The sequence below is a fragment of the Quercus lobata genome, chromosome 4, assembly GCF_001633185.2.
Source record: "Quercus lobata isolate SW786 chromosome 4, ValleyOak3.0 Primary Assembly, whole genome shotgun sequence".
In the NCBI taxonomy this organism is placed as follows: domain Eukaryota; kingdom Viridiplantae; phylum Streptophyta; class Magnoliopsida; order Fagales; family Fagaceae; genus Quercus; species Quercus lobata.
In genome coordinates, this window is record NC_044907.1 from 86,254,274 (window position 1) to 86,326,362 (window position 72,089).

The 72,089-nt window shown below is 34.1% G+C and overlaps 4 protein-coding genes across 4 annotated transcripts; 2 read left to right on the forward strand and 2 right to left on the reverse strand.

The window, feature by feature from the left end:
- Positions 1-5,519: 5,519 nt before the first annotated feature.
- Positions 5,520-10,249, forward strand: LOC115983851 (protein SUPPRESSOR OF K(+) TRANSPORT GROWTH DEFECT 1-like). Its single transcript, XM_031106685.1, has 9 exons — positions 5,520-5,562; positions 6,317-6,704; positions 6,856-6,961; positions 7,755-7,953; positions 8,925-8,993; positions 9,093-9,167; positions 9,304-9,402; positions 9,482-9,637; positions 10,037-10,249. Exons 2-9 carry the CDS (start codon positions 6,317-6,319, stop codon positions 10,160-10,162), a joined length of 1,218 nt encoding a protein of 405 aa, XP_030962545.1. The 5' UTR covers positions 5,520-5,562; the 3' UTR covers positions 10,163-10,249.
- Positions 10,250-19,922: 9,673 nt separating this feature from the next.
- LOC115987788 (proline-rich receptor-like protein kinase PERK10) lies at positions 19,923-21,700 on the reverse strand. Its single transcript, XM_031111393.1, has 2 exons — positions 21,033-21,700; positions 19,923-20,193 (listed from the first exon to the last, which is right to left on the reverse strand). Exon 1 carries the CDS (start codon positions 21,540-21,542, stop codon positions 21,039-21,041), a length of 504 nt encoding a protein of 167 aa, XP_030967253.1. The 5' UTR covers positions 21,543-21,700; the 3' UTR covers positions 19,923-20,193; positions 21,033-21,038.
- Positions 21,701-33,728: 12,028 nt separating this feature from the next.
- On the reverse strand, positions 33,729-35,566 carry LOC115987540 (proline-rich receptor-like protein kinase PERK2). The gene is made up of 2 exons (XM_031111113.1): positions 34,797-35,566; positions 33,729-33,929 (listed from the first exon to the last, which is right to left on the reverse strand). The coding sequence occupies exon 1, from the start codon at positions 35,379-35,381 to the stop codon at positions 34,803-34,805; it is 579 nt and encodes a 192-aa protein (XP_030966973.1). The 5' UTR covers positions 35,382-35,566; the 3' UTR covers positions 33,729-33,929; positions 34,797-34,802.
- Positions 35,567-60,650: 25,084 nt separating this feature from the next.
- LOC115986043 (glycine-rich protein 23-like) lies at positions 60,651-60,953 on the forward strand. The gene has a single exon (XM_031108905.1). It carries the CDS (start codon positions 60,651-60,653, stop codon positions 60,951-60,953), a length of 303 nt encoding a protein of 100 aa, XP_030964765.1.
- The last annotated feature ends 11,136 nt before the right edge of the window (positions 60,954-72,089 follow it).

Here is a 72,089-nt window from a genome sequence, read left to right on the forward strand (position 1 = left end):
CTTGGAGCCAAAATCCCCTTCAACTTCCCATTGTGCTTTTTGAAACATCCTATCAACCATATGTGCTAATACTGTTTAGTTTCAGCTAGAATTGCCGAAACTTGTAACCATGGACAAAATTGTACACAAAACCCCCACCGCCAAATCTCGTTCTAAATCTCAACTTGTTAATTTCCATGGTACTAAACAATGGTGTTCCCAACCAATATGCTTATTGATCCTGAAATTCAACCATTCCATTTACACAACCAAATAAGAGAGAGAAAGAGAGATTGTGGGTGTTGAAATTAGATCCTTCTAGAGTTTTACGATGTGAATTTTGCTATGGACAGTAGGAGATTTACTCTCTCATCAAAGGGATCTTTTTTTTCCTAAGCAAAAGGTTTGGTCTCTAAGTCTTTTGCTTTTGGGAATGTAACAATAAGCAATAACTTGTTCACCTTAATTTAGTTACCATGCCTAATAATGGTATTTCAATCATAACGTAATGATCACAAATGCTTTGATAAGCATATCAAAGCATTTTGCAAAATAGAAGTTTTGGTAATGATGTGAAAAAGAATGGCTTACTAATGGGTAGATAAAGTCACCTACTTAGGAATTAGGATTATTAGGTAGTAGCCAATTTGATCAACAAAACATTGCAGAATATAAGACAACCCATCTGAATAATAGTTGTGCACAAAACTGAAAGAAGCAATCTTTTTAAGCAGAATTTTTTGATGTTACTGTGTGCTCATGCTCATTATGTTGAGCATATATTAATCGTTCCATTAATAAAATACCACAACTTATCGAACAAAAGAGTAATAATTTTTTATGTAATTATTCAGACTATCTTGTGTGTTTATTATTTACAAGAGATAGTCTTTTTCCTTTATCAATTAAGTTACTTATCCAAACCAAAAAAAAGACCGATTGAAATGGTGAAAATTTCAACTGGGTCTGGGTTTCTCACTTCAAACAATGATGCATGCTTAAAAGAATAGACACAAACACAAAATACACACACATATTAGACGGCATATTGTGCATATTTTGAGAAGAATTTTATCAAACAGCTGAACTGCATTGATCTGAGAAGCAAACTAGTTTGAAAACCAATGTGTTTGTTATGAAGTCCAAAACTATTTCAATTTATTAATACTAAGAATTAGTCACAGACGCAAAATATTATTTATAGTGAACAAAAAGGGTCAGAGAGTAACATGAAGCAAACCTTCGAGTCTGTCCCAAATTGGTAACAGTCTCAACTGACCGAAACCTGATCATCCTAGATTAGCCTCCACATCCTTAACCGAAGCAAAAGCTCTTAACCCGACCCATTGAAGAGAAAATAACCCAAGCCCATTCTAATTGTCCAACAACAACCCGACCCATTCAAAAACGCCCAATAATATCAGCCCATCGAAGCCCACACTTTGAGAGACTAGAACCCAACAATGAGTCACGGACTCACAGTCAAGTTTACCTTAATTTTCAGCAGTGCAAGGCCCAACCTATGAAGCCTACTACGTGCCTGTTTTGTTAGAGCTTTTTTTTTTTGGGGCCAAAATCATATTGGTAGTTTAAAAACGTGACCATAGGGCATTTGGTGAAAAAGAGTATTTTTATGCTGCAATTGCATAATTTGCATCTCCTAAGCAGCAATTACAAATCGCCACTTTTTCCAAAAATCCAAAATCAAAAGGTTGAACCAAACAACCTCTACATCAGTTTGAAGCCTTGGGGAAGCTACCTATAGCCAATGGATTGAGATTTGAGATACAATTGAAATAGTTGTTTAATGGCTGAGATAGAAAATTGAAAAGTTTATCTTTGATCTCAACAATTGGATCATAACTTTTTCACTTCTTCTTCTTCTTATTATTATTACTTTAAAAAAAAATTCACTCTTTTTACTTCTCTCACACACATTAAGGGGTAATTGCACTGTACAATAGCTCATCGGACCCCAAATCCACAACAAATTGGCCAATGACAACTCAAGTTCGCTGGTTTAGGTTCTTATTACAATTTTCTTTTGAGATTTAGTATAGAGAATCACAATAATGTTGGAACCACCTCCTTTTTTAAGGTTATCTAGAGTCAAACTCAAATTTCAACAATGGTTTATTTTGTTAGTTTGCCCAAACCAGAAACTCGATGGTAATTTTACTAAAACAATCAATTTATTGCCATGACAATCAATCAGCAAAATTGTATATTTTACTAGGAGTCAACTATTCATTCTTTTTCTTGAAATAAGGAATTTCTTTTTCTTAAGAAGTATATTTTTTATGATTGGTGCATAATAAAGAAGATTTTAAGCCACGTGATGGTTAGTAATTGTGGGGTGGGGGAAGGATCATGGATTTAGCCCCAGCTAGGGAAGAATTATATGTAGGTTAGATTAAAATTTCTAGGTCAGCTCAAAAAAGAAGAAAATTTTAATAGTGGACTCCTTTTAAAATGATGTTCATATTATAATTTATCATAATAAGTTATGGAAAAAACTTCAAAATAGTTGAGTCTCTGTCAATGTCATAACATATATATATATATATATATATGTGTGTGTGTGTGTGTGTTTTTTTATATAACATAAATATGAATCTTAATGGTTATATTAATAAATTATTTATTAAAACTTTAAAGTTGGTAATTCTTTTACGCAAAAGAAAGAAAGAAAATCTTATTTCATAAGAGCCATGCATGCATATGCAGATATGCTAGGAGTATGCACATGCGTGGTTTTAGATGCATAAGTCTCCAAGTTTGAACATGTTGGGAGAGTGCAGATGTATTCTGATAGGAGCACAGTTAGGGTTAAGGTCATGTTGAATTGAGTTGAGTGTTTAAGATGATGAAAGCTTAGGAACCTGGTTGGGATTGCTTTAGGGTTTTGAGTATATTTAGGATAGTATGGTATTTAAGGTTTGGAATGGAATGTGTGGTGAATAAATAGATAAAGGGAGTCACGACCTTCTAAAGGAAAAAGTGATTAAGAGAGTAAAAGAGATTCATAAATAAATAATTAATCAACAAAAAATTGAGAAAAAAACACACATAACAGAGAGGGAAATTGGTTCTAACATAAAAGCATATTACAAATTTCATTCAAAAGTCATGGTAAATAACTAATCATTTAAATAAGAGTGAAAGAGGAAACTTTTACACTGTTTGACAAAACGGAATACAAGGAAAGAGAAAACAAAGGAAAGAGGAGAGAGGAAAAGAAAGAGAAAGAGAAAAGAGAATAGTTCCCCTTCATAGTATTTGGGTTTGCAAGGTTTTAGAAAAGAAGGGAAAGAGGTGGGCCTCATATCGTATATAACTCGCTCTACTTTCTCATTCCCTTACAATTTGGAAGGAAATAAAAATGGTGGATCTTATGGAAATTCATTCTCTCCATTAGATGGGAGAAAAGAACATAAAGATGCAATTAACTTTCTTGTTATGACCTTCCACACTTATAATTACAGGAGGGTTTATATACACGGGCATATTTAATTCTTATTGGTTGATTGATTGATTGCACATATGCCTAGCCTAACTTATTTTAATTAACTAATTAAGCATGTGCTAAATATAATAGGTTAAACTCTATACTAACTAGTAATCATACACTACTATGATTAATAAACTTGTAGTACAAGTATATATCAGTGACTTTTTTTTTAGTGAAAGTATATATCAATGACTTATACACAAAGTAAGATTAGGCTTCGATCTACACTATTAGACTAATATATCTCTAACTCTTTCGTTACAATTCCATTGAATCTCTCAACTAAAAGTTAAGTATATGCTTTAAAGCATACACTAGATGCTCTAGTAAAAGCATCAAACATAATTTTAGCACATGTATATTCTTGAAATAGAATCTCAATGTCAGTTTCCATGAACATAAGAACAATATCTCTAGAAATTTTATCATCTTTTAAATGTTTTTCATATATTTAAGCTTGCAATAGTACTAGCATTTAATAAAATATGGGTCTAAGGACATATAATAATAATTCATTTTAGAAATATTTTTATCAGAAATTGAAAAAGCTGTCAAAAAAATATGATAATTTTTTCAATTTCCGAATAAAAATTTTCCTGAAATAATTTACTGACATATGCTTAAAGGGCATACGTTAGTTTAATAGCTTTTTCAATTCTCGAATAGAAATTTTTCTAAAATGATTTACTAGCATATCCCAAAGAACATGTGTTAGTAAAACTCATAATAGATTACCTGACAGATATGATTAGTCACATTAAATTTTTTTTTTTTTTCTTAATTTTGCTTAGTTCTAGACCTACTGGTCATGACCAATGAGTCCAAGCAAACAGTCTCACCAATGTGTACTGCATTGCACGGCCAAAACAGAACAGAATCTGCCAACAACCACCAATTTATTAGACACCAAGACACGTGACAGAGGATAATTGAATAACTTTTTATTAAGTATTTATTTTTTTTGCTAAACATGTATTATTAAGAATTAGTAACAAATTAATGTATAAGTAATATAATCTAATTACAAGTTATTATTAATGGAAGTTGTGGCAAAATATATAACCAAGTATGGGAAATAACTATCAAAAAAAAAAAAAGTATATGAAATAACAATGAGTTTTAGTTAACTCAATTAGTAAAGTCTCTGATAGCTGAATAAGAAATTTGAGGTTCAATTATAGCTATCATAAGTTAAAATTCTAAAAAAAAAAAAGTATGTGAACTAACTTTGAATTGGATTGTTATATTCCAAATTGTATAAATTTGATTGATTTAAATCGTTATAATATATATGTATTGTGTGAGTACATGTTGAGAGCAACATTTAGTGTTTACTAAATGAATATTGGTTTTCTTGGTAATTATGAAAATTTCAAATTAAAAATTGATTAGTCCTTTTAGAATATAAGTGGTTTGCTTACTTATTACGGAACATCACAAATATGTTGGATGTTTTAAACTAATTATATTGATGTTTTTTTTTAAGAATCATTAGATTTCACATTCTAGAATCTATTATACCACCGACTTTAATATTATTATTATATTATTACGTTTTTCCTACATACTGTGCATGTGGAAGATAGAGAGAAGCACTTTTGGTTCTTGAATATAATTATTGCTTACATTTTCTCAACCCCAAAAAAAAAAAAAAAAAAAAACTATTTCTTACTTACTAAGGAACAACACAAATATTTTGGATATTTTAAACTAATTGTAATTTATGTTAGATTTTTTATTATTATTATTATTATTAGAATCATTAGACTTCATATTCTAGAATGTTGTATACCTTCGACTTTTTTATTATTATTATTACTACCCGCTATACCTTGCATGTTAAGGCAGAGAGAAAGCACATTGATCTCTATACCCCATTATTATGATATAATTACGTTCTAGATTTCTATTATTCATATCTCATATCAATCCTTTCTCCCAAAAAAAAAAAACAAAAAAAAAAAGTCATATCAATTCCCCCACACACCACTACAAATGATATCTTTGTCTGAACTTTGATTTATCTCAGCGATCTCTTGGTAGAAAAACAAATACCATTCTCACTTGTCCAGGTATTAAATCATCACCTTTTTATTTTTTTACTCACTTTGCAAAAAAGCTAGTATGGGTCTGATTAATATTTTTGATCTATGTTTTCCTTTGGCTAAGATCATTATTATGTTCCATATTATAGATTTATAATATTCATTTTAAGATCGTAAACAAAACCGGAAAACTCTACCTTTACCGTTACAAAATCACATGTCACAATTTCATTAAATTTTTTTTTTTTTTTTTTTTTTAAGTAACAGTTCACAATTAATGAAAATTGTCACCTATACGCACACCTAAGAATTCATAACAGCGCCCATACCATTACCATATACCCCCAAACATGAAAAGGAAAACCCTCATTCAATCTAAATCTCGGCCACCACACACGGTGGCTGAGAAACCTTCGACACCCAAAAAAAACCAAACCACCCTCGCTCGCGGCCATAACACGCGGCGGCTGGGGCTCGCCAAAATTGTCATGGTCAGTTAGGTGGCCCCGGCCCAGAGAAAACCCCCTACTGACTGCGGATGAAAATGAGAGGAAGATCAAGAGAAATCAGACGCGCTGATTAGATTTATTGCTCAGGCATATCTATTGCAAATTCATATCACTATGAATAACTGTATGTGCATATGTGCGTGTGTGTTAGAGTCTTAGATGACTCCTCTGTTTAGATTTATTGCTCATCATGCGTATCTATTGCAAACCCATCATTATGAATAACTGTATGAGTGAACTAATTGACATGTGTGTGTGTGTGTGTTTTATAGATGACTACTGTTACTACTGGCGAGCTCTTAGAGCTTGCTGAAAAGAATGTGAAACTGGCAGTTGTGGAGGATATGGCTGAACAATTTGAAGAGGCCTATAAGCTTTATATGAAGGCATTAGAGTATGCGGGCATTTATCTCTTCTATGAGAACAATCCATGGCTTAAGAAGCAGAATAGGCAGTCATTTTTGGGCCATTATAGAAGGGCAACAAAAATAAGAGGCCGTCATCACTTACATGGACCCTCTTTATCTAAAAGAGCAGAAAGCGGGCTTGGTCTTACAGAGTCGAATGCGAAGTTGAGTGATGTGGGCGGACTTCAGGCTTGCAAAGATGTATTGGTTGAAGCTGCCATAGTGCCTATCCAGAATCCTCAATTTTTTACTGGTAAGTTCTCCCTCCATCATTGTATTTAACTTTTGGGTTTTTTAATCTCTGCTTTTAGTTTATTTGGTTATTCTTAGTTTCAATGCTAATAATAAGAGTTGGGTTATAGTGACCACTAATGTGGACATTATGTTTTGAACTCCTGTTTTAGGAAAACGACAACCGTGGAAGGCTATATTACTATATGGTCCACCTGGAACAGGGAAGACCTATCTAGCAAATGCAATTGCAACAGAAACAGGGTCAACTTTCTTTAGGTAATATTTATAATTTTACCAATATCAATACATAGCAAGCAACAGGATTACAATAAGTGATGATGTAAGAACCATACATGGCAAGAGATAAAAGAACTAATCTTCATCTTCAACAGGCAAATACATGTTGCCAATTGCAGTTAATTGTGACTCTTATATTTGAAGTCTATCTGGCTTCTTCATTTTTCCCTCTATGTTTCAGGTTTTCTGCATAATTTCTTTTGAAAACTTGTGACTTCAGCAGCATTTTATAGTTAACATGTTGTTCTTATTCTCACCCATTTTCTGTAGATTTTACTTGTTATTAAAGGCCTAGATCAGAAATACATTGTCCAATAATTGAGATGATGGACAAAATTCATGAAATTTGGATTTAATAGATTAAATGTTCTTGTTGAAACCTAAGACGTCTGAGTTTCAGAAAATGTGGACTTGAGTTCTTAATATTTTATATTGTTGATGTAGTTTTCTTACTTCATATGGTTGGATCTTCGAATCCTTTCATATTCTTTTTCATTGCAGTCATCACGTTATTGGAATGTGTTGAATTTCTGAATTCATCATCTATGCCACCATGCTTCAATTGATTCACATCTGCAATTGTTTTTGTTCTATGCTTCTTCCTAGCAGTTATTGTTGGGTGCATTTATTACAGCTAATGTATTTCCCAAGGATGTAGATGTGTTTGCTTTCCAATGTTTTTATATAGATGGAATGCTGCCAACACATTTACATGTTTTGTGCACTGTCTGTACACAGACATTTACATGTGTTGTGTACTGTCTATACACAGTGTTTCCGCATCAGACATTGTTTCCAAATGGATGGGAGAAAGTGAAAAGCAAGTCTCAATTCTTTTCCAACGGGCCCGTGATGCTGCTCCATCCATTATTTTTATTGATGAAATTGATTCCTTATGTGGTTCACGAGGTGAGAACGATGAGAATGAAGCATCTCGACGAATCAAAACAGAACTTCTTGTACAAATGCAGGTAATTTATTTTCCTTGGAAATGGATTAAAGTCATTTGTTCCAAGCTTCTATTTATATAATATAATTGACATGCTTAGATTAAGATTGGGGGCATGTAGTTTGTCAATAACTTATTGTAGTTTGTACCATGCAGTTGGGTATGAATTTATTACATTTTGTGATATGAGTTGCAAAGCATCTTATTGAACATTTTTATACTTAAAATGGAATTGAGGAATTGTATGGAAAAATTTAAATTGAAATGTTTAGTATGGGTGACCTAACTTTAAGGTATTTAAGCATAAGTAACTTGAAATCATGTATGTGGTCCAAAGAAGGCTATGATTTCCTTTGAATTTTAGGTTTTATTATTATTTTTTTTTCTATTTTTGATAAGTAACATAAAAATTTTATTAAAAAAAACACAGCCCAGTACATAGGAAATGTACTACAGGGGCAAAAACATCAAGAAACCAAATTACAATGATCAAGCAAAACAAGAAGGGAAAGAGTAGAAATACTTTAATACTTTTCTAGAAGTACAGGGGGGATATTCAAAACTGTACAAATTACCTTGGAATTAAACTTATGAGTCACACTATGAAATATTAAACTTGGGAGAGAATGATTGAATATAGGTTAAGATATGAAATAATAAATATTGGAGAATCAACTTGGTTTTATGCTAGGAAAATCTACCATGGAAGTTATTTTCTTACTTAGATGTCTAATGGAAAATTATAGAGGCCTGTAAAGATCTTCTTCATATGGTCTTTATTGACCAAGAGAAAACATATGATAGGGTCTTCAAATGGCAGGCTAAATGACCAATCATTTCCTTGTTGGCCTTAAAATGGCAAGCTAGTTTGCAATGCAGTTAATAATAACTATATGTTTTATTAGATAGTTAATACATAGCATTATCATACATTGTTTCCTTCCACCTACATATTTGTAATCTTAAAATGGAAATTCTTTTAATACATTTCAGGGTGTATGCAACGATGAGACAAATGTTCTGGTTCTTGCAGCCACAAATACTCCTTATGCTTTGGATCAGGTGAGAAAAAATACATCCTTTTTAACCTACGGCCAAGGCTAGCAAAAATTTCATGATCTAGATTGCTTTAGGGTTGAGGCTAATGCAAAGTTAATGTAGGCCATGAGGAGGCGTTTTGACAAGCGAATCTATGTCCCTCTCCCAGATTTGAAGGCAAGGGAACACATATTTAAGGTACTTCAATTTTCATAATGCAATGCATTTGGAATATCCAGGCAATGTAGTTATCAATGTAGTTATAAACCCATTGTGATTGATGCTTTTGTAATTTATGTCTTGTTTAATATCCTCTAGTTTTTTATTTGAGCAGGTTCATATTGGGGACACTCCTCATAACCTTACTGAAACTGATTTTGAGCATTTAGCTCGCAGAACACAAGGTTTCTCTGGTTCAGATATATTCTATTGTGTAAGTGTGAGTTTTACATTGTGTCAATGTGTCTCTAAAGGGACTATATGGCTGAAAATTGGTGGTTACTTTTTGATAGGTTAAAGATGCACTATATCAGCCTGTTCGTGCAACTCTTAATGCTCAATTCTTCAGAAAAACCTCTAAAGGCAAGTGGGTCCCTTGCAAACGGACTCGACAAGGAGCTACTGAGATTACCTTGCAGGAACTTAATGCACAAGGCCTAGCTTTAAAGGTATGGATTAGTTAGGAAACTTATGTTCAACACAAGAAACAATTCCAAAAATACATGTTTGTGGCCGAGGATTAGTTACTCACGGATATAATTCTTGAAGATATGTAGACTGCTGCTTACTTTAGTAGTTAGTTAATTTATGGAAAATAGGATCAAAGAAAATTGAAAAGAGGGGAGGCCTGGGAGGGGGTTATTGTACTGGAAAGAAAAAGGAAAAAGAGTATGTCTCACTCAATTGCATTGATTTGTGTTTGGTATTGATTTTCTATTTCATTAACATAGGCGGATTCTTTTATTTTTTTACTTTTTAAATAAAGTTTGTTTGTGGTAATATTTTTGTAGACCCTATGTCCATCTTGAATTTTCATATTTGCGTCTCTGGGAATTGATGACTTGCAGATCCAGCTACCACCCAACACAAGAGCAGATTTTGATAAAATGCTTGCTAGACAAAAGCCAACTGTAAGTGAAGCTGACCTTAAAGTGCATAAGAGATTCAACAAGGAGTTTGGCAATGAAGGTTGAAAGATGTAGAGGCACATATTATTATTAGTTTCTTCATATTGTGTTTATATATATATATATATATATATATATTTTTTTTTTTTTTTTTTTTGGGGGTGTAAAAGTATTTTTTATCCATATGCTTGCGTTATGAACAAAGTTTTGGAGAGAAACCCTACAAACTTCTCATCTATTTTTATATTGAATATGAATTTTGAAAATCTAACTATTTGATTGCATATTCTTATTATATTCTCCATGTTTGCAATATTTCAAGAAGATCAAAAATCAATTGCTACATCATCAAATAAATGTTAACATTTCAAATTTTTGTGATCTAAAATTGTGTATAAAAAATAAATTAATTGATCAAATAGTGAATAACATATGATTTGAACAAAATTTAATATATATGTTAAAAACATAAGAAACATAAAATTCAACAGTTAAACTTGTTCGTTATTCTAAATGTATATTTGGGTTAGACATAATATGTCACTCTTTTTTTCTTTTCTTTTTTGATAATCTAGACATATGTCACTTTGGTTAGAGGCTTTCCAGCCTCTCTTTTTCTTTTTTTCTCTTTTTATCTTCTAATAAGGAACTGTGGGATGCCAATGCCATGTAAGATACTGTGGGATGCCATAGTTCAGTTTTTGAATATGATCTGCCATATCACATGATGTCACGAGCCTGTTCCAGAAAAGGTTAGAGAAACGACTAACATATATGAAACATTGGATTACAGGAAGTTTTTACAAATACAAATACGAAAATGTAGTTAGGAATTTAGGATGGAAATATTTTGGTTTTGGCGACTCAAAATTAATAACATAAGCTAACACCATTGAGAAAAAGAGAGGGAAAAACAAATTCCATATCTCCTCAGTAGAGTCAGTACCACTTAGAACTAGAAGTGGTATTTGTTCTTAATGTTCCACTCAGGATCTTTTTCATATAACCAGTAAACTATATTATCAAAAAAAATATAACCAGTAAACTATATTACCAAATTCAAGACGGGAGAAAACGCCATGTTGGTATGTAAAAAATCAGAAATAAAACATAAACAACTAAATAGATCCACCAAAACTATCCGTAATAAGTCATTCTTTTCATGTTTTTATATGCTAAAAGCAATCTTTATCATCATCCGTTTACAAAATCTTGTGACTACCCACTATAGAGTTTCTAATTTCAGGTAAGGCAACCCCAAAAATTCAATTAAGCATAGGTTTAACCATTCTAATCCCTTGAGATTTGCAACATACAAATATCCACAATAATTTTACAACAAATCCTAAGTGATAAGTTGTTAATGATTCAAATTTGAATCCACAACTTAAATTACTTTTTTACCCACCAGTAATAGTTAGTAACAACCTGTTATTTAGTATTTGTTGTAAAAAAATTTCGTGAACATAGTATTTCTCTAAAAATAAATCCTATTTTAGAAAGAGAAAAATGAACCAAAAAGAGAAAAATAAAAAATAAAAGGAGGAAATAGACAATCAAGTCTTAAAATTGAATATACCCAAACAACAGGCCTGCAACTCAAGTATATGATACGAACTTTCTCAACAAAGAAAAGAAAAAGGTCCATGATATGAAAAGTAAGAGTGCAAAACAAAATGAGATGATGTTGTTTGCCTTTTGAGTAGGGGTGTGCAACGCCTATTCGTCAAAATCTACCAAAGCTAACCCCACCTGTTGGGTTGGGTCAATTTTTAGTTAGTGGTTGGATTGGATTTTTTTTTTTTTTTTTTTCTTTCGGTGGGTGGGATTGGGTGTGGGTCAATAGATTCACAAGTCCGTCAAATCCAACCCGAACCACCTATATTTAATATATATATTTAAAAATATATTACATGATTTTATTATTTACTCTTCTTTTTATCAATTAAGTTTCGATAGAACTATATATTATCCTACTAACTATAGAATAATAAAACTAGTTCATTTTTTTTTTTTTCTCTTTTGAGATGAGATAAAACTATTTGATATCTTACTAACTAAATGAAATATCATTTGGTTTGATTATTTGTGTTGGTTTGATGCACTACAAATGTAAATCTGTTGTTATTTGTATTGATTTAAACTTTGAAGCACTAATAAAATAGTTTGTGTTGGATTGGTGTTATGCTCATGTTTATTAGATTATAAATTTGTTTTTATTTTTGTTGGTGTTGTACGAATGCTCAATTAAAAAAAAAAAAAAAAATCCAACCCGATCTAGGTGGGTTGGACTAGGTTGGGTTAGACTCTAGTTATAAGTTGGGTTGAATTGGACTTTTTGTCAATCCGACCATGGTAGGTCAGATTCTAAGACCCTACAAAATTCTAAGATGAATATACCTAGCTTACTAGCTAGGTCTGCTAACAACATGACTAGTTTTTTTTTTTTTTTTGGTACAAGACAAAGGTCAAATTTTGAAAATTTTAGTCATTATACTTATTTTAGTGTGACTATTCAGAAAGAGAATTCAGATTGTGTATGGTTAGGTGGTTGGTTCTCTCTGAACCCAATGATTTCATCAATTTAGCCCTTCAAATCAACCACCCATGACCCTTCTCTTCTAAACCTTATACCCAAAGATCAATATCAAAAAAAAAAAAAAAAAAAAAAAAAAGGTGTCCAATGGAGAACTATCTAATTTATTATAAGAGATCTATACATTATGAGATAAAAGATGTAAATATAAAATGTATGAGACATTTTTTTTTATTGAATTGAAGATTTTTTGTTTTTGTTTTTGTTTTTATTATAATAAAAAAATAAAAAAGAAGAAGAGAAGACTAGTAATCCAACGGCATCAGTTCGGTCAAAGTTAACACCGTCCAGCATTTCTAGAAATCACTCGGACACGTCATCATTTCTAGAAGACTAGTAAAAGCTGATGAAGCTAGCGTGAGCTCATATGGTGGGGTACAATTGGGAATCTTGGGCGTCAAAGCCTTTATAATTAAACTTTAAAGTCGTCCACATCACTGATTTTTATAGAATTTCTAGAAGCAATATAAAAATGAAAAAATCCAACAATTATCTGAAAAAGATCTAAGTTGTTGATGTTTAGAGCATCTTGATTGGGTTTTACAGCCACCAATTTTGGAACTTTTCAAAGTTGAGAAAAAAGCTTCAAAACTTTCATGATTCATGTTGTATTTCTGTGGTGTTGCAGATAAATTTGTGTATTAATTAAGCTACATGGTTGTTTTAGGCTTTCCAGAATAACTATGGCAGTCGACAAGAAAGAATACAACAATAAAAAAAACTTGGAACTACAGATTTTTTATGTTTTATTGAGGAGGACCACCGTCACTCTGCCACTGGAGTTCGGGGATGGTGGCAGCAATGGCAATGGTGGTGGTGAAGCCTCCAGCAATAGAGGGTGAGGATGAAAGTGAGCTTTATTTTTATTTAGAAAGTTTTGAAATACAGCAATCAAGCTTACTGTGATGCAGTGGCGACGCCACGTGCAACTCAGGATGTTCCTAGAAACACCTTGACCTAAAAATAATTAAATTAAATTAAAAATAATAAAAAATTAAAATTTTACATATAATAATTAAAAAATTTTATATTTAATCTGTATTAAGAACACCTCAATCACAAAATTAGGAACACCCTGAAATTAAAAAAAAAAAAAAAAAAAAAAATTATTTGTTCTACTTTCAAGCAAAAAAAAAAAGCCCAAAATAAAAATCTGAACTAAAATCTGAAAATAAAAATAAAATAAAAGATCCAAAAAAAAAAAAAAAAAAAGAGAGCAAATCGCTAAATCAAATAGAAATCAAACCCACGGTCACGTCGTCGCAGAACAAACCAAACCCCAATACAGAGCAAAAGCAAACCAAACCCACAGTCACGTCGCTCGCAACTCGCTCATCGTCGTCCTCGCCCCACATCATCGTCGCTCGTTGCTCGGGCCTTATCGTGGACGACAGATTACAGATCGCTCAGCTACAGGCTGCTCCGCCACTCCAGTGCTCAGTGCTCCCTCCCTCAAGGTATTTCTCTCTCTTTTTCTCTCTGACTCTCTCTCTCTCTCTCTCTCTCTCTCTCTCTTTATCTCACTAAAATGAAAACTATGAAATGAAATTAATGAATGAGAGTCTCTCTCTCTTTATTCTTTTAAGAGTCTAACTCAGTAACTCTCTCTCTTTTGAACTGTGAGTCTGTGATTGGCTCTTTACTCTTTAGCTTTATTAATATTTTGCTTTTTGCCTTTTTATTTAAAAAAAAAAAAAAACTTTTTGAATGCTTTATCTTATCCGTTGGTGTTGGTCAGTGTGTGTTGGTGTTGGTGAGATATTAATTGTCTTATAGTGTAATGTTTATTGAGATTTGTGATTGTGAAATTTTCTAATTGGCAACTGGCTATTGTGATTGAGGGCATCAGGTATGAGGCTTGTGCTTGTCTGTTGAGTGGGGTGGGGGTAGATGGGCACATGAGGCTGGGTAAATAATAATGAAACAACAATATAACAAATCATAGTTTATAAAAGACAAACAAATTAATAAAACAACTAAACAACAATAATTAATAATTTTATTAATAGTTCAAATGAACTTATAGTTTATTGTATAAGTACCTTTGTTCATTTCTTTTCTTTTTCTTTTTTTTCCTTTTGAGGTTTTTTGGTGTACAGAATGAAAATTTATTTTGGTTTTAAGAACCTTTTTTTTTTAAGCACAAACTTCATGCTGGCCAAATCTTGAATTTCGGCTGGTATTTACCGAAACATCTCAAAACACCCGAAATAGACCGAAATGACCCAAAATTTTTTCAAAGTAGAAAAGGAACACCCTGAACAAAATTCCTGGAATCGCCACTATAATGATGCTGACTAGGCTGGTGACCCAGTTGATTGTCGCTCTACCACTAACTACATTTTTTTCCTAGAGTATAGTCCAATTACATAGGTTTCTTACAAACTGTTTCCAGGTCTTTTACAGAAGATGAAGTTTGGCTTCTACTGCTGCTAAGTTATATTGGTTGAGGATGCTTCTTAAAGATCTAGGTATTTATCTTTCTATTCCTCCTCTTCTATGGCATCCAATCTTATCTTTCAAGCACGTACCAAGCACATTAAAGTCAACTACCATTTCATTAGGGAAAAGGTTTTACATCATGATATCGTTATTCAATTTGTCTCCAGTGCAGATTAGCTTGTTGATATTCTTAAATGCCTTGCTTCTCCTGCCTATACCAGATTAAGAGCCAATCTCTTACTTCCTACAAGGAATTATTTGATTGAGGGGAATGTTAGAGTGTAATCACCCACAGGTGTCTCCAGTGCAGATTAGCTTGTTGATATTCTTAAATGCCTTGCTTCTCCTGCCTATACCAGATTAAGAGCCAATCCCTTACTTCCTATAAGGAATTATTCGATTGAGGGGAATGTTAGAGTGTAATCACCCACACGTGCTATTAGTGCTATTACTAATCTAGTCAGCACTCATATACGTGTTATCTAAGACAATTAGAGTTAGTTACAGTCACTAATCTGTTATGTAACTATTAGGCTTGTAATTATATATGTACAGGAAAATTCATTAGAATAATATAGATTAGAATACGAGATTCAATTTTTTACACACTCTCTCTCTCTCTCTCTCTCTCTCTCTCTCTCTCTCTCTCTCTCTCTCTCTCTCTCTCTCTCTCTCTCTATTTTCCCCAATTCTTGTTTTAGGTTGTTGGTGCTCATTTTGGAAAACCCCAACAGGAAGAAGCCCAGCAATATGGGCAAAAAGGAGTTAGCAGGATTGAGAGAAGGCCCATTAAGCCCGAGTGACAGGAATAATGGGTCATAGGCCTATAAAGCAAACAAATGGGCCTAAAGGAGCCCAGAGAAAGAAGTGGTAAGCCTGTGGGCACTATGTAATGTAGAAGAGTAAGAATGGGTCATAGCAAGCCGGAAGTAATGAATTAAGAAAGTAAAAGGTTGATGGAAAGCCCATGAACCCCAAGGATAAAGGATATGGTAATTGGGTCAGGGAAGCCCAAAAGAGTTAGTAAAAACCCATGAGAATGCAAAATTAAAAAATGGGCCGAGGATGCCCAAGGAAAGCAAATGGGCCGAGGATGCCAAAGAAAAAGAAATGGGTCAAAGAAGCTCACAAGCAATGTAATCGGTCAAGAAAGCCCAAAGTAGCATAAGTAAAAACCCAATGACCAAACTGGGACATTGTAACCAATTGAGAGAAGAGTATACAGTAGGCTTGAAAGAGGCCCAATAGGCATGGATCAAATGGTGCCATAAGAGATCAAGAATGAGTGACAAAATGCATAAACGAACCTCCAGTCCATAGCAAACGCATGAGCAGCAGGCAAGTTTTGGACATACACGGAAGTGGAGCACACATAAGGCCCAGGCACCACCAACTTGTACCCAGCCAATACAGGAGTAATGGGTCATGGATCAGAGGTAAGAAAGGAAATTGTCTGGTGGTGGGGAGAAGGGGAAAGTTTATTCTAGGGTTCCCGCTCAAACTCTTTTAGAGGAAATATCGTGCTGGGATGATATACCACCAAAAAAATGGAAGGATGAGTTGGAATCACTAAGTGCATGCCATAAGGGATAGCAAGAGAGAATACCCAAGCTATGGTGGATAAGAATGCCACAGTGAACAAGCAAATAAAACAGTTTTCTTTATCTGGTAATAGGGAGTGGCATAGCCATCACAGGTAAGTGGTGGTGGCTGAGCAGCTGACAAACTAAAGGATGGTTAAAAAGGACACCCAAATCTAGACAAAAGTAGTTAAATGGTAAAATGGTAAAAAACAATCATGGCAGGTAGTATATAAAGGGCCCTCGTCGTGCACAGTATCATCATGGCAACAATAGCAACCACTAGAAGAGAATTATAGCACCACAATCACCATAACACTATACAAGTAAGCACCAAGAAAGAAAGAAAATAGTGGGAAAGAATTAAAGTGAAAAAAACGGAGAAAAAGGAAAAGAGAATCAGGAAGAGAAATTTAGAGTGTAGAATGGCAGGCATGCACCAATAGGCTAATCCATTCTCTCCCTCTAAAAGCCTACCCTCTGTTGAGGATAAAGGATTCATTTGGGCATAAGCCATTCAAGTCTGTTCCCTTAAAATGGATAATTTCTTAAGCAGGATCCTCCTGCGAGGTTACCCACGTTGAGAAAGTGGTTCCCTCCTTAGTCTTAATCTTGTAACTCCTTAGTCTTAGTCTTATAACACAATTGAACATGGCAGGCTAACATTTTCCTTCTTTGATTTCATTACTTATCGTTATTATTTCTTTTCCTGACTTTGCAATTTTGCTTATAATGTGTTCCTCGTTGCTATATCGTTCTTTTCCTTATTAAGGATCCCTTATTTGTCTTTCCTGGCAATGAGCACATCTCTTTTATTATTGTTTTATTATATTTATTTGCCGTAACTCTTTTGCAATAGTTTCATTTTGTCTAACAGCAAGTGTGTTGCCTTTATCATTGTTCCATTGTATCTGCCTGCAATGACTCTTTTTGTAACAGCTATGCCTGCCATAGGCATGTGATCAAAGTTTCAGCAAAAAAAGGGCATAGTTTGTGCACAAACCGAACCAAAGTGAGTTGTAATTGGACCGGTAGTAATACTTCTACCCAGAACACTTGGGTTTCAATGTGGCAGAAGATAGTAGGAGGCAACCCAGCCCAATGGTGCAAAAAGACCCACCACATAGGCTAAACTCTTTCATTGTTTTCCACAAAGAAACGAATACAAAATTGGGTCCATTACATAGTCATTTTGTTAAAACATATTAGATTAACACCGTTAACCTCCATTTTAAACTAATTTTTCATCTAAAAAATCAATTAAACTAATTTCTCCCAAATCAAACGATAGACCCAAAATAATCAGTTACCCAAAAACATGTGAGTACCAGCGTTGCTTTAGTTCAATATATACTGGGTACTGGGTAGCTGGGTACCATTGGCAATCTTAGGCGTCAAGCCTAGAAAGGAAACTTCAATTTGGGTTCTTTAGTTGTCCACATCACTGTTTTTGCCACAAATTTGGAATCTATTATAAGTTGAAACCCACTAACTTGATCTTGATAATGGATTAAATCACTCAGGGTGCGTTTGATTCGACTTCAAACCAATTTCGGAAATCAATTTCCGGAAAATTTTGCGTTTGGCTGTCACGGAAAACATTATTTTCCGGAAATTGATTTCCTGTTGACCGAAATTTGAAGCCTTGACCACGGAAATGAATTTCTGCCTTCATTTTCACTTCAATTCATTTCCGTGTCCTGCAAAACGCAGAGAGAGGGAGAGAAAAAACAGAAAACACAACACGAGAGCGAGAGAGAACGAGCGAGAGAAAGAACGACGAGCGAGAAAGAACGACGAGCGAGAGAGAACGAGGGAGAAAGACAGAGAGAAAGAAGACGCGCAAGGGAGAAAGACAGAGAGAAAGAGAGAGAAAGAACGACTCGATAGTCGCAACACCGGGTCTGATTGCCGCAGCGCCGCGCCGATCGCCATCTTGCCTTTGACTTCGCCCGTTCGACTTCGCCGTTCGACTTCGCCTTTGCGCCGATCGCGATCGCAGTCGCAGCATCGATTCGTCGTCCCCAATCGCGATCGTCGCACCCCAAAACCAATCGTCCTCGACCCCAAAACCGATCATCCTCCCTCTCTTCCTTCTTCTCTCTGTGACCGGATTATGATTTATAATTTTCCTGGGTTTTATTTGTGTTTTTGAATTGAGGGATAAAATATTTGTTTGGCAGGTGCGAAAATGTGTTTTCTGTGTGATTTTGATTTTTGTTGTTGTTGTGGTGGTGTGGTGGTGGTGTTTTGGTGGTTGTGGTTTTTGATTGCCGGTGTTTCCTGCCGTGGGATGAATTGCTGTGTAGGAAAATAGCATTTTCACCCACATAACCAAACACTAGAAAATATTTTTCACAATATTTTCTGAAATGCAACCAAACACTTAAAGTTATTTTCCTTTCCGGAAAATAACATTTCCGAAAAATAAGTATTTTCCGGAAAATCATTTACATGAAACAAACACAGCCTCAGTGTTGGGGGGAGGGCACTAAAATTTATAGCTGATATTGACATATTGGACAGTCCGGTCAACAATTCATGCGACGAAAGCCGGGTTTCTTGTTTAAGGGAAAAAAAAAAGTTTGTTTTGTGGTTTTTAAAGTGAAAAATTAGTTTTAAAAAATGCCATTTAAGGGGGTTAAAGTTAATCGTACTAATTTAACCGAAATTAACAAAGGGATTAAATAGACAAAAACTAAATTTCATAGACTAATTTGACAACTGGAATAAAAGTGAAGGTACTAAATTAGATTTTAGCTTGTTTTTAGAAAATTATGTATGTACGCATACATTACCCATATTTACTAGCTGAGCTTGGGACAATATGTTAACCCAACAACAATGAATACTCAACATTTGTTTGCGCTCTACAACAGGCCGACAGCCCATTGTTGTTTTTAATGGTTAATAACATAGGAATTTTGTAGTGATTAACTGCGTATAAGATGCAAATGTACAAGGACATGTCACTGCATAGTATGCTAGGAATACTCAAAAGTACATGAAATATTGAACAAGGCAACTCATACTTTGCAGCTACCGGCACTCAAGCTTGTTACATCCTACATCTATGGTGGCACACTAAGACACAAGCAAAGAAAGATCTAGTGAATGCAAATCAAGTTGAGAAACAGGATTTCATCTAGCTTGAGCTAGTTGGGAAAAACAACACAGTTCAAATCTAACTATCATTGACAAACCCATTTATGATTCCCAGCTATGCCTCAAACACTCACACAACACACGATTATTAAATAAACAATAAAGGGGGGGAAAAAACTTAAATGACATTATGGATGTCGGCCTACATAACTAAAATTCTCATCAAAGTTGTAATACTCAGTCATCCAAAACGCTTAACATTGTTCCATAATACAAGCACATAATAGTATATAAACTACTACCACCCAATAGCGTAGCCCCCCAAGTAAGGATTGATGAAACTGCGCGGCGGCTCTGAATTTTTTGTAATCCATCTACATAACAAAACCAAAACAATGGAGTATTAGAATCGATACAACATTCTCTAGTGCCTGAAACAAATACCAAGCATAGTAGACTACAATGGACATGTGATTATTGCATTTTACAAACAAAAAGAACCAAATTGCTGATGTGTTGATTATCATGTAGTTCAAGCATTTGGGAATAGGCCAAGTCCTAGATTTTGTAGTTTTTCCCTCACCCCCAGTTCTGTTTTGGGGTGTTTTGTAATGGATAATTCAGCGATGACTTGCTCTCACCTTGTTCTGCTTTCTTAGCTTAATATAAATCCGTATATACCCAAAAAAAAAAGGTTTAAGCATTTTATCATGTAACATCCATTAGAAATGAAATAAATCAATAAAATGGAGCTCCAAACAGAGAATTAAGTCAAATAGATATACAATGGCAAGTTAGCAATACTATTCGTTATTGTTAGCTCCTAACCTCAAGAACAAACTATGAACCTCAACAATGCAATAACAAACCAATACAGAACAGTGATAAGAAACAGTTCATTCATTCCCTTAAACAACTAGCACGCATGAAAAAAAAAAAAGACCTTGTAGAGAACCACAAATACTTACGTTAAATAACAAAAAAACCCATTAGAGAAACTCAAAACACCCAAATAGTCAGATCAGACAAAATGTTAAAAACTGGAAAAACAAAATCTAAACAGATGGGAAAAAGTAAGTTCACACACACAAAAATAGAACGCAAAACGCAGCCTAAATCAGAATCTCTAAATTGTGAACTACACAATCCGATCCCATTTTGATAAATCTTAATCCAAACCAAACAAACATGTAAAGAAAGAAAAAGAAATTACCTTTCACTACTTATACACCGACACCCTCACCGCAGGAGCAGGACTCTTGATCGGCTCCGGCAGGTCTGCAACCCAATTAGATTCAGGCCTCACAGTCACATCGCTCAATTCGTAAGGCTCCGGTACCCTTCGGTTTGAGTTCTCCGGCTGAGATAACCTCTCCAGATTCTCCTCGTTACGAGGCCCGTTGTAGCGAGCAATGGCAAAGAAGACTAAGAGGCCACCTGTTAGAGTTAAGATACCCAACAACGCAAGCGGCACGAGTGGTGGTCGGCTTGGTGGTGGTGGTGTGGTGTCTGGTGGTTGCAGAGTTTGGGGTGGTGGTGGTGGTGGTGGCGATGGGTGGAAAGGTGGGAATGGAGGAAACTTTAGCGGCGGCGGCAGCGCTGGTGGAGTAAGGGGGGAGGGAGGTGGAGGCGAAGTGAGAGGAGGGGTAATAGGGGGTAAGGCTGGTGGTGGTGGTGGGGGTGGGGGTGCGATGGTAAACAACGTGAACAACAAGATAGCCATGGTGAAAGTATATTTGGATTTTGGGTGTAGAGGTTTTACTCGTTTGCTCTGAAAATGAAATAGCCATATAAAGGCAGGATTTTATAGTTGCTTGTAGCACCATTTTTTGGTAGACGGTGGTGTGAGACTCAGCTACAGTCAAAGCAAGAGGAGAACGGTTTTCCATTACAAACTTTGCCGACCACTCCACCCAGCTGTGTTATTGTTTTACTAGTTTTTTTTTTTTTTTTTTTTTTACACTGCTAAAAAGCCTAAAATACCCCTACTCTTAGTGACAACATCATATGGCTAGTGTGGTGGCTATATCGATAGCTTTTTTTCACGCTGTGATCTTTCTCGTGGAGGACTTCGGCTTCTCCGCAACATTTTTTTTTTTTTTTTTTTGTTCTATCTCGTAATCATACTTATCTCATCCTAGCGGATTAGAGTAATGTTAAGTAATGTGTTTTTGGGTTTAGCAATGCATTTGAACTTGGTGAAAAAGTGTAATTAAGTATATGTATTTTTTTATTCTCCAAAAAAAAAAAGTATATGTATTTTTAACAATTAATTTGTCTAAAAAAAAAAGTAAAGCTACCTTAGAAATATATTAGAAAAATGATTATGCATTTATTATTATTTTTTATGCAAAGTTATTAAAAAAAAAAAAAAAAAACAGATTACAGATCACATGTTCAGCTACTGGCACTTGTTTATGAGTGTCTATTTGTTTGCTTTTATCCTTGTATCATTGAAAAAGAGGACAAGTACATTGGAAATGTTGGCATGATTATTATTGGTCTCTAGGTCGAAAAACTTTAAATTTTGTTATTTTAGTTAATTTAATTGTTGGTTAAAAAGCTCAAAAATTTTCTAAAAGTTTTTGTTAAATCATTATTCTTAAGACATCTATTAAAATTTTCTTTTATTATTTACAGATAACTAAATCAAATTTTTTCTGGAAAAAAAAATTAACCTCAAATACTATTGTAAGGACACAATTCTCTGGCGGCCCAATAAGGATGTTGGGCTCGCGTACGAAAGATCTCATCCCACCTCCAAAAAAGAAATATCACATGGGGGGAGAACATCTCAACAACACCGGACTTCACTGAAGAAAGTCCGTCGTTGGATAACCGGGGTAAGGCCTCAATGGTCCTCGGATCTACTCCGAGGAGTCCCATCCCATAGGGTGCGACGTCTAAGGGCTTAAATGTTCAAACCCAATCCCTTTTTTCTACCTGAATTCCTCTAAAGCCAGGATCGGACATCGCCCCGTGACCAGCGGCTAGCTTTTCAAGCCCACTCTCTACAAATCGTTGTAAGGACACAATTCTCTGGCGGCCCAATAAGGATGTTGGGCTCGCGTACGAAAGATCCCTCACAATATGATTTGTAGAGAGTGGGCTTGAAAAGCTAGCCGCTGGTCACGGGGCGATGTCCGATCCTGGCTTTAGAGGAATTCAGGTAGAAAAAAGGGATTGGGCTTGAACATTTAAGCCCTTAGACGTCGCACCCTATGGGATGGGACTCCTCGGAGTAGATCCGAGGACCATTAAGGCCTTACCCCGGTTATCCAATGACGGACTTTCTTCTGTGAAGTCCGGTGTTGTTGAGATGTTCTCCCCCCATGTGATATTTCTTTTTTGGAGGTGGGATGGGATCCCCTTTCGATTTACTTACTTTCTTCTTTTATACTCGTCTGCATTCGTTATCCTTCGTCCACGTGTAGGGTCAGTCTTTACAAACACTGACATTTGTCCCATCAGTCCAATTCCGGAATTGTTGGGGATGGTTTGATAAAGCTGCAGAGTGCGGCTCTGTCAGGCGCTGGGTCTTATCTGGAGGGGTAGTAAGGATAACCTCCCCAAGGTATCTTGGATCTCCTTACGAATTCGTCCCTATACCAGTTTCACCCCTTTGTTCTGGTGGGACTATGGATCTACCGAGGACTACACTGTCCTCGGCTGCCTCCCAAGATTCTTTTGTGCTCTGCGTTGTAGAGCTTGGGCCACAGCTCTCCTCGGATTGGGCCTTCGGACTCTCTAAGGGCAAATGGGCCTAGTCCACGAATTGTTAGGCCCCACAACTATATTTCTATTCTATTTAAAAATTAAATGTTTTTACTCTCTTCAAACATCACTTAAAAAATAAAAACTCCATATCAAACAAATATAAACTCAGATCAACCACAAGCCCAAGTGCCAACCGCCAACCTTGCCTCCATACTGTATATAACCTTTTTTTTTTTCTTTTTTTTTTTTGACAAACGAGAATGTTCAGACTTCTTCGAGTATTTGATTACTTTGTGATTAATTCATCCTTGTAATACTCTTACATCTAATCAGTCACAAAGGACCATCTTTCATCCTCGAAGAAATTTGCAACCCTAAGAGTAGAACTTTCATATCTACTTATCAGCTTATGTAAAAATTTATGTCTATTTTAATATAAAAAAATTACTTTTTATTTTATATATCCAAGTTTCAAAAACACTTGCATAAAATTATTTATTTTATACTACATTTCATTAAATTATTATTTTTTAGTAATTTGTTATTTCTCTCTCTCTGTGTATATGATTAAAGAAGAATTAAAAAATAGGTTTGCATATGAAAATTAATTATATATATTTACACAACTAATATAATAACAATTCAAATTTACATAAGTTTAAAAATACTAATTGGAGCAGAATCATAATTCTTTTTGTTTGAAAGCCAAGATTAAACTATCATATTCAATCACAAATCAAGCAAAACACAAAGTATATCAAGTAAAAAAAAAACAAAAGTTACACATTTTCTATGCTATTGATTTATATTACATCAAACGGTAGACATTCTAGAAATGAGTAATCCAAAAGTATTTATTATCTCTACTTTATCTGTCGTTTATCTTAAATGTCTATATATATATATATATATATAGATCATTCCAAAATTAGAACTCATACATGTACATGTTTACAAAATGACCTCATATAAGAAGACTTCTGCAACCAACGAAATGGATTAAAGTGGCATGATAAATTAATAATTGGGTGGCCCATGGCTGAGAAGAGGAGTATTTGTATTGGGGAATGGAATTGAAATTGTGAAAGAAGGAAAATAATATTAAAAGCTAAAAAAACAAAAAATACAAAAATATGTGGCTGGGGCTGGGAAATCAGATTCCTTGAGGGAGGGCCATCACTTACAAATTAAAATATTTTGTTTTTCAACTTATTGGCTAATATAGATTATTTGGTGGGCCATGCCTATACACGTGGTTTTCCCCCCTGCATTCATCCGTAAAAGAGAATTGTGGCCGCCTAATATGCATTTACTGGGCCCCAAAAAAGAATTGTTAACAGGTATATTTGGTTGTTTTCCCAATGGGAAAGCCCCATTTACAACGAAATTTCTTCCCCTAAAAGACCTTACAAAATTCTAAGATGATTTTACCTAGCTCACTAGCTGGGTCCGCTAACAATAACGTGACTAGTTTTTTCTGGTACGAGGGTCAAATTTGGGAAATTTTAGTCATTGCACTTATTTTAGTGTGGCTATTTTCTTTGCTTCTTTTTCTTTTTCTTTATATTCTCAATAGTATTAAAAAGAGAATTCAAATTGTGTATCATTAGGTAGTTGTTCCTCCCTGAATTCATTAAGAATAAAGTTTCTCTTTAAACTAATTTGAAAAAAAAAACTCTACAAACTTTTCATATATCTCTATATTGAATGTGAATTTTGAAAATTTAATCGTTAGATTGCATTTTTTTATTATTTTTTCATACATATAAAATTTCAAGAAGATCAAAAATCAATTGCTATCTCATCAAACAAATATTAAAATTTCAAATTTTTATGATCTAAAATTGTGTAAAAAAATAAATTTATTGATCAAATAGTAAATAATATCCAATTTGAACGAAATTTGATGTGTATGTTAAGAATATAAAGAACATGAAATTCAATGGTTAGATTTTCAAAATTCACAAAAAAAAAAAATGATATATGAGAAGTTTGAAAAGTTTCTCTCCAAACTAATTTGGAGAGAAACTAGTTTGGAGAGAAACTTTGTTCATCTAATAATCTCATCAATTTAGCCCTTCAAATCAATCACCTATGACCCTTCTCTTCTAAACCCTATACCCATAGATCAATATTAAAAAATAAATAAATAAATAAAAAAGTGTCCAATGAAGAATTATCTAATTTATTATATGAGATCTATATATTATGAGATAAAAGATGTGAATATAAAATGCATGAGACTTTTTTTTTTATTGAACTGAAGATTTTTGTTTTTGTTTTTATTTTTATTATAAATCAATAAAAAATAAAAAAGGAAGAAGAGAAGAGAAGATTCAATCATACTTCTAGTAATGAAATGAAATGAATGCCATCGCTAGCTACGTCAATAATCCAACGGCATCAATTCGGTCAAAGTCAACACCGGCCACCATTCTAGAACCCACTCGGACACGTCATCATTTCTAGTAAAAGCTAATGATGTCACTGCTAATTGCACGAGTTAGTGGTATTCAAAATTGGCAAGTTTGAGTGTTCGAGTGTGTGCTGGCATTATATCCTAATTTTGGTTGCAACTTTGCAGCGCCCACAAGTTGATGTATACATGACACGTGTTCTTCATATGTATATTGGTGACCAGTTATCTGGGACCACACATCTGTGTGTCTCACACGCCGTAAAGAAACGAGAAAGAGAATGAGAATGAGAGGAGAGAAAAGATTAAAGTTGGATTAGATTCATGCTGATGCTGCTATTATCTCAAGCCACGTTGAACTCCCAGAGAGATACTAACAAGGTAAGAAAATAAGTTTTAAATGGGAGATTGTTATTGGTCTTTATTATTAGGGTAAAAAAATAATCTTAATATTATGTTCAAATTTGAATTATTAACAATTAATCATCTATAATTTATTGTAAAAATATTATGAACTTAACACTTTTCCTATATAAATATACATTTTTTGTCGTATAAAAAGAAAAGGTAGAACTTTATTGATTTTCAAAAGTACTACTAAACATACTAGTTTGTTGGACCTAAGCGCATTTAGAAAATATAAAACAGCTCATAAACAATTCGACCATGGGGGCCATCTGTAAAAGTTTATTCAATGACCACGAATTTTGAAGGTAAAATTAGAATCAAGGACTAGAAAAAGTAACTACTCACTAGAGATGGTCAATAAAGGAATGGATATATAGGTGTTGAAAATGATATCTACATAAATTTGGGTTTCTTTTACTTCTTAGGTTGAATATGTCAACTTTTTCTTTATAGTTTGAAGTGTTGTAACTTGGGAATTGCTCCAATCATCGAATCATTATGGTTAAGAACAAATACATTTGCATAAATGCAAGATACTCAGAAACAGGAATAGTCTCTTACTCTGTATATTAGTACAAACTTCAGGGTATCAAAACAAGAAATTAGGGAATACTATATATATATATATATATATGGCACACATTAAACTTTTCATTTTTGAAAATAATTTTTTGGGGAATTGAAAAAACTGTAATTACTTTTTCAATTCACGAGAAATTTTTTTTCAAAAATAATTAATTATTGTGTGTCCTTAAGACACATATTAGCAAAATCCATATATATATATATAAGATAAAATGCCCAGGGCAATGGAGAGCACACAAATTATTGGCAAGGATTGCAAGTTCGCGCAATCCTTTATATCTCTATATCATTCACTTGTGAAAGCTAAATCTATGTCATTCAAAAATAAAATGCTTATGCTAAATGTATGTCATTTAAAAGTAAAAAGCTTAAGGCAAAACAAATCCACAAGCCCGACATTTATGAAATCACAAAGAAGTACTTAGTGGAAGAGGAGGGGAGAAAGAAGAAAGAAAGACCTTGAGACAATGGTATTTTTTGGAGGGGAGGAATGTCATATGTTTAATTTATTTTAATTAGTTTTGGATAAATAATGATATAATTTTTTTTTTTTTTTTTTTTTAAAAATAAATTAGCTTGGTTTAGAATTACTTAGTTTAGTTTGTGTTAGGATTAGTTTTATTGATATATTATTGGAAGTTAGTATTTATTTGGAAGTTTGTCTTGTACGAAGTTAGACGTTAAAAATGAATAAGGAATAGTTATGGTCCTCATGGATTTTTTTAATTACAAATCATTAGCTAGTTTAACTAAAAAGCCAGAACTTTCTCAAAGTTTTCTATTTTTATTAGAATATGAGACTTTGGTCCCATCAAAGCAAATAATACAAAAGTAGGTTTTAATTAGCTTACAGATAATATTTCTTGTCATAAAATAAAAGTTTTATAGTTCAAATCTCTCTTATATCAAAAATCAATGAATGTTTTAAGTAAAGGATAAAAAACAATTATCATATATTAGAAAAATAAAAGGTTGAAATTTCATCAACTTTTTTTTTTAATATAATTATAAAAAGTAATCATTCTATTATTGCTTGGTTGAGTTCATATGGTTGGGGGGGTACAATTGGGAATCTTGGGCGTCAAAGCCTTCATAATTAAACTTTAAAGTCGTCAACATCACTGATTTTTATAGAATTTCTAGAAGCAATATAAAAATGAAAAAATCCAACAATTATCTGAAAAAGATCCTAAGTTGTGGATGTTTAGAGCGTCTTGATTGGGTTTTACAGCCATCAATTTTGGAACTTTTCAAAGTTGAGAAAAAGGCTTCAAAACTTTCATGATTTATGTTGTATTTCTGTGCTGTTGTAGATAAATTTGTGTATTAAGCTACATGGTTGTTTTAGGCTTTCTGGAATAACTATGGCAGTTAACAAGAAAGAATAATACAATAAAAAACTTGGAACTACAGATTTTTCATCGTGATATTGTTATTCAATTTGTCTCCAGTGCAGATCAGTATGCTGATATTTTTACAAAGTGCCTTGCTTCTCCTGCCTATACATGATTATGAGCCAACCTCTCACTTCCTGTAAGGAATTATTCAATTGAGGGGATGTTAGAGTGTAATCATCCACTCGTGTTGTTAATGCTATTGCTAATCAAGTCAGCACTCACACACGCGTTATCTAAGAAAATTAGAGTTAGTTTCAGTCACTGATTTGTTATGTAACTGTTAGACTTGTAATTATATATGTACAGGAACATTCAATTTTTTACTCTCTCTTTCTCCCTCTATTTTCCCTAATTCTTGTTTTAGGTTAAACTCTTTCATTGTTTTCCACAAAGAAACCAATACAAAATTGGGTCCATTACATAATCATTTTGTTAAAATATATTAGATTAACACCGTTAACCTCCATTTTCAAGTAATTTTTCACCTAAAAAATCAATTAAACTAATTTCTCCCAAATCAAAAAATAGACCCAAAATAATCAATAACCCATAAGTCCACAACCAAAAAACATGTGAGTACCAGCGTTGCTTAGTTTAGTTCAATATATACCGGGTATTGGGTAGCTAAGTACCATTGGCAATTAGGGATGACAATTTTGCCCCACCTTGCCCTACCCCACCCCGCAAATGTGATGCGGTCGGGATGGGGCAATATTTTGTCCTGCACCCCGAGGCAGGGCAGGATGGGTTTAGTATTTTTATCCCCAACCTGCCTCGTCCCCACCCCGTACTAATAATGACTATAATTGTAAATTTGGTAAACTCTAAATCACTAATATTTAAAGTGAAACACAAGACACGGGACAAAATATTTTTTATTCTAATACCTACTACTACTGAAGCTCTCTAACCCTTCTCCCTTCTCTATGTGTTTTTCATGTTTCAAGCTAGACTCCACTCCTAGACGTTGCTTTTTAGGTTCATCTCATTCACTATCTTCCCTTTTGTTTTAGCGTTTCTTAAATTAGTTTTTTTCAATTTAAATTTTGGTTCTTTTTTTCTATCTAAAATTGGAATTTTTGTTTATAGCTATTGAAGAAGCACAATTGGAAGGAAAAAAGGTACTAGTCACTTAGTGCTTCTAGTAGACAGTAGGTTTGTTTCTTATCATGCTCCAAATGTTTCTTCTTCTTCTTCTTTTTCTTTTTTTCTTTTTTTTTTCTTTTTTTGCACATTGTTTCATGTTTTTCAATCAAATGACTATAATATATTTGTCTCTTGAAAGTTGTTGATATATTCGGCCCCACACTAAGATTTCATTATCTTTATTGGGTTATATTTGTATTTTTATATCCAACTTATTTTTTTCTTTACTATGTGATAGAGTCACAATTTATAAAATTATTTGATTGATAATCTTAAAGATTTTATCTTTGTTAATGTGGTTAAATACTTATATCTATATCTTCCTATCTACATTATTTTTCCTTGAAATGTGTGAAAGAATCACACACGGTTTAATTTACTTGAATTTTTTCATAAGTGATATAAGTTTATCTTTTACATTGTTTTACATTGTTTGTGTTGGAGACTTTTGGCTTAGGTTTTGGTGTATGTTTATTACTTTTTTAGGATTGCTAAGTTAATAAATTATCAAAAACAATTTTTTTAGGAATGACTTCAAGTGAAAACAATGGTAGCTCCAATCCATCTATCATACCCATTGACAGCTATCAATCTGCAATGATGGTAGATGAAGATAATACAACCCCCTGTTCAAATTTGTTGGACAGGCCAGAAGATGCCCAAGCCCAACCTAACAATGGGATAACTGAGGAACAAGGGAGGTTGAAATCAGTTATGTGGAATCATTTTAAGAAAAGGAAAGTTGATGGGAAAGACAAGGCTGAGTGCAACTATTGTACGAGATTGCTTGTAAGGGGGGTGGGTCTAAAAATGGCACTAAACATTTGCTTGACCACTTAAAAATATGTCCTAGGAAAAAGTTTAAGGACATTAGGGATATGAAACAAAAAATTTTGGTGAGGGATCAACATAAAGTGGACTCGGTGGCAGGTGTGAATGCTTATCATTTTGATCAAGATGAATCAAGAAAAGAACTCGCTCGTATGATCATCTTGCATAAGTATCCCTTTTCTATAGTTGATCACATTGGCTTTAGAAGATATTCAACTTCTCTTCAACCATTGTTCAAGATGGTTTGTAGGAACACAATCAAGAAGGACATTATGAGCATCTATGATCATGAAAAGGAGAAATCAATGCATGAAATAGAAAGGAATCGGAGTAGAATTGCTATTACCATTGATATGTGGACTTCACAAAACAAAAGGCAAGGGTTTATGGTTGTAACGGCACACTTCATTGATAATTTATGGAGATTACAAAGCCAAGTTATGAGGTACATTTTTTTTAAAGTATTTATCATTTTTTTATTTAAATTCTTTTCAAATATTGTATTAACTTATTTCACTATTAGTTATAATAATTTAAATTTCTTATTTTAGGTTTATTTATGTGCCATCTCCACATACAAAAGAAGTGTTTTTTGATATCCTTCTACAAACCTTATTGGAATGGAATATTGATAGGAAGTTATCTACTGTGACAATGGACAATTGCAGTACCAATGATGCAATTATAAATATTATAGTAGACAAGCTTCAACAGAGTACACTTGTTATGTGTTGATCAATGTTGCATATGCATTATGCAGCACATGTTCTTAATTTGATTGTTTAGGATGGTTTGAATGCTATTGGGTCATGCATTGAGAAGGTTCGTGAGAGAGTGGGATTTTGGACTAGATCAACAAAAAGAAGGCAACGGTTTACAAATATGGTTCGACAATTACATGTTGAATGTACCAAAGAACTAGCCCATGATTGTAAGACTCGCTGGAACTCTACTTATCTTATGCTTTCTACTGCTATAGAGTATCAAGATTTCTTTTTTCGATTGAGCCAAAGGGAGTCATCTTATAAGTGCATTCCAAAAGAGGAAGAATGGGAGATGGCAAGTAGTATATGTGAGAGATTGGCATTGTTTACAAGGTTACAGAGCTATTCTCAAGTACCTCATATACTATAGCTGATCTTTTTTTTCCTAAGGTGTGTGAAATAAAAATAGCTTTGAATTCTTGGTTCACAAGCCCAAGTGATATGATTAGGAGCATGACATTTAAAATGTTAGAAAAATTTGACTGTTATTGGAATGTGATTCATGGTGTTATGGCTGTGGCAACCATTTTAGACCCAAGATATAAGATTGAACTGTTGAAATATTATTTTCCTCTTATTTATGGCAATGAAGCTGAAAATGAAATTCAAATGGTTAGAGATACTTATTATGAAATGATTTGTGACTATACTTCTAGGAGAATGGGTAGGGAAGGTACTCGTGGCACTTGTGTAAGTGAGGATCCACAAGTTGATGACTCCTTTATGGACTTTGAAAAATATCTTAGTTAGAAAAAAAAAAAAAAGAGTGGAAATATTAAATTGGAGTTGGAGCATTACCTTGAGGATGCTCTAATGTCAAGAACTTTGGAGTTTGATATTTTGGCATGGTGGAAATCTAATAGGCCTAAGTATTCTACTTTGCAACGTATTGCAAGGGATATCCTAGCCATTCTAATGTCAACTGTTGCTTTAAAGTCAGCATTTAGCACAAGTGGTAAGCTGCTAAGTCCACATTGCAGTAAACTTCATGCAAAGACCGTGGAGGCATTGATGTGTGCCCAAAATTGGTTATGGGCTGAAATCAAAGGTAATCAAATTTACTAGTTAATCTATTTAATGATTTATGTTGCTGCATTCTTCATTGTATTTTTCAATTGTTTGATTGAATTTGTTTTACTTTTTTTAGGCCTTTCATCTATTGTAGATGGAATTGAAGCTAATACATTCCAACACATCCTTGATGATTCTGCTGATGAAGAAGAAAGTGGTGTCACTACATAGGGAGAAAGCGAAAATTATTGTTAAAGAACTAGTCAATTTTTATTTTGTTATAAGACAATGTTTATTTTGTTAAAGAACTAGTTAATTTTCCTTGATGATATCGTTCATGCAAAGACAATGTTTATTTTATTATAAGAAATTTTGAATTATGTTGTCATGTATTAGACTATTTAAGTATTTGGTTTATTTAAATGCTTGGATTTTAAAACATTTTGTTTTGTTGTGATTTATATTACTGTAGCAAATAATTTATTTATATATATAAAATTGTATTAGGGGCGGGGTGGGTCCCTACAGGGCCTCGAGGGACGAGGATGGGCCAAGATAGTTTGCCCCACACACCGGGACGAGGCGAGGACAGAGACGAAAATCCCATCCTCCTGACCCGTCCTGTTGCCATCCCTGTTGGCAATCTTAGGCGTCAAGTCCAGAAAGGAAACTTCAATTTGAGTTCTTTAATTGAAGTTGAAGTTGTGCACATCAACTTCAATTTGTGTTCTTTAATTGAAGTTGAAGTTGTGCACATCACTGTTTTTGTCATAAATTTGGAATCTATAATAAGTTAAGCCCACCAACTTGATGTTGATAATGGATTAAATCACTCAGTGTGGGGGACACTAAAATTTATAGCTGAAATTGACATATTGTACAGTCCGGTCAACAATTCAAGCGACGAAAGCCATGTTTCTTGTTGAGGAGAAAAAAAAAATGTTTGTTTTGTGATTTTTAAAGTGAAAAATTAGTTTTAGAAAATGCCATTTAAGGGAGTTAAAGTTAATCGTACTAATTCAACCGAAATTAACAAAGGGATTAAATTGACAACAACTAAATCTCATAGACTAATTTGACAGCTGGAATAAAAGTGAAGGTACTACATTAGAATTTAGCTTGTTTTTAGAAAATTATGTATGTACATATTGCCCATATTTACCAGCTGAGCAGGAGACAACATATTAGCCCGACAACAACGAATACTCAACATTTGTTTGCGCTCTACAACAGGCCAACAGCCCATTGTTGTTTTTAATGGTTAATAACATAGGAATTTTGTAGTGAGTAACTGCGCATAAGATGCGAATGTACAGGGACATGTCACTGCATAGTATGCTTGGAATACTCAAAAAGTATATGAAATGTTGAACAAAGAAACTCATACATTGCAGCGACCAGCACTCGAGCTTGTTACATCCTACATCTATGGTGGCACGCGAAGACACAAGCAAAGAAAGATACTAGTGAATGCAAATCAGGTTGAGAAACAGGATTTCATCTAGCTTGAGCTAGTTGGGAAAAACAACACGGTTCAAATCCAACAACTATCATTGACAAACCCATTTATGATTCCCAGCTATGCCTCAAACACTCATACAACACACGATTATTAAATAAACAACAACGGGGAAAAACTTAAATGACATTAGGGATTGTCGGTCTATATAACTGAAATTCTCATCAAAGTTTTAATACTCAATCATCCAAAACACTTAACATTGTTCCATAATACAAGCACATAATATTATATAAAACTACTACCATCCAATAGCATAGCCCCCCAAGTCAGGATGGATGAAACTGCGGCGGCTCTGAACTTTTTGGTAATCCATCTACATAATAAAACCAAAACAAAGGAGTATTAGAATCAATACCACATTCTCTAGTGCCTTAAAGGCTGAAACAAATACCAAGAATAGTAGACTACAATGAACATGTGATTATTGCATTTTACAAACAAAAAGAACTAAATTGCTCATGTTTGATTATCATGTAGTTCAAGCATTTGGGAATAGGCCAAGTGCTAGATTTTGTAGTTTTTCCCTCGCCCCCAGTTCTGTTTTGGGTTTTTTGTAATGGATAATTCAAGGATGACTTGCTCTCACCTTGTTCTGCTTTCTTAGCTTAATACAAATCCGTATTTACCCAAAAAAAAAAAGTTTCAGCATTTTATCATGTAACATCCATTAGAAATGAAATAAATCAATAAAATGAAGCTCCAAAGTCCAAACAGAGAATTAAGTCAAATAGATATACAATGGCAAGTTAGCAATACTATTCGTTATTGTTAGCTCCTCAAGAACAAACTATGAACCTCAACAATGCAATAACAAACCAATACAGTACAGAGATAAGAAACAGTTCATTCATTCCCTTAAACAACTAGCACGCATGAAAAAAAAATGACCTTGTACAGAACCACAAATACTTATGTTAAATAAACAACAACAACAACAACCAAAAAAAAAAAAAAAACAATTACAGAAACTCAAACACCCAAATAGTCAGATCAGACAAAATGTTAAAAACTGGAAAAACAAAATCCAAACAGATGGGAAAAAGTAAGTTCACACACCAAAATAGAACGCAAAACGCAGCCTAAATCAGAATCTGTAAATTGTAAACTACACAATCCGATCCCATTTTGATAAATCTTAATCCAAACCAAACAAACATGTAAAGAAAGAAAAAGAAATTACCTTTCACTACTTATACACCGACACCCTCACCGCAGGAGCAGGACTCTTGATCGGCTCCGGCAGGTCTGCAACACGATTAGATTCAGGCCTCACAGTCACATCGCTCAATTCGTAAGGCTCCGGTACCCTTCGGTTTGAGTTCTCCGGCTGAGATAACCTCTCCAGATTCTCCTCGTTACGAGGCCGGTTGTAGCGAGCAATGGCAAAGAAGACTAAGAGGCCACCTGTTAGAGTTAAGATACCCAACAACGCAAGCGGCACGAGTGGTGGTCGGCTTGGTGGTGGTGGTGTGGTGTCTGGTGGTTGCAGAGGTTGGGGTGGTGGTGGTCGTGATGGAGTGAAAGGGGGCGGTGGGTGGAAAGGTGGGAATGGAGGAAACTTTAGCGGTGGCGGCGGCGGCGGCGGCGCTGGTGGAGTAAGGGGGGAGGGAGGTGGAGGTGTAGGCGAAGTGAGAGGAGGGGGAATAGGGGGTAAGGCTGGTGGAGAGAGGGTTGGATCTGGCCAGAAATGAGTGATTGGTGGTGGCGGAGGCGACGGTGGGGTTGGTGGTGCGATGGTTAACAACATGATCAACATGACAACCATGGAGGTGAAAGTATATTTGGATTTCGAGAGTAGAGGTATTTGAAGTTTGCTTTGAAAATGAAATAGCCATATAAAAGGCAGGCTTTTATAGACTTATAGTTGCTTGGAGCACCACTTTTTGATACTTGGTGGTGTAAGACTGAGCTACGGTTAGAACAAGAAGAAAGCAGTTTTGCCATTACAAACTTGGCACCGACCTTTGACGAGTTTTACCACTCTGCTATCTTTTTATTGTTTTGGCCTCTCCAACTATAAAAAGCCTAAAATACCCCTACTCTTAATACCTACGTCACATGGCTAGTGATGTTGTAGTGACTACTAGTGGCTACTCCTACTGCTTATTCTTCACGCCGTGATATTTTTCGTGGAGGACTTGGCTTCTCTGCAGCATTTTTTAGCTCATGCCACTCATACTTATCTCATCCCAGTGGATTAGAGAGTAAAGCTTTCTAAATTAGAAAACTATCTCATGCCGCTGAATTAAAAAAAAAAAAAAAAAAACATAGGTTATTATTAGTATTTTTTAATATTGAATATATCATTTTTCATGTCAAGATCTAAGAAAATATAATTATAAAATATTTTAATGGTGTTGCATATCAGTTTTATATTTTAATCCCTTGGTTTTTATGGGTCACGAAAAGCACTAAGTTGATGGCACCTACCACCCAGCCAAAATGTCAAGTTTTCAAATTGGGTTAACGTAATTGTTTCTTCTCGCTAGTAGCCACACAGTTGCAGTATCATACTTTAATCACAGAAGTTGTTGATTATGCTATATAGATGATCTCCATCATTGCAAATTTAAACTTGTATGTAATTAGTTATACACATCTATTAAAAATAATTATAACATATTTCTATTAAGGAAGACTATTAAATATTGTAATGTTGCAAATTGGGTTTTGATTATGCAAAGTTTTAATGTACTAAATTGCCAATGATGGTATGCCTAAATGCGCATTAGAAAAAATGAGACCATCAAGGTCTACTCAAACCAAGACGCGTAAAAAAATAAAATAAAATAAAACAAACAAACTTATCAAGATTTGGCACAAACCATGAAGTTAATTTAAACCGATAGAAGAGTGAGATATTTTGTCAAATACATAATGTGCATGTTCCCAAATTTCTAATTGTATTGAATGTTTTCCTAACTTTCTTTTGGAGTTTGGATGTAGAGCGTAAAGTGAAATATACATGTAAAAATTTAAAGAGACAAAGAATTATATGTATGTAGAACATAATCATATCACATGTGTAAGGAAGAAGAGGGGTGGAATTGTTTTATAATGTTAAAAGAAGAAGCCTTATATGTCCTTCCAAACTCTTTGTCTCTCTCATCATGAACCCATCCAAAGAGCAGCCAACCAAAACCATGAGAACTGTTGTCATACACTTTGTCCATTTGTGGATTGCCCCACCTTGGATTTCACATAATTTTAGATATAGTGGACCATCTTAGTTGTGACAAACTGACAGTAATGAATGAGTTTCGGTGTTCTTGGAAGTTATTTAAGCCAACATAGTTGGCTTCTTTAATCACCATCAAGGAGAGAGGTAGTGATCCAGTGGGAAGTAAAGAAATTAAGAAAAAATTAAATTTAATTAAAAAATAACAATGATGTGTAAAAGTGTGGAGGTTAAAACATAAAGAAGTAAACTACAGCTCAATCGTCTTCGATAATAAAGTATTTATAGATGATGATTATGTGTTTTTTTTTTTTTTTTTTTTTTTTTTTTTTTTTTTGATGCAAAGAGGAATTTTATTTAAAAGAAAACAGATTACAAATCACATGTTCAGCTAGTGGCACTTCTCTATAAGTGTATTTGAAAATTGTCCATAATATATTGCTCATAAACAAAAATATTCTTTATTTGTTTGCTTTTATTATTGTATCATTCAAAAAGAGGCATGTACATTGAAAATTTTGGGAGGTTTATTATTGGTCTATAGGCTATTTATTTGTTTGCTTTTATTATTGTATCATTTTTTTTTTTATGGAACATATTATTGTATCATTCAAAAAGAGACAAGTACATTTTGAAAATTTTGGGATGTTTATTATTGGTCTATAGGCTATTTATTTGTTTGCTTTTATTATTGTATCATTCAAAAATTTAGCTAATCTAATCGAAAAACCTTAGATTTTGTTATTCTAGTTAATTTAAGGGAAATGTTAAAGAATACCTTAAAGATATTGGTTTAGAAATTATTTTTAGAAATATTTCGTGGTAGTTAATTTAAGGGAAATGTTAAAGAATACCTTAAAGATATTGGTCTAGAAATTATTTTTAGAAATATTTCGTGGACAAATGAGAAAAGTAATTAATTCCGTTGGTTAAAAAACTCAATTACATTTTTTTCCCATAAAAAAATTCTAAAATTTTTTGTTAAATAATTATTCTTAAGATATCAATTAACTTTTCTTTTTACTATTTACAAACAAGTGAATCAACCTCTTTTTTTGGAAAAAAAAAAATAATAAATAAATAAATCAACCTCAAACACTATATTTCTATTCCATTTAAAAATTAAACGTTATTTTTTACTCTCTTCAAATATCATTAAAAAAAAAAAAAACTCCATATCAAATAAATACAAACTCGGATCAACCACAAGCCCATAATTGTGCATAACTTTTTTTTAAAATTTTTTTACAAAAGATGGTATCTAGATCTTATCGAGTATTTAATTATTCTCTCGTGAATGTTGTCTCCTTATCCCACATGCACCAAGTTATTACATGAAGGGATTTCATAGATATTACGAGACTTTAGGAACCAATAAGCCAACTCCTTGGGTTGACTATACGTCACTTTAATTGAATTACAATCTATGACTGGTTTATATTTAATTTTTGATTGTTTTTTATAATCAAATTATATTTTGTTTGTAATCCTTTTTAATGTTGGTCTTTAGATGAGGACTTTAAACTAAATGGGAAATCCTAGTTAATTGTCAAATTGATAGCTTCAGTTTATTATTATAGGATTTATTTCTTGAAATACTTTTTATGTTCTAATTTATTGAGAGAGGTAGAAATGGTTCTTTTAAGGGTGAATGTGGTTGTTGGTGACTGTCTGATAACTTTGTTTTGTTCGTCAACAATTTTCAACTAATCGTGTATTAATAATTAATTGGACAATCACAGTAAATTTTCAACTAAAAAATAATTGTATGTTCCATTCTTGAAAATATTCAAGAAAATTAAAGATCAATAGTTATGCCATCAACGACATGTTTAAATTTCAAGTTTTTGTAGTAAAAAATTATGTATCAAAAATAAGTTTATTGATCGAAGGGTACATAACATCTCAATTTGAACAAAATTTGACACGTATTTTAAAAATAAAAAAAAAATATACAATCTAATTGTTAGATTTTTAAAATTCGTATCAAATAAAATAATATAAGAAAAGTTTAAAGAGTAGTTCTCTAAACTAATTTAAAGAGAAACCTTGTAGACAAACCACCACCCTTTCAAAATTTAATTTTGTTAATAATAAATATTTAAAATTTTTTGTCATATCACAAATACCGCCTTGCATCCTGCACGCGTACACCAAACCTGAGCCGTCTCTTTCTTCTGTTCCCAAACTTAAATAGTTTTTAATTTTATAATAAAATTTTAATTTTTCCTTCCTAAATCAGTTAGTCCAAATAGGTTTTAAAAACAAATATTGATGGTTTAGCCTAACGTTAGCCATCCTCTCAATAAAGAAAAAAAAAAAAAAAACTTTTAACATTTTCATCCTTTAGTTTATTTTATTCTCAAAAAAAAAAAAAAATCTATTTTTAATCACAATAGAAAATTGAAGACAAACAGAGAAATAAGATACTATAGACTATAGAGTAAAGATATTCAAGCAAAAACACATTTGCTTTTTTTTTTTTTTTTTTTTTATCAATATAATTTATGTGGTTAGTTTTTCTTCAAAATTTTGATACAAATGATATTTATATGTTTTTTTTTTTTAATTGTGTCAAATGGTTACTAAGAATTAAAATATCAATAAATTACTAACTTGTTTATAAAGTGATTTTACGTGTAATTACTCTTTTAATTTTTGCTATAATGATATATTATATTACAATGGATACATGTTTACAATGTTTACTAAGAATTAAAATTTCAAAAAAATTATAACTCATACATATATTATATTACAATGGATACATGTTTACAAAATTATCTTAGTCATTGTACTTCTTTAAATGTGGCTATTTGCTTTGCTTCTCCTTCTTCTTCTTTTTTTTTTTTTTTTTTTTTTCACACTCTCAACAATTTTAGAAAAAGGATTCAAATTGCATATAATATGGTGGTTGCCCTTCTCTGAACTCAATGATTTCATCAATTTGGCCCTTCACATCAACCACTCGAGACCGTTCTCATCTAAACCCTATACCCAAAGATCAATATCAAAAAAAAGAAAAGAAAAGAAAAAGTGTCCAATGGAGAACTATCTAATTTATTATATGAGACCTATACATTATAAGATAAAGGATGTAAATATAAAATGTATGAGATTTTTTTTATTGAATTGAATTTTTTTTATAAAAAAATAAAAAATAAAAAAGAAGAAGAGAAGAGAAGATTTATACTTCATGCGAAATGCAATGAAATGAAATCAACACCATCGCAAGCTACATCAATAATCCAACGGCTTAAATTCGGTCAAAGTCAACACCGTCCACAATTTCTAGAACCCACTCGGACACGTCATCATTTCTGGAAGACTAGTAAAAGCTACTGAGATGAAACTGCTAATTGCACTAGTGTAGTGGTATTCAATTCCCATAGAATTTTTTTAAATATATATATATATATATATATATATAAGTAATTGGCAAGTTTGAGTGTTCGAGTGTGGTATTGTGTATTTTCGTGATGGCAGTTAGGTTTTGTTAATGCATTATCCTTTACACCCAAAAAAAAAAAAAAAGTGTTCGAGTGTGTGCTGGCATAGATTCTGGTTGCAACTTGACAGGGCCCACAAGTTAATGTATACGTGACACGTATTCTTCATATATTGGTGACTAGTTATCTGGGACCACACATCTGTGTGTCTCACACGCCGTAAAGATATGAGAATGAGATGAGAGAAAAGATTAAAGTTGGATTAGATTCATGCTGATGCTGCTATTACTTTAAACCACGTTGGACTTGAGAGAGCTATGGTGGTTGGTGCATGCACTTAAATATAAAAAATTGTTATTTAAAAATATGTGTAAAAATATCTATGATTGAAAAAGTGTATAAAAATATATGTAATGTTATTTAAAAATTAAAAATTATTGTTTAAAGTCATATACCAAACACCCCCATTAACCAAATAGAAAGACAAGTCATATATATAAATATATATATATATATTATATATATATATATTGTAATATAAAAGGTATAACTTTATTGATTTTCAAAAGTTTTTTTTGGATAGATTTTCAAAAGTAGTACTAAACAAACTAGTTTGTTGGCCCTCTACTCTCTTAGAAAATATATAACAGCTCATAAACAACTCGACCTTGGGGGCCATCTGTAAAAGTTTATGCAATGACCACGAATTTTTAAGGTAAAATAGAATCAAGGACTAATTCAGCAAAAAAAAAAAAAAAAAAAAATAGAGTCAAGGACTAGCTAGAAAAAGTACCTACTCACTAGAGATAGTCAATAAAGGAATGAATATATAGGTATTGAAAATGATGTCAACATAAATTTGGGTTTCTTTTACTTCTTATGTTGAATATGTGAACCTTTTCTTTGTAGTTTGAAGTGTTGTAACTTGGAAATTCCTCCAATCATCGAATCATTATGGTTTAGTTACTTTAGTACAAATCCATTTGCATAAATGATACTCAGAAACAGGAATAGTGTCTCTTAGTCTGTGAATTAGTACAAACTACAAGGTATCAAAACAGGAAATTAGGGAATGCCAAGGGCAATTGAGGGAGAACAAAATTATTGGCAAGGATTGCAAGTTCTTGCAATTCTTTATCATATTCTTTATATCTCTATAATATCATTCGCTTGTGAAAGCTAAATCTTAAATGTACGTCATTCAAAAGTAAAAAGTTGGAAAATTTTGAGAAAAGGCAAAACAAATTCATAAGCCCGACATTTATGAAATTACAAAGAAGTACCTGGTGGAAGAGGAGGAGAGGAAGGAGAAAGAAAGACCTTGAGACAATGGTATTTTTTGGAGGGTAGGAATGTCATGTGCTTAATTTATTTTAATTAGTTTTGGATAAATAATGATATAAATATAAATATATATATATATTTACAAATAAATTAGCTTGGTTTAGAATTACTTAGTCTAGTTTGTATTAGAATTAGTTTTATTGATATATTATCGGAAGTTAATATTTATTTTTATCTATATGGAAGTTTGTCTTGTACAAATTTAGACGCTAACAATGAATAAAGAATAGTCATGGCCCTCATGGATTTTTTAATTACAAATTATTAGCTAATCTAACTTGGAGGCTGGGAATTTCTCAAAGTTTTTCATCTATATCAAAATATACCTTAATCCTCACAAAGCAAATAATATAGAAGTGAGTTTCAATCATCGTTGAATAAAATATTTGAAATTTAAAATTCCTTACACAAAAAAGTAATAAAAGTTATAGTCAAATGATAAAAAGCACCATAGAGTAAAAAATGAAAATGAAAATGAAAGTTGAAATTCTATTGTTTTTTATTTTTTATTTTTAAAAAGGGGTCCTTATGGTGGGGTACAGTTGGGAATCTTGGGCGTCAAGCCTTTATAATTAAACTTAAAGTCGTCCAGATCACTGATTTTTATAGAATTTCTAGAAGCAATAGAAAAATAAAAAAATAAAAACCGACAATTATCCGAAAAAGATCTAAGATGTTGATGTTTAGAGCATCTTAATTGGGTTTTACAGCCACCAATTTTGGAACTTTCCAAAGTTGAAGCCCACCACCTGGATCTCGTTAAAGGATTACAAGGGAATCAGCGTCAAAGTGGGGGGAACTTAACCTAAAATATATAGGTGATATTGGACAAATCGGGTAGCGACTAAGAAAAGAAAATCAGGGTTTCTTTTTAAAGTGAGAAATTAGTTTAAAACAATGCCATTTAAGATGGTTAATAGTATTAATTTAACTGAAATTAACAGAAAGACTATAATCTCTATTTTTAACAAAGGGATTAAAGTGACAAAAACTAAATGCCATAAACTAATTTGGCAAATAAAAGTGAAGAGACTAAAATATATTGGTCTAATAAGTAATAACAATAAATGCTCAACATTTGTTTGGACTCCACAACAGCCCATTATTGGGTTTCTTTTTTTTCGGCTATCAGCACTCAAGCGGTCAAGCTTGTTACTGTTTATGTTGGAGCAAATTATAAAACTTAGGGTAAATTCCACAAACCTACACTGAGGTTTGTCATAATATCCAACTAGGTCCAACACAATTTAAAACCTATCAATTTCATCCTAAAAGACCATTTTGTCCCTAATTTTTATTATCTCTTCTTTCTCTCTCCTGTCTCGTTACTCTCCCTCTCTGTCAACTCTCTTCTCTGAGTTTTCTTTCTTAGAACTCTCTCTCTAACCAGTGAAACCAATCAGACTTGATCTCGTTCTCTTGGACCTTTGAGAAAATGAGACTCTCCTTTGTAGTGAACATCAACGGCGGAGATTATCTAGGCCAGAAACGGACGGTTATGATGATGATGCTTTGGCGGAGAGCGGTCGTGGAGGAGTAGGAATGAGTCAGAGAAAAAAGAACGGTAACCACCAAGGAACGAGGAGATGACGTGGCGAACATGTGGGTCGTCGATGGAAGGCCACATGGAGGAGCAGATTTCTCACCAGAGCTGTTCTTCGGTGGAGAGAGCGTGCAAGTGAGAGGAGGCGCAGGAGGCGGAGGCGAGGGTGGCGCCGTCGAGCTTGGTGTGGATGTGGGTCTTGATGACGTCCTGGTGGACGTCTGAGATTGCAGTGCCACTGCCGTGATTGTGATCATGATCATGATCAACGGTCGTGATTGTGGTTGTGGTTGTGCCAGATTCCATGAGGGTCAACCGGGAAAAAGGCCTTTTAGAGCTAAATTCAAAGTTATGAGGATTTTTGTTAGGTTTTTCTGGAGATTTTAATGGGGTTTACAAGTGGATTAATGGGTTTTGAAAGAGTGATTTTTATGTGCTTTTTTGTAGCATTTTCAAGGGACCTTCAGTGGGATTTTGGTATTGTTCTTTTGGATTCAGAGATTTTGGTTGGGTATTTTCGGTCAGAGAGAGGTTTGAGAGTGAGAGAGACAAGAGAGAATAGAGAGTTTGTATGTTTAGGGGCAAAGTTGTCTTTTTAGGACCAAATCGGTGGGATTTAAAATGTTCTGGACCTAACTGGTATTATCACAAACCTCAGGGTAGGTTTGTGGAATTTACCCTAAAACTTAACACATCTTCACCTATAGTGGCACATGAAAACAAGAGCAAAGAACCAAACTAGTGAATGCAAAATCAAGTTGAAATAGTGTTTCATCCGGCTTGTGCTAGTTGGGAATGAACAACGCAAAAGTTTTGTATGTGCCAAGCGCATGAGACCCTTGTCTCACTAGCAGGTAGGCCCTATACCTATGAAGCCCGTCCTGTCAGTGAGACAAAGGGCATAGAGATACCTTCTCATAAACAACACAGTTCAAATTCCGCTGCTATCATTAATAAACCCATTTATGATTCCCAGAATCCCAGCTATGTCTCAAACACTCACACATGACACAACACATGATTATTAAATAAACAGGGGGAAAAAACTTAAATGACATTAGGGATTGTCAGTTACACAACTGAAATTCCAACGTTCCAATTCCCATCTTGGTAGACTGCATTTTCAGGGAAAACTGCTACCACATTCTACTACCATCCATATTTTAATACATAATCTTCATAAAACGTGCCCATGATAGTAGAATATAATAGTACTACTAAAATCCAATATTGTAAGCCCCCGAAGTAAGGATGGATGAAACTGCGCTGCTGCTCTTGATTTTTTGTCATCCATCTATGTAACAAAACCAAAATAATGGAGTATTAGAAGCAATTGCACATTCTCCTGTGCCTAAAACAAATACCAAGAGTAATAAACTACAATGGACGTGTGATTGCATTTTACTAACCAAAAAGAACCAAATTGTTCATGTTTGATTATCATGTAGTTTGAGCATTTTATCATGTAACATCCACTAGAAGGAAACCAAAAATCAACAGAAATGGAGGTCCAAACTGAGAATAAGTCAAATAGATATCCAATGGCAAGTTCTTTCCTACTATTCCTTATTGTTAAATAACAAAAGAACTTCCAACTTTTATTCACAGCTAGCTCTCAACTCAAATTTTCTTTTCTGTTTCTAGCTCAAAAGGTAAACACAAGCCCATGCACACACATATATTTATGAATTCCTAATCTTGAAGATTTCCTACTATTAATGGTGTTTACTAGTTTGAGATATAATCCAATGCAATATAAAGTCTTTTATGCTATGTTTGGAAGTTTAGAGGGAGAGGAGAGTAGAGGGGAGTATAGGGGAAGAGAGTAGAGAGAAATGATTATCTTCCACTTTATTTGGATATTTTTAAAATTAAGTAAGGGAGAGGGGAATAATTAGCATTTTCATAATTTGTAATTTTGTTAATATGGTAAGGAAAAATTTGGTAATTTATTTGGTCAAGCATTTCTATAATCTACTCTCCCTCTAAATCTCTCCAATTTGAAGAAATTAAAAAAGACGAGTTAGAACCCCTCCAAATTCCTCCCCCTCCTCCCTTAAAAAACATTCAAACAAGGTAATTTAACTTACTCTCCCTCCTTCTACTCTACTGCCCTTTACTCTCCCTCCATTCAAAGAAGCTATTAGTATAATAATCACTCTTAGCTAGGCTTATAGAAATATCAATAAAAAAAATGGTGTTAAGTTATGATTAAATGCAAGGTGAAAAAAAATAAGAGATAAAAGCACAAATAAAAGCGCAAGCTGATTGCGGGAAGCTCTGTGGGGTTCTAATTGCCAGTGTTTTTATAGTGGACCCCAAAAATCATTCAAACAAAATGGTTTAACAGAGATGCACAAAAAAACAACTAAAAACTAAAAAGGATATCGACATTGTCCGTATCAACTGATAAGTACTACTAACTATTAGCTCAAAATTAGATTGTTTTCCTTATCTCTTTCCTTTTTCTTCCCTTGAGTCTTTTGGGTTAATATTGCAAAATTTGAAATTAATTTGCGTTATAGGTACTATTGAAACTTATTTGGGATTTTGAGGAGAGAGACTGAATTTTGGTATCACCATTGCCGAAATTCAGCCAAAAGTATGAGAGAGAAGATGCAAAAGGAGGAAAGAGAAAATGTTGAATTTCGACAACGTGGATACCGAAATTCCTCTGCCCAGTTCTGCTGCCCGAACCTGTCTCCTGTGTGCCTGAGTGTGGAGTGCTCGGAGGAAAAAAAAAAAAAAAAAAAAGAAAAAAAAAGGCAATTGCGGTAATGCAATTGCCGAAATAGGGGAAAAAAGAAATTTTTTTTTTTTTTTTTTGTAATTGTGGCCATGGCAATGCCGAAAATGAAAAAAAAAAAAAAAAAAAGTGGTTCCGAAATATCTGAAAGAGTAAAAAAAAGTGTAATGTCCACAATATTTTTACAACATTTTCACAATAAATCACATGTAATTAGTTATTATGAGTTAAAAAATTTGTGGCAAAGTAATTGTGGCAATGGGATTGCCGAAAATGTGAAAAAAAAAAAAAAAAAAAAAAAGAGATTGTGGCAATGGGATTGCCGAAAATGTGAGGAAAAGAAAAAGGAAAAAAAAAAAAGAGAATTGTGGCAACGGGATTGCCGAAAATGTGAGGAAAAAAAAAATTGTGGCAATGTGATTGCCGAAAATATGAGGAAAAAAAAAAAAGTGGTTCCGAAATCTCTGAAAGAGTAAAAAAAAGTGTAATGTCCACAATATTTTTACAACATTTTCATAATAAATCACATATAATTAGTTATTATGAGTTAAAAAAATTTGTGGCAAAGTAATTGTGGCAATGGGATTGCCGAAAATGTGAGGAAAAGAAAAAAAAAAAAAAGAATTGTGGCAATGGGATTGCCGAAAATGTGAGGAAAAAAAAAAAAAAAAGGTGGTTCAAAATCTCTAAAAGAGTAAAAAAAAAGTGTAATGTCCACAATATTTTTACAACATTTTCATAATAAATCACATGAAATTAGTTATTATAAGTTAAAAAAATTTGTGGCAATGGGATTGCCGAAAATGTGAAAAAAAAAAGAAAAAAAAAAAGAGAGAATTGTGGCAATGGGATTGCCGAAAATGTGAGGAAAAAAAAAAAAAGAATTGTGGCAATGGGATTGCCGAAAATGCCAAAACAAAATGAGGAAAAGCAATGGGATTGCCCAGGAAAAAAAAAAAAGTGGTTCCGAAATCTCTGAAAGAGTAAAAAAAAGTGTAATGTCACAATATTTTTACAACATTTTCACAATAAATCACATGTAATTAGTTATTATTAGTTAAAAAAATTTGTGGCAAAGTAATTGTGGCAATGGGATTGTCGAAAATGTGAAAAAAAAAAAAAAAAAAAAGAATTGTGGCAATGGGAATGCCGAAAATGTGAAAAAAAAAAAAAGAAAAAAAAAAAAAGAGATTGTGGCAGTGGGATTGCCGAAAATGTGAAAAAAAAAAAGAGAGAGAGAGAATTGTGGCAATGGGATTGCCGAAAATGTGAGGGAAAAAAAAAAAAAAAGAATTAGGCGAATTTTTTTTGGTAATTGTGGCAATGGTATTGCCAAAATAGATGAAATTTTTTTTGGGATAATTGTGGTAATGTCATTGCCGAAAATGGGGAGGGGAATAATGGAATGGAATTGTGGCAATGCCATTGCTGAAATAGGTGAAATTTTTTTTAAAAAAAAGGTGGTTGCCAAAATCTGGGGAGGAATTTAAAAAAAAAAAAGTGTTATGCTCACAGTATTTTTATAATATTTTCACAATAAATCACAGGTAATTAATTATTATTAGTTCAAATTTGAATTTATCACTATATTAACTTTTTAATCTAACAATAACAACCTCCACTTAAAATTTGTTGTTAAAATATTGTAAAAATTGTGTGTACCTATCATTTCTTTAAAAAATAAAATGTGGAATGGATTTGTGACAATGGCATTGCCGAAATAGGAGAAAAAAAATTTGTTCCCATTGCCAAAATAGAGGAGAGAGATATAAAAAAAGTACGCATATTATTCTTTCAATATTTTTTTGAAATAGATAAGGATAGATTCAAGTACACTATCTGCTACATTGAATCTTTTTTTAAAGTACACGCTGTAAAAAAAAAAAACAAAAAAAAGTACATAGATTCTTATAGAAGAAAAAAATGACTGATGTGCACGCTGTAAACAAAAAAAACAAAGAAAATATACAGATTCTTACAATAGAAAAGAAAAAATGATTGATGTGCACACTGTAAACCAAAAAAAGAAAAGAAAGTACATAGATTCTTACAATATAGAAGAAAAAAATTATTGATGTGCACACAGTAAACCAAAAAAACAAAGAAAGTACATATATTCTTACACTACGGAAGAAAAAAAATGATTGATGTGCACGCTGTAAACAAAAAAAAAGTAAAGAAAGTACATAGATTCTTACATGTACGCTGTAAACAAAAAAAAGCAAAGAAAGTAAACTAAAGAAAACAAAGATTCAATCAACCAATCACCTCAACTCCTCATCTCATCTGATTTTTATTCTCTGCAGAAAATATATTTTGCCACGCCTAAATCTCCAACGTGATTCTTTGTTGTCTACTCCTCATCTCATCTCCAACATGATTCTTTCTTGTCTGCTCCTCATCTCATCTGATTTTTATTCTCTGCAGAAAATATATTTTGCCACGCCTAAATCTCCACGTGATTCTTTTTTGTCTTTTTATTGTTCAATTAGTAATAAAAGATAAGGGAAGTGCGAATTAGAATTCCATCTCATCACAATTCCTCAGGTTGCAAAGTTACTCTTTTACTTTGTTTTAGTGTGCCACAACTAAAGATTGTAAGTTTTTTGTTAATGTAAGTTTTTTTGCTTTGCTTATTAACTTATAGCTCTAGAAATTAACAGATTTATTATTATTGTATAAACATGTGCTTTGTAAATATTAAAAGCTAATACATTGTTGTGGGTACCTAAGGCATGCTTAGGCATGCTTGCAACGTCCTAGGCCGTCCTCGGCATGCCTTGCAACGTCCTAGGCATGCTTTGCAACGTCCTAGGCATGCTTGACAACGTCCTTGGCCGACCTAGGCATGCTTTGCAACGTCCTAGGCGTCCCACATCGAAGGAAAACCCCCCCACTTTCTGCCTTATAAGCTGTGAAGCAAAGGGAGTAGTGTACCACCAAGCATCTCTGTGATCACAAGAGACTTGGTGGTACACTACTCCCTTTGCTTCACGGCTTATAAGGCAGAAAGTGGGGGGGTTTTCCTTCGATGTGGGACGCCTAGGACGTTGCAAAGCATGCCTAGGTCGGCCAAGGACGTTGTCAAGCATGCCTAGGACGTTGCAAAGCATGCCTAGGACGTTGCAAGGCATGCCGAGGACGGCCTAGGACGTTGCAAGCATGCCTAGGACGTTGCAAGCATGCCTAGGACGTTGCAAGCATGCCTAAGCATGCCTTAGGTACCCACAATAAAAGGGCCCTTTTATTGTGGGTACCTAAGGCATGCTTAGGCATGCTTGCAACGTCCTAGGCATGCTTGCAACGTCCTAGGCCGTCCTCGGCATGCCTTGCAACGTCCTAGGCATGCTTTGCAACGTCCTAGGCATGCTTGACAACGTCCTTGGCCGACCTAGGCATGCTTTGCAACGTCCTAGGCGTCCCACATCGAAGGAAAACCTCCCCACTTTCTGCCTTATAAGCTGTGAAGTAAAGGGAGTAGTGTACCACCAAGCATCTCTGTGATCACAAGAGACTTGGTGGTACACTACTCCCTTTACTTCACAGCTTATAAGGCAGAAAGTGGGGGGGTTTTCCTTCGATGTGGGACGCCTAGGACGTTGCAAAGCATGCCTAGGTCTTCCAAGGACGTTGTCAAGCATGCCTAGGACGTTGCAAAGCATGCCTAGGACGTTGCAAGGCATGCCGAGGACGGCCTAGGACGTTGCAAGCATGCCTAGGACGTTGCAAGCATGCCTAAGCATGCCTTAGGTACCCACAATTGTAAAATATTATGTATTGTTGTAATTGTAATTAATATTATTTGTATGCCTATGATTATGATAATTGTTGTTGTTGTTCTTGTTCTTGTTATTCAAATTTTAGATTAATGAATTATTTTTTTTGGTTATCTAATTGTGTGTGTGTTTTTTTTTTTTTTTTTTTTGGCAAGTATCACTCTATAATTCTCACTCTTTTAGTTGGCATCACAATTGTGGTAAGCATCTCAATTATAGTTAATACTAATTATTGTGTGTATGATTATTTTTGCTAAAACTATTATTATTATTATTAAAATTTTTGCTTCAGAAATCCTTTATTTGAGTTTCTTTCAATTTTATTGAAGGATATATTTGAAATGGAGCAACAACAATATCACATCTCTAATGACGCAATGGAAGGCAATGTACGTTGCAAGATCCAAATTTATTAATGTCCTAATAATATCTACAATTATTCAATTTACATAAAAATAATTTAAACATTAGCAATATAACATTGTATATTTTTTAAAAAAATTCAATTTCAGGTTTCCACCTTACGAGTGCGACCCCAATCGTTTGCACCCCTCTCGCAGTTAGGCGAGCGTATCACCCCATATTTGTATCAATGTAGATTATACTGTGTTACCCGCCTACCACATATAGATATTGATTGGAGTCTTATCACTTCTTTGGTAGAGCGATGGCAATCTAGTACCCATACATTTCACCTACCTAATTGTGAAATGACTATAACTCTACAGGATATAGCAATCCTTATAGGATTGCCTATTGATGGCAATGCAGTGTGCGGGCCAATAAATTTGATTTGGAGTATAGAATGTCGTGATTTACTTGGGGTGACACCACCTACAGCAGCATTGAATTTTGGTGGCCTTAAAATAACATGGGTAAGGGATACATTCTCAAACCTACCAGAGGGTGCCAATGCTATAACAACCTAACAGCATGCTAGGGCATACATGTTTCAGGTTTTGGCTTTACTATTTGCAAAATAAGAGCCAAAGTAGATTGCATTGCTGCTTTCTTAAGCTGTTAGAGGACTTTGGTGTAGCTGGGGAATATAGATGGGGTAGTGCTACACTTGCTTACCTTTATAAAGAGCTGTGTACTGCTGCTATTAAAAAAAGCACAGAGATTGCAGGTCATGTTTTCATATTACAATTATAGGCGTGGGAGCATCTTCCATATCTGACCCCAATTCCAATAAATCCAGTAAATTTAAATGGCGACGACCCATACGGTTGCAGGTATAATATTTACTTTTTATTTCTATACAATTTTGTAATCCTTGATACTTCCAAATCCTAAATATTGTATGACAATCATTAATTGTGTATAGGTGGGATACGAAGAGAACGTTTACTCACACACCAACACATGTTTTGCGTGCGTACCGTTCTAATCACGATACACATAATAATAAACAGGTAATATATCACAATGCATCAATGGTTAATTTACTAGTTATATTATTGTCTCGATTGATTATAACATAGTTATTGTAATTGGAATTGCAGGTTGTTTGGACACCATACGATAGCTATATGCATCCATGGTGTCTTGCAGAAAGAAATATATGGACTACAACAGCGCCATTGTTGTGCTTCCAAATTGTAGAGTATTACCACCCAGAAAGAGTCATGCAACAGTTTGGGTTGTTGCAAAGATGTCCAAGGTGGCCTACCGACAATTTGGATAAATCTGTGCAATGTGTAAAGTTGACAGGAAAGTCTACTGTCAATTGGAGAATGCAGCATGACCAATACTATCAGCGTTGGAACATGCGAGCTGAAATTCTAGTTGGAGATGACCATTTTGATTCAAGTGTGGACTACGCAACATGGTACCAACAAAATGGTCACCTATTCACAACACCAGAGGCGGCTGCCCATATGTACCAGGTTATTATTTTAACTTTTTCAATAATACTGCACTAATATTGATAACAAGTTATTTACACATCCAAATACTGCACTAATATTGATAACAAATTATTATTTTCGTTTTTTCAATAATATGTTAAATTTAGCTGTTGCAAACCAACAGAGGAATGATCTCACAGCGCAACAAGTCCTTCCACTAATAGTAGAGGGCCTTACCCGACTGAAGTTGTCAATGGAAGCAAATATTTCCTCCGTCCCTACTAAAAGGGTGACAACCTTCGGGCGACAACAAAGGCACCAAGGAAGACAGCCGCAAACCTATACTGAAACCCACTCGTCCACCTCTACACAACGTGGACAATGTGGAAATGATGATGCCGGACCATCCACCTCCGCACAACACAATATGTACAGCTCTACCCAAGCTGGGCCATCAACATTTGCTGGTAATGAGCCAACCACCTTCAGTGAGTATAATCCAATTAATGTGAACGAGTATTGCATGAATTTATATCAACAGATTGGATCATCCACTTCCATAGGACAAGGATTTGAGGGTTTGTTTAGTTATGACCATTATCCCCAACCTAATTCAACACCTCCCTCTTATCACCCATCGCCACCTCCATCTTATGCTGGACAATACAATTATGGCCAAGATAGCCAGTACAACTATGATTTCTGCACACCACAACCTTCCCAACCACCCCCTCATGTTGGTGATTTTTGTACGCCACAAAATACATAGGCATGTGCTCCAAACTCCGAGGAAGAGGCTTCCGTAACAGACTCTGAGAAAGATGCCTCAAATGAGGACAGTGGGGAAGATGCAGAAGATAGCCAAGATATGGAGATATCTTCAGATAATGAAGATGACGACTGTGGTAATTATCAAACAGAGGTTGATATTAGAACACAGCCGAGGCGCATGGGGAGAAGTCCTGTACAAGCACGAAGGTACCCACAACGAGAAAATAGGCATCCTCCATGTTGTGGAACACAACAAAAATTGAATGTACCCCAATGCCGCAATCACTAAACAATTTAAAATGATTGTTTATTAAAAATATATTAAAGTATTATCATTATTTATGCATCATTGTAGCAAAAAATATTATGCCTAGATAGTATACATAGCACATTATACTACTAACCGTAAGACCCTTGTGAAAACAAGAAATGTGTACTTATTTTTTCGCATTTGAAATTAGTGCCCAATTAATCTAATCATACATCTATTTACTATAATTGTCCATTCCCAACCCGACATAGAATCTATATGTGTAGCCACAACTGTAGGCGCATAATAGGTGGAATAAAAAAGGTGTCAAACTTCAATAAATGGGAAATCTTTTTTCCTTTGCATGATGGCTACTGTGGTGTACATTTTTATTTTCATTCTCCACAGCCTCTCTTCCAAACCCCCGTAAAAGTGTCAAAGACAAAAAAGAAGTACATAGATTCTTATTCTCCACAGCCTCTCTTCCACAGCCTCTCGTACATTGATTCTTATTCTAAAGTGCACGTTGTAAACAAAAACAAAAAAAAGTATATAGATTCTTATAGAATAAAAAAAATGACTGATGTGCACGTTGTAAACAAAAAAAAAAAAAACAAAGAAAGTATATAGATTCTTACAATAAAAAAGAAAAAATGATTGATGTGCACACTATAGACCAAAAAAAAAGTAAAGAAAGTACATAGATTCTTACAATATAGAAGAAAAAAATTATTGATGTGCATACTGTAAACAACAATAAAGTATATAGATTCTTACAATACCGAAGAAAAAAATGATTGATGTGTACACTGTAAACCCAAAAAAGCAAAGAAAGTACATAGATTTTTACAATATAGAAGGAAAAAAAATTGATTGATGTGCACGCTGTAAACAAAAAAAAAAAAAAAAAAGCAAAGAAAGTACATAGATTCTTACGTGCACGCTGTGAACAAAAAAAGCAAAGAAAGTAAAAAAAATAAAATAAAGAGTCAATCAACCAATCACTTCAACTCCTTATCTCATCTAGTTTGTGGCAATGACATTGCCGAAATAGAGGAGAGAGATATAAAAAAAGTATGCATATGAAAAAAAGTATCCTATATGGATAGATTCAAGTACAATGACATTGCAGATATTCTTTTCAGTATTTGTGGCATTGTAGAGATTCTTTCAGTTTTTTTTTTTTTGTTGCCGAAATAGAGGAGAGAGAGATAAAAAAAAAGTACGCATATAAAAAAAAGTACCCTATAAGGATAAATTCAAGTACAATGGCGTTGCAGTGGCATTGCAGAGATTCTTTCAGTATTTTTTTGACCGAAGGAGTTTTGTTTGTTATGTTTTTTTTATGGTAAAAGTACCTTATAATGTCACTGAATTTAATTGATATGAAACTTGCATCCTATTTAAACAACACTAATGTCACTGAAATTTTCACAGTTCTTATTTTCTACTCTTTTTCCCTTATAAATTTCATCAACCTTCTTCTCCACTCTTGTTCCCCTCATAATTTTACCAACCATTTTCAAATCATGCGTGCCATATATTCTACAAACAACTATAAGTAACAACACTTGCAAATATCTATCCGTTCGTTATCTCTTAGAAGGGGAGTTATATTTCTTAAGTAGTTACTTTTCTTTTTATAATATTCATGTTGATATGTCTTAGGGCCATAGCTAAGCATGAAAATCTTTTTTTTGTTAAATTATTTGTTCATGCAAATCTTGTTTCTGTATTATGTGTTTTGCAACATGAACTGATTTGTATGATATGTTTTAAATTATTTATCAATGAATTCTTGCCTAAATTTCAAATTTGACGTATATTTCCTTAAAAAAATACTTAGTTTGTTAGCCTATAATATACACGTATGTTTAATACTATTATTATCAGTGAATATTTTTAATGGATTACCTTCTTGTATTGCATTGTAATGGTTGTGTTGTGTTAATTTATTAATACTATTATTATGTTTTAGTGTAGATGACAGAAAAGTTGTTCATTTTTCTCATCCATTTCGGTGGAATAATTAAACATGGAGAAAATGAGGTTTATTACGAAGGGCCACCTCCTTCTATGCTTCCATTAAGCCGGGGTGTTACATTTGAAGATCTATGTGATGGAGTAGCATCCACGCTTCATATAAACAGAGAAGATTCAAAATTGACTATTTGGTATAGAATTTCTATTTCAATGTCATCCACATCCTGTGACTTACCAGCAAGTTTTGGTAGCAGATGATAATGGTGTCAATGCAATATTCGATATGTTAGACCGCCAATATGGATTTGTAGGTGCAGAGTTATACGTGGGTGTAGAGCCTATAAGAAGCCATCGAGATGTTTTCCCCATTCGATATGCCAACGAAGGACCGAGTGCATCGTTTAGTTATTCACATAGCGAGCACTTCCATGATCCATATGCCACTCATATTAGTCATTATTCTCAAGATGCGGCTCATTCCCCAATCAACATTGGCGGTGCTGACTATCATGCTCCATATACCCATGTTGCAACTGAGGACCAACATGTTCCTTCTCGGCCAATGAACAACAATGATGCTGACTATGATAATCCAACTGAGCATGTCACACAAGAGACTACTTGTTTTGAGTTTGAAGCTCAGTATGACCAAACCGCCACTCAGAGAGCTGCTAATGATCCCAATGATACACATCGTATAGCTGCTACTACTGAAAATGCGGTCCATACATTATCAGAAAGGATGCGGACCATGGATAGTGATGACCAACTTGATGACGATGAGGTCCTTGATGATATTGGAGACGAACAGGAGCCTCCAAATGAAGGTAATCATGAAAGCAGTCCAACTATGGCAGTCCATCAACCTTCATCACTAAGCTTTTCACAAAATACGTGGGATAATATAATTGATCCAATCCCATCATTTGAAAAGCCCACTCAGAGTATTTGGGACCCTACCCAAGAGTTTTATGTGGGCTTGCTTTTTGTCGATAAGGATGAACTACAAGCTGCTGTTAAACGCTATCACATCAAGAGGAACCAAACATTTTGTGTAAGAGAGTCAGATCCAGAATGTTGGTCTGTAAGGTGCAAAAATTGTTCTTGGCGTCTTCGAGCATGCTTCCGGGCTACATATGGGTTGTTGGAGGTTAGGAAATACAATGGTCCACACACATGTACAGAGTCCACTCTCACACAAGATCACGAGCAATTAGACACCCATGTTATTGAGAAAGAGTTGAGGGATGTTGTCAAAAATGATCCAACCATAAAGATTGCTTCACTTCAACAGACTCTTTACAATAAGTACCAATACAGGCCTTCTTATTTTAAGGTGTGGGAGGCAAAAGAGAAAGCAATTGGCAGAGCGTTTGGTGATTGGGACAAATCTTACCAATTATTGCCAAAATGGTTGAAAGCTTTAACTGATTCAAACCCGGGCAGCAGGGTTATTTGGAGAACAATACTTGCTACTATGCCAGGCTGTGCGATATTCGAGAGAGTGTTCTGGGCTTTTGGTCCATCAATTTAAGGTTTTTAACATTGTAGACCAGTAATTAGTATTGATGGAACTTTCCTATATGGTAAGTACAAAGGTACGTTACTGATTGCATCGACGTGGGATGGTGACAACAGACTTTTTCCACTTGCCTTTGCCATTATGGAGAAGGAAACTGATGATAGCTGGTATTGATTTTTGCGTTGTATTCATATTAATGTCACTAATCGGGAAGGGTTATGTGTCATATCTGATCGTCATCCTGGTATAATGGCAGCGATACGGACTATATGTCAATCGACACGTTGGTATCATCGTTTTTGCCTTCGCCATGTGGCTAGCAATTTCAATCAACAAATTGGGAATAAAAACTTGAAGGCTATGATAATGTGGGTAGGCATGGAGAATTAGTTACGAAAGTATCAAATCACTAGGGATAGAATTACTCAATTAAGTGCAGATGGTGAGAAGTATTTAAGGGAAATACCGGTGGAAAAGTGGACGTTAGCATACGATGGTGGACATCGTTATGGGGCAATGACCACAAACTTGTCTGAAAGTTTCAACGGAATTCTAAAGAGTGCTAGAAATCTGCCCATAACTGCATTAGTTGAACTTACATACTATCGTTGTGTCGCCTACTTTGTCGATCGGTATACTAAGGTATGTGCAGAGGTTACTGCCGGTGAACGCATTATGGCCTATGCAAAGAATAAATTCAATAATTGGGAAAAAAAGGCACCAAAGCATTCAGTTACTGTGTTCAGTCATGAAAATGGTTTGTTTAAAGTCAGAACACCAATAAACCCTAACTCTGCATATAGGGGTAATCATCGTCATGAGGTAAATTTGAGACAGAACACTTGTAGTTGTCAAAAATGGCAGGTTTATAAGATTCCGTGCTTACATGTCATTGCCGTGTGTAAATATCAAGGCATCTCTGCAATGCGATATATCGACCGTTGCTACCATTTGGAAGAACAAGTTGCTTGTTATGCACCTAGATTTCGCATGGTTCCAGACAGTGTACATTGGAATGAGCCTAATTTCCCGGTCTTGTATCCTAATGTCAAGCTGCGCCATGAAAAAGGTCGACCAAGAACAACTTGGCTTCGAAATGAAATGGACGAAGGGGCAGAGCATCAACCAAGGCCATTGTGCAGTCTCTGTAGGCAAGAAGGCCATAATAGAAGAACATGCCCCATTCGAACTGTGGCTAACTCCACTAATGGCTAAACTAAATGACCCAACATAAGTATTCAATCTACTTCAGTGGATTGGTTGGACTGTTGTTGTTGTTGTTGTTTTTTTTTTTTTTTTTTTTTTTTTTTTAATAATTATGTTTTTAGGAGTTGGACCATATTGTTAGTTTGTATTATTTGAAAGAACATGGTACTAATTCCATATGCTATGATGTTACAGCGTGCACATCAGTCATTTTGTAAGAATCTATGTACTTTCTTTGCTTTTTTTGGTTTACAGTGTGCACATTAATTATTTTTTCTTTTCTATTGTAAGAATCTATATACTTTCTTTGTTTTTTTTGTTTACAGCATGCACATCAGTCATTTTTTTCTTCTATAAGAATCTATGTACTTTTTTTTGTTCTTGTTTACAGCGTGCACTTTAGAATAAGAATCAATGTACCAGATAGTGTACTTGAATCTATCCTTATCTATTTCTAAAAGAACATGACAAACCAAACTGGTTCAGTCAAAAAAATATTGAAAGAATAATATGCGTCCTTTGTTTATATCTCTCTCCTCTATTTCGGCAATGGGAATAATTTTTTTTTCTCCTATTTCGGCAATGCTATTGCCACAATTCCATTCCATTATTCCCCTCCCCATTTTCGGCAATGACATTGCCACAATTATCCCAAAAAAAATTTCATCTATTTTGGCAATACTATTGCCACAATTACCAAAAAAAATTCGCCTAATTCTTTTTTTTTTTTTCCCTCACATTTTCGGCAATCCAATTGCCACAATTCTTTTTTTTTTTCCTCACATTTTCGGCAATCAATTTTCGGCAATCCCATTGCCACAATTCTTTTTTTTTTTTTTTCACATTTTCGGCAATCCCATTGCCACAAATTTTTTTTAACTAATAATAACTAATTACATGTGATTTATTGTGAAAATGTTGTAAAAATATTGTGGACATTACACTTTTTTTTACTCTTTCAGAGATTTCGGAACCACCTTTTTTTTTTTTTTTTCCTCACATTTTCAGCAATCCCATTGCCACAATTTTTTTTTTCCCTCACATTTTCGGCAATCCATTGCCACAATTCTTTTTTTTTTTTTTTTTTTTTTTTTTCACATTTTCGACAATCCCATTGCTACAATTCTTTTTTTTTTTTTTCCTCACATTTTCGGCAGTCCCATTGCCACAAATTTTTTTTTTTTTTCACATTTTTCGGCAATCCCATTGCCACAATTACTTTGCCACAAATTTTTTTAACTAATAATAACTAATTACATGTGATTTATTGTGAAAATGTTGTAAAAAATATTGTAGACATTACACTTTTTTTTTACTCTTTTAGAGATTTCGGAACCACCATTTTTTTTTCCTCACATTTTCGGCAATCCCATTGCCACAATTCTTTTTTTTTTTTTTTCTTTCCTCACATTTTCGGCAATCCCATTGCCACAATTCTATTTTTTTTTCTTTTCCTCACATCTTCGGCAATCCCATTGCCACCTTCTTTTTTTTTTCTTTTCTCACATTTTCGGCAATCCCATTGCACAATTCGCTTTTTTTTTTTTTTTTTTTTTTTTTCCACATTTCGGCAATCCTATTGCCACAAATTTTTTTAACTCATAATAACTAATTACATGTGATTTATTATTGAAAATGTTGTAAAAATATTGTGAACATTACACTTTTTTTTACTCTTTCAGAGATTTCGGAACCACTTTTTTTTTTTTTTTCCTCTATTTTCGGCAATCCCATTGCCACAATTCTTTTTTTTTTTTTTTCCTCACATTTTCGGCAATCCCATTGCCACAATTCTTTTTTTTTTTTTTTTTTTTTTTTTTTTCGGCAATCCCATTGCCACAATTACTTTGCCACAAATTTTTTTTAACTCATAATAACTAATTACATGTGATTTATTGTGAAAATGTTGTAAAAATATTGTGGACATTACACTTTTTTTTACTCTTTCAGATATTTCGGAACCACTTTTTTTTTTTTTTTTTTTCATTGGCATTGCCATGGCCACAATTACCAAAAAAAAAAATTTTCTTTTCTCCCCTATTTCGGCAATTGCATTACCGCAATTGCCTTTTTTTTTTTTTTTTTTTCCTCCGAGCACTCCACACTCGGGCACACAGGAGACAGGTTCGGGCAACAGAACTGGGCAGAGGAATTTCGGTATCCACGTTGCCGAAATTCAACATTTTCTCTTTCCTCCTTTTGCATCTTCTCTCTCATACTTTTGGCTGAATTTCGGCAATGGTGATACCGAAATTCAGTCTCTCTCCTCAAAATCCCAAATAAGTTTCAATAGTACCTATAACGCAAATTAATTTCAGATTTTACAATATTAACCCAAAAGACTCTCTTTCCTTTCTCAGAAGTCAGAACCAGCAAATACCCTTTGCTAAAATAGCAAAACAGAGCGTGTACTAAGTACAAACATACATACCCACTATAACCAACAAGGAGACCACCCAAATACAAACGCAGGTTGAATCAGATTCTATGATTTGTCAATAAATTTATCAACTACACAACCCGATCCCATTTTGATCTATGTTAATCCAACCTAAAACAAACATTTAAATAAAAAATTAAAGAAAAGAAAAAGAAAGGTAAATTACCTTTCACTTCACTACTATTACACCGCCACCCTCAACGCAAGAGCAGGACTCCGGATTGGATCCGGCAGCAGGGGCGGCTTGATACATTTGGGGGCCTAAGGCGAAAATTGATCATCTTATTTAGATGCAAAATTACTACTAATTAACATGAACTACATAGAATTTTTTTTTTTTTTTGAATTTTTAAGACAAAAAAAATTTGACAAAATTTTTCATACTTGTTGATGTAGTAGATTGATAGTGGTAAGTAAAACAGTGGTGTTAGTGGTAGATTTAGATGAAAACTAGTAAAAGTTTGCTAATTAAACTCTTATTATTATTCTTTTTTTTTTAGAAGTGCAACATTCACAATATTTTTTACAACAAATCCTAGATTTTAAACTGCTTTTTGTTTTTTATTTGAAAATATCACTATAATTATTTTTTTGCGATCAACAATAGGCTGTAATAACTTGCTACTTAGCATTAGTTGTAAAAGTGTTGTGAAAAATATTGTGGGCGACGTTGCATTTTTCTCTATTTTTTTATTTGTTTTTCATCTAATCAAAAAAATTATTTTATTTATTGATTATAAATAATCCTATTGGTTAAAATTTAGGGGCCTTTTTTTTACTTGGGGCCTTAGGCGGTTGCATTTTTTGCTCCACCATAGAGCCGGCCCTGTCCGGCAGCCTTGCAAGCCGAGTAGGTACATTCGTCACAGTCACACCGCCCAATTCGTGAGGCTCCGGTACCCCTCCGTTTGTGTTCTGCGGCTCAGTTGTCCTCTCCGGATTCTCCTCCTCACTGCGAGGCCGGGTGTAGTGAGCAATGGCAAAGACCGCTGCGAGGTCGATTGTTAGAGATAAGATACCCAACGACACGTACAGTGCTGGTGATGATTTACTTGGTGGTGGTGTGGTGTTTGGTGGTGACAGAGGTTGGGGGGGTGGTGGGCGTGGTGGGTGTGGTGTGAAAGGGGGCAATGGGCGGAGAGGTGGGAATGGAGGAAACACTAGCGGTGGCGGCGGTGGTGGTGGAGGTGGACAGAGGATTGGATCTGGCCAAAAAAGTGGCACCGGTGGTAGTGGTGGTGGTAGCACCGATGGTGGGGGTGGTGGTGGTGTGATGTAAATGTTGAGGATGGTAGACAACATGAACAAGGCAGTTAACATGGTGAAATATTTGGATTTTGGAGCTGTAGGTGTTACTTGCCATAACCATAAGGCTTGTTTTTATAGTTGCTAATTGTAACCCTGTTGTTTGGTAGGGGTTCTCAGCTACAGTAGCTGTATGCGTAACACAATTTTCCATTTCCAACTTTGCCGACCTTACTCTCTCTCTCTCTCTCTCTCTCTCTCTTCACACAAATCTCTGCTTGTTTCTTTCTTTCTCTTCTAGAAACTAGGTGGACTTATCTTTAGAGCATTTTAGTATTGGTGGCAGAAAAAAGTCATATTGCTATTTTTAGCCCCACCAATACTAAAAATAACTTACAAAAATACTATAAATTTTATTAAAAAGAACATTGCAAGGACGCAATTGCAATAAATTTTTACCTTCTTGCTACAGTGCACAGCCATCTGTGCACTGTAGCAAAAAAGCTAAAGCAAAAATTTGAATTTTACCCATAGAGAGCTTGTTCAGTTCTTCTTGGAGGACCACTTAAAAATATGTGATGGTTTTCGTGGAAGACTACTTAAAAAACCTAAAATACCCCTAGAGAGCTTCTTCTTCACGCTGTCCTTTTTCGTGGAAGACTTTTTCTCTGCAACATTTTTATTTTTTATTTTTTATTTTTTATTTTTTATTTTTTATTTTTTTATTTATCTATAAGAATACGTCAAAACTAAAGGAAAGTCATTGACAACCAGACTTATTTTGGCCTAACATATTGTTATTAATAATAACCCTCTCCCACACTCTTTGGTTTTTTTTTTGGACGGTGGGTAACTGAGATTAATTGAAGGATTTTGAAATTTTAATTTTAATTTAGTCCTTTGAAATCAATAGTGATAACCCTAAAATTTGTTTAACTTAGTGGGTTAATTATCTAGGATTTAGATCATGTAGTTTAGGCGTCCAGATTTGGTAACTACATCCAATCCCAAAGAAAAATATCTGACTTAAATCTGAATTTTTGACCTGAAATAAAAACAATCGTGACTCAACCCTTTTTTGGGACCAAGTAAGGTCAACCCGACTAACTCGTGACTCAATTCATTTTTTAAATAAAATCCATATTTGTTTCGAGCTTTATAATGTACAACTCTAACTCAATTGACAAAACCCTAAACCCTAAAAATGAGCTTTATAATGTTTTTGGATAGTGCCATTATATATATAATTGTATCTGTGTATGTTTTAATGCCATTTAGATACAATGGACTTGAGAATGCAATTGAAAGATTCTTCTCACTTGAAAATGCAAGAAGTAAAGTTTTTGAAATCAAATGACAAAGTATGCCAAGATAAATAGATAATATGACTGCAATAGGGTCAAAAAAAAATATTTCAAATTATATATATACATGTACAAGAAGCATTCACTAGTGTAAAAGAGATCATGTAAAAATAATTAAACAAAATCATACTTTGATATATGTGCTCAAATTGAAATAGAGTGTCAACCACCGTGCATCTAAAATTAAGCACAACTATTAGGTTATTTTTCAATATATTAGATTATAAAATAAGTTTTCAAGATTGTAAATTTCTCTAAATCTTTTTATTCTTTTGTCAAATTAGCTATCTAATAAAGCATTTGTAATTATGTTCTCAGTTTTGAGATGTTGATATTATTTGAAAAGTGAAACTTGTGTATTATATCTTCAAAAAATAGATTAGACTCGTTTGTGTTTGTTTTGCTTTGGTTAGCATTGCTAAGATTTTGTATAATTTTATTATTAATGAATAAGTATCAATTTATTGATTTAAGTTCTTTCTTGACATGGGTGAATTCAAATTAATTTAATTCACAGTTTACACCAAGTAATTTGATGCATAACTTATCAAGTGACAAATACATGTTTTTATTTTTCATGTGCAAAATACGGGTCAACCCGAACCTGATCTAACGCAACTTGTTTGCCATGTCTATAGTTTGAGATTTGGGGTTTTGTGTACTCAATACTAATTGGCTACTACAAGTCTATGACTTGTAATTGAGACCTACAATTGATCGTTCATAACTTCAATTGGGTTATCTTCTACGACTAATTTAAATTTAATTTTTGGTTGTAATTCTTTTTACTTTTGGTCTTAAGATGAGAAAATTATAAAATATTTTGGGAGTACAATAAATATATACTCCTTCATCTTACATGAAAAATATGTGATCCCACTATGAATTTAATTAGTAGAATCCATTTTTATGTGTGAGAAAAAAAATGCAATTATTGTAGTGGAGTATTATAATCACCCCCTTAATTGTCAAATTGATAGCTTCAGTTTATTATGATTTATATCTTAAGATACTTTTTTTGTTGTTCTAATGTATTGTGATAGGAAGAAATAGGTTTTTGTGGGTATATGTTGCTGTTGGTGAATTTTTGTTTTTAACTTACCGTAGGTGGTTGTTTGATTGCAACGTTTTTTTTTTTTTTTTCCTTTGAAATTTCATTGAGATTAAATAAACTAGTCGCTAACCCGTGCGATGCACAGAAAAACTATTAGAAAATAATAAAGCATGCATATAATAAAAGACAATTTAAGTTCATGTGTGCTTGCAAGGGATACATACCTAAATAGTTCTTGCGGTAGAAATAAAAGCCTTATCTTTGAGATAAAGAACTGATGTAAACAAACTAACATTACATAAAACAAATTAAAAAAAAAAAAACATAAAACTGATGTCATGGGAATTCAACCATATAGTAGTAATATACAAATCTCTTAAAACCTAAACCTAAACCTAAACGTAAGGACTAAATATTTATGCGCCTTCTCTTGCTTTCCTGATGTATTTGGTTAAAAACATAAAACTGATGTCACGGGAAATTTAGCCACATAGTAGTAATATATAAATCTCTTAAAACCTAAACCTAAACCTAAACCTAAACGCAAGGACTAAATATATAAACAAACTAACCTTACAAAAGCTGAATTTTATAAGCTAAAATCTATACCGTGAGTTGTAGATCTTGAATGCTCTACCGTGCGTTTAGGGCTTCCTACATCTGAAGAGAGAGAGAGTCTGCAGAAACCAAAGAAAATCTCTCTATAACTTAAGAAACACAATATAATAAAATCAAAGAGATAAAATTTTCAGAGGACAAAATATTATAGATAATTTAAAAGAATTTTGGTTTAATTCTTGAACACCGCAACTCCATAAAATTCATACTAATAATAATATTTTATGATAGCGCAATTAGAATTTTGGTTTAATTCTTGAACATTGAATTGGAAATTGGTTATATGAGTATTCAATGGTGAACAAAGTACTATGTATTAATTAATATATAAACAAAACTAACCTTACAAAAGCTGAACTTTATAAGCTAAAATCTATACCATGCATTGTAGATCTTGAACGCTTTAGGGCTTCCTACATCTGGAGAGAGAGAGAGTTTGCAGAAACCGTGGCTTTATATTTCTTAACTTGAGAGAGGGGTAAGGTTGCTAGGGTTTTGAGGAGTTATAATTTTTATTTATTTTTTATTTTTTAAATATTGTGCTGACGTGGAAAATTGTGGTGCCAGCAAAGGCTTCGGTTTTATATATATATATAGATGAAAGAAGACAGCTTCGTTTTGTTTGTCACCAACTTTGTTTTGTTTGATAGCTTCGTTTTGATTGGACAATAACAAACAGAGACGTCCCCATGTACCCAGTCCCCAGTCCCCAACGCCCTAAACTTCCATACCTTTTTAATTAATTTTATTTAATAATAACCCTAGCCCCACTAATCCTACCTTATACCAAACCCTCTTTGGTCCTATCTTTCTTTTCTTCCCAAACTTTAAATAGTTTTTATAATAAAAAATATTTAACATTTTCTATTAGGGTGGGAATCACTGATGTAGAAACATGAGTTTACATAAAAATAAAATTATGTTTCATGAACGCTTTGTTTGTTTCGGTGTATACATTTTATTTTGTTTATTTTGTTATAAAATTTGGTTAATTTTAAAATATTTTACACTCAAAGTGTAAAATTGAGGCAAGTAGAAGTAAGATGTTTTACACTTAAAACAAGTGTAAAACATTTTACATCTCACACTCACACACTCTCAATTGGTTCTCCCTATTCCCAACTTCTCATCAATCATGTCTACCACCTTGGTTGCCTTTGCATCGTCGCTTGCGATGGTGGCTTCCTTCACCTACATGACTCCTTCTCTCTCTCTCTCTCTCGCTCTTGGCAAAGCTTCCATGGTCGAGCTCCTCCAAACCCCAAACGTTGCCACTTACCACCGCCACTAGATGTGGTAGGCTCCTCTCATCTCACCACCACCAAAGGTTCTTAAGTTTTAATCTAAGTTTTTTGGTTTATGGTTTTCAATCTAGGTTTGTAAGTTTTTTTTTGCTTTCTTTTGGGTGGTTTGGTTAGATTTGTGTCGATTTGGTGGTTTAATGTCATATTTGTGAGTTACTAGTGGTTTAATGCTCAGATTTTTGGGTGGTTGCTATTAGGTTATGATTGGTCATGGTGGTGGCTCTCTTTTTTCCCTCTTTCTAATCCTGTTTATGGGTGGTTGGTGGTGGTTTGTGGTTGCATTTGGGGGTGGCTAGTGGTGACTTGCGTTTTCAAGTGTTAGGTATACCAAACACTTGAAAATTGAATGTTCAAATAGTGTGTAAAACACCTTGAACGTTTAGACCACTAATTTACAAATTACCAATTCAAGCTTATTATTAAACAATGTATGTGCGGAATATGAACATAAACTTAAAACAGAATTGATAAAACAATCTAAACCAAATAAAATCACAACCACAATAGAAATTAAATGGCAAAAATTAAGGGAAGAGAGATGCAAACACAAAGATAACACAACGATATGTTATCAAAGAGGAAACTGAAATCCTCGACATAAAACCTCTTCACCGCCCTCCAAGCGGTCAATAGTCCACTAGAGAAAGAAGTTGTGATACATGAACAGTAGAAGACCCTCCAAGCCTAATCTACCCAATGTACCAAAGCCCTCCAAGCTTCTTGCTCCAACGAGGTTACACCGAACCTTTGTCTTCTCTAACTTACTAGATTCCGCTATATCCCATAGTATCAACCAATATCAATTGGTCCCTTCCTAATTGCTTCCCAAGCACTAAACAGCCTCTTCACAAATATGGGTATGGTGAGAAAAGGTTTTGGCTAATGTACCTCTCAAGGATGTAACAATAGAGAGGGTGAGAGTAGAGGAATTTGGAGAATTAAAGGATGAAGATTGTGGATAAGTTAATCTTGTTTTTCTCTAGAGTTTTTCTCTCAAAATTCTCTCTGGAAGCTCTCTACAATACGTGGGTATAAATGATATTTATACTGATGTGTGTTTGGAATGTGAAAGGTCAGTTTTTCCCAAACAGAGTGGTCTGGTGACTTGGCCTCGAGACTGGACTGAGTCGCGAGTTCAAGTTGCAAGCTAACTGCCTGGTCAGCCTGGGACTTTTGTCCTGTAGTGCAACAGCTGGCGTGACTCTTCAGCTCCTTTGCATGCTTCACACGTGTGCCTCTTTTGGCGACTTGTCAGTCACGAGCCACTTGCGAGATCCAGTCGTGTGTTCCTGCAGAATGCACACTTTTGAGCTTTTCTTCACACTTTTTCACACACTACCCTTACATGATTCCCATCTAAATACAGGGTTTCTAAATGCTGAATTACAAGAAAATTTGGCATGGAATAAAGCCAACAAAATGGTTGATTAAATTTAACCTGACAAAAATATTTTATTTCGAAATAAACAAAGTAGAAGTTTGTTGTCTAAATGAATACTTAAGGGTGTTTTTAGGCAAGCATATATAAGGGTGTTCACCCACTGATCTGAACCACCTCACCTTGCTGAATCCGAGTTGATCACGTCACTAGAGAAGACAACCAAAAATGACCAAAGTGGTGGTCAATGGTGTCGCTAGATTTCAATCGTTGGTTAATATAATGGGTCGATGGAGATTTCATATTTCGACCAAGACTTCATCGACATCTAAGGTTTGTATCACCTTCTTCTTTAGATCTTAGGTACACACACACACACACACACTTTCTTCTTCTTCTTATTCTACAAATTTGCTCCTTCTTCTTCTTTAGATCTTAGGCTTTTGAAGCTTTGACTTTTGTGGAGAAAATGGTTGACATTTTCAGGCCACCAATGCTACTGGTGCAACTGGTTGTAAGGTAAAAATGTCCACAATTTTACAAACTCATTATATGACGCTCTATTTGTTTTGACCTTAACATTTTTAAGAAAATGAATTATTTTCCAAAAAACATTTTCTATAAAACTACCTCATTTTCCTATATTTATTAAGGTTCATTTTGCTATAACTTATTTAGCTAAAACTGAAAACTTATTACTGAAAGTGTAGAAAAAAAGTTAAAAGTTAATTGAATAGTACAATGAGACCCATGAATACCAAAAAGTATAGTGGAACTCATGAATAGTACAAAAAGAAAAGGTTAAAAACTTAAAATAAGCTAAAGAAAATAAGCACATCCCAAACGCAACCTTAGTGACCTTAAAATAAATTAGAAAACTATCTCTTAACTTCCCTTATATAGTTTCGTGTGAGATAGAATTATTTTATTGAAACTTTAAGTAGAAAACAACTTTATCTCATACCCAGCTAAATAAAAAAAAGTTAAGAGATAGTTTTTGTAGGGACACGATTTTAGTTAACCAGGTCCTGGATGGTCAGGCCTTAGACCAAAAGGTCCCACATAATGAATTTTTGTAGAGTATGGGTTGAAGAACTTGGTTCCAGTCGGCTTAAATGGTTCGTTGCATGTGCTTTGCAGATAAGGAAACAAGAATGAAGAAAGTGGATGTGAAGGGGGAAATTTTATTCATGAGCATGCATTCGTACAATGAAACCTTGCTCCTTTGTCTCTCCTCTCATTTTTTCTCCGTCCCCCTCTCTTGAGGGACTCTTACATATTATATAGGTCCTCTTTTATCATCTAGGCCTTACACTTGTTGATCATCCAAGTCCCTACTTGAGCACCTGTCCCATCAGACGCCCTTACCAGTTCTTTGTGAGTTGCAGTGACCAAGGTAGCACTGTTCAGGGGTCTTCTCTTCATTAATGCGGCCAGGAGAGTAGTTGTGGTGCATTTAATGTGGTCGTGACAGCCTTTGCTGGGATATTTTGGGTCTTCTTTCTTTTTACGTGTTGGAGTGAGGGTTACAGTAGCTGGGATGCATCGTTGACCTGGACTTTGGAATGTCCGAGGAGGAATTACTCCTCGGACGTGTTCTCCTTGCTCCCGTGGGCCTGAGCAAGGATTCTGGGCCGCGACGTCTCCTCGGACAGAATGGTCCTCGGACGGGCCTTGGGCCCCAGCCAACCTGTTATTCTGGGCCGGTCCCCACAGTTTTCTTTTGATAAATTTTTTTAATGATATTACGAAATGCAATAAAATGAGAAAAACTATCTTTACATAAGGTTTCTATTAAAACAAATGAAGCAAATGAAAATTTCCCCTCATATCACAAAACAAATTTCACCTCCTGCCAAAATTCCTCTCACACATCCCTACTTCGTTTCCCTCATTCCTTCCATCTCATCATAAAACCCAACACATATGCTAGCCACATATACTAAAAATCCAATTGCAATCTCATGAGAAAAAAAAAAAATACACCTAATTCTCATAGCAAAAAACCAAAAATTCAGCTTACACATTGAAACTTTCTTCTCCTAAAACTCCCTAGGTAAATCCATGAAAGGGAATAAATTCCAAGGTAGACGGGTTGAATTAACGGAGTCAGACTTTAGAGACAAGATAAACCCAAAGAGACGGTACAGTCAGTCCAACAAAACTAGTAGACGGTTTCCTAACCCGGATGGAAAGAGGAGGAGATGGACAAATGCTTTTTGAGTGCACGGATGAAAAGAAGACGACCTGATGAAGCCACATGTCGCCCTTATGGCATCTACGTGGCATGGGTAGCCTCCAAGGATCCTAGTATGAAAATGTCTTTTGAAACATGCTCCACCATAATGATGGGAATCCCTATTAGGAAATAATTCTATAAATTGAGAATATTGATGAAGATCTTTCCTACAAGGAAATACCCTCTTCACCAAGAAATTAAAGTCGGCTTTACACTACTATAAAAACCCCAAAACCCTCACGAATCAAGGTACACGTAATTCTCCCAGCTCTAGACTCTAGATTTGTAGAAATTCTCTCTAACTTAACCTTTGGAGGATATTTGGCCGGTAAGACCTATAGAAGAAAACTCACAAAAACTCAGAAAATGTTCACAGACACAGTAACAAAAGCACCATCAACAAATCTCAAAAAGCACAACATATAAAGAGAGGGGAAGCAAAAAAAGAACAACAGCAAGCAAGCAACAAGGACCTCATTATTCAACATTCAATGACGATTAATTAACCATGATCTTTACTTATCCAAATTAAAAAACGTAACTTGGATTTTTATTTTTATTTTTTGAGAAGCCAACTTGAATTGATTGATCATAATTCAGTCATCCACCCAACTCAAAAAGATTTTAAAGAGGATTAACTAACCATGATTTTTTTCATCCAAAAAAAAAAAAAACCATGATTTAATTATCCAAATTAAAATTCTTTACTTGGATTAATTGGTCATGAATCAATTATCCACAAATTTAAAAGGCTTTAATGAGGATTAATTAAACATGATTTAATTATCTGAATTAAAAAACTCAACCCGAATTGATTGATCATGATTTAATCATCTACCAAATTCAAAAAGATTTGAAAGATAATTAATTAACCATGATTTATATTTTATTTAAAACTCTCCACTCTAATTAATTGGTCGTGATCCAATTATCCACAAATTTTACAAGGATTAATTGACCTTGATTCAATTATCGGACATAAATTCCCTAACAATCAATCTGAAATCTATCAAACATTTTTCAAATCCTCAGTGAGAAAAAAACAACAAAAAAACAAAGACTCCATAAAAATCAAACCACAACACCACATCATCCAAAACCAGGACAAAATGGGCTTCTGCCATTTTCTAGAAAATTAATTAGCTTTTTGCCTTTCTTCCCAAACTAAATAGGGAAATGCCCCTCTTTTGAAAATTGACTTTCTCAAAATTGAGTTTAAAAAAAAAAATTCTGGAGCCCTATAGTGACGTTTTTAAAGACCTATAGTGATGTTTTATAACTTGATATCCATAAAATCGAGTTATAGGCAATAAAATTGCCTATAACTCGATTTTATGGATATCAAGTTACAAAACGCCGCTATACGTCCTTAAAAACGTCACTATAGGTTCTTGAAAACGTCACTATAGGGCTTAACTCGATTTTGAAAAAGTCGATTTTCAAAAGAGGGGCATTTCTCTATTTAGTTTGGAAAGAAGGGCAAAAGGCTAATTAATTTGCCTGAAAAGGGCAGAAGCCCATTTTGTCCTCCAAAACCACATCCACGAGGTGTTGTAGAAATGACACAGCTAGAGCTAATATCAAAGAATGACTAGGCCCAACTTCCTAGTTGCTACTCAGAGGCTTATCAAATGAGAGGATGGGGCAATAGTCCCGCATACCTCTTAGCTTAGCATGTTAGGGGTGTTGTTAATTTTGTAACTTGGATAGAGAAAAATCCTACTTTCAAGTTTGATTTAAGACGTAATGTTTTTTTTTTTTTTACCTTTTTAATAAAAGTTAGGCATTTCTTATAAAAAAAAAATGAGGCAAAGGATTCCAACAGATGGTAATGTAGGTAATAATTGAGCGTAAGTTTTGACTCTAACTGGATTTTGAACGTGAGAGTAAAGAAATGAGTTCCATAAAATTAGGGGACGACATAATTCAACATCTTGCTCTTTGTCCAAATGTTTTTTGTCTCAACGAGACATTGAACAAAGAAGGAGCATCTGTTGACCAAATTTGATGAGGTTTAATTAAAATTTGATATTTAAATCGGACTAGTTTTAGTACCATAATTAAATCTGCTTTAGTCCCTCGTTTGGAATGCCATGTTGGATTTTTCTGGGATGTTACTATGATTTTTGTATTTTTGGGTAACCGAATGATTTAAAAACTCTGGACGAAGATGTTTTCAAAAAAAAAAAAAAAAAAAAAAAAAAAAACTTTGGACGAAGATTAACTTGCAATTGTGCTGAGATGTGTGCCCTAAAACTACAATTCATTTAGGAAATTGGTTGATTGTCCTTTGGTTAAATGCTGTCTAAATTTCGATGCGGTTCACATTGTCACGTGGCAGTCCATGACTGTGCCAGATGGGAGTCCATAATTGAGACAAGTGTCTAACCTTTCAATATAACCATATAGATTTTAATCTACATTACTACATAGAACGAAGAGATTTAGATTTTGTCCGGCATAGGAGAAGACACTTGTCTAAATCCCATTAATCGAGAGAATGCAACAAAATTAAATCAGGCCTCTTCCCCAATGAGGAGATATACACCCGTAACAGGGTGTGTTTTTCTCTTCCCCACCTCCAAGTCATAACTCATAACATCAAGAGATAAAAAGGTAAAATAAAATTGCAAGCTGGCCACAGGGCAAAAATGTCCTAAATTTTCCCACACACTTCTTTTCTCTAAAAATGAGAAATTCCCTTCCCATCACACAAATTACTAAAACAAACATAGCCTTAACTCCCCACACAAAAATTCCTCTCACACGCCCCCAACCAAACATAGCATTAGCAAACCCAGCAAGCAAAACACCAGATATACATACACCCAGAAAAATTCACCAAAACGAAGCAAAATAAAAAAAAACCCAAAAGAAAGAAAACCCACAAAAAATCTCAGAAAGAGAATGGAAAAAAAAAAAAGAGCAGCAAAAACAGCAAGGATCTCATTATTCAACATTCAAAGACCAAACCAGACACTACAGAGAGATTCCTCACCGGTTATTTCTTCTGATCTGACTTAGATTCTCAAAATTTAATTTTTGTGTTCCATTTTCAGCTAAACAGGAACATGAAAGCAAAGCAGAGAGAAGGACGTGGAAAAAACAGTAGAGAGAAAGAAAAGTGACGAAATCAGTTTATACATCACCCCCATACACGTTCACAATACACTCGGAGACACGACACCAACACACAGTTACACAAAGCTTTCA

What these genes read in the sequence shown, in the direction of transcription:
- LOC115983851 (XM_031106685.1), top strand. Translation starts at nt 6,317, where the DNA reads ATGACTACTGTTACTACTGGCGAGCTCTTAGAGCTTGCTGAAAAGAAT. An exon ending in ACAGGGTCAACTTTCTTTAG is followed by an intron (nt 6,962 to 7,754) that starts GTAATATTTATA and finishes GTCTATACACAG; the next exon opens with TGTTTCCGCATCAGACATTG. An exon ending in GTTCAGATATATTCTATTGT is followed by an intron (nt 9,403 to 9,481) that starts GTAAGTGTGAGT and finishes ACTTTTTGATAG; the next exon opens with GTTAAAGATGCACTATATCA.
- LOC115987788 (XM_031111393.1), bottom strand. Translation starts at nt 21,542, where the DNA reads ATGGCTATCTTGTTGTTCACGTTGTTTACCATCGCACCCCCACCCCCA.
- LOC115987540 (XM_031111113.1), bottom strand. Translation starts at nt 35,381, where the DNA reads ATGGTTGTCATGTTGATCATGTTGTTAACCATCGCACCACCAACCCCA.
- LOC115986043 (XM_031108905.1), top strand. Translation starts at nt 60,651, where the DNA reads ATGGCAAAGACCGCTGCGAGGTCGATTGTTAGAGATAAGATACCCAAC.